This window comes from Terrapene carolina, unplaced genomic scaffold, assembly GCF_002925995.2.
Source record: "Terrapene carolina triunguis isolate 2854851 unplaced genomic scaffold, T_m_triunguis-2.0 Scaffold242, whole genome shotgun sequence".
NCBI classification, from domain to species: domain Eukaryota; kingdom Metazoa; phylum Chordata; order Testudines; family Emydidae; genus Terrapene; species Terrapene triunguis.
The window spans coordinates 4,691,122-4,754,553 of NW_020664593.1; the positions used below are offsets into that span (position 1 = coordinate 4,691,122).

Below are 63,432 nucleotides of genomic sequence, written 5' to 3' on the forward strand. Positions count from 1 at the left end.
TGCCAGGGTCACAAACGGAAAAACTCTTCTGCAACCTCACAGTGCCTATATTGGGGCTTAGGTCAGTTTAACGATGTCTCTCGGGGGTGTGAAAACCTGAGCTATGCAGCTAGAACCACCTCAGTTTTAGGTGCAGAGCCAGTCTTAGTTGTACCTAATGCTAGATGTTATGGCTGTTTGGATGGATTTTGTGGGTATTGGCTAGAGGAGGGCACTGGGAGATAGGATTCCATTCCTAGGTTGGGGGGTAGGAGGGGGGATGTCACGTAGGCTAGGACAGAAGACTGGGAGCTAACACTCCTGAGTTCTGTTCCCAGCCTTGTCTCTGGGTACATCTACACTGCAGTTGGCGATGGGATTGCAGCCTGGGGCGGCACACCCACCCTAGCTTTAATCCAGCTAGCACAGCTCAAAATAGCAGTGAAGCTGGGGTGGCACAGAGGTCAGCATGGGCTAGAAATGCCAGTACCTAGCTGGGGAGACTCGGTGGGCTTGTATGTGCTGCAGCTGATAGGCACTTCTGACAGGCCAGGGTGCATGTATGGAGTCAGGCTCCTAGCAGGTGGACGGGGCAAGATCCATAAGCTTTAGCCTTATTAATCCCACAGATTCTTGGTCTCTGTGCAATCGGCAGCCCAAGATCCTTCTCAGATCTGCACTGCCACCGCCTCTGAGAGGGGACAATATGGCAGAACGGAGGCAGGCAAGTAAATTCTCCCTTCCTGCGCCTTTTCACTAGTAAGAGGAAGACCTGGAGCTGTGTAAACTCTCCCCAGCCCATTGCTATAAATACCCTCTCTGGGTCACACCTGTATCTCCTCCGGCCCATCTCCCAGTAACCACCCCCAAAACATACCTTTCCCCCATACCTGTACCCCTTGTCCTCACTGAGATTACAACCAGGTTTACAGCGCTCCTTGCAGACAGCTAAATTAGCCCAGCCATGCTGTAGATGATCCTCCACCCCAGACAGGCTCCAGATCCAAACTCCCCACGATATGGCGGGGAGGGGCAGATTGCTGATTTTTGTTTGGCCTGATGCAGACAGTGCTGCAGAATACAGACCCTGGTCTGACTATTTCTGGAGTTCTAGCTTGGTTCAGACCTATGTCTAGAAGGAGAGTAGCTGTAAACAAGAAGTGGAGGCTTCTCTTGCTCTTCCTGGACCAGTAAATTCTGCAGGCTATGGCAGATCCCTCCAGGAAACATATCCTTTCAGCACCTCCAGTTGCAGCTGGCACATCTCTGCATTCTTGGATGCAAGTGGACATGTTATTACAGCTTCTGATGAGGCACTGGCCAGCCCAGCCTGCCAGCATAACAGAGGTGGGTGAAATGAACATGCCTGGGTAATTTCCAGAGCAGGAGCTATTGCTTCACTAAATACCTTCTCTCCCTCCTTTCTGCCTCTCTCTCTCAATGTTCTTCTAGGTTTGCTTTTTGGACAACACGCTCTGTACATCTACATCTTGCCCATCCCCAGACCGGTGACTCAAAGGACAGGGATCAAAGCCCCAAAGGGTTATAGTGGGGGCCAGGAGGAGAGAAGGAGCTATTGTGCCATGGGTGCCGGGGTTTCCTGCAAAGGCTTCAGGGCAGAAGCTGAGCCATCCTGCTATGCACATGCATGTGCCTGCAGCACTTAAAGTGGGTTGGGTCTTCTGGCATCACAGATACAACCCAAGAAAAATGATAGTTCTGAGGCAGCTCTACAGAGAGGAGGGGCTCGGTGCTCTGGGTCTGTATGATGTGGTCAAGTTGGCAGCAGCTATTTCCTGCTGCCAACCAGGGAATGTGGCCTGTCCTGCCTCCGTCCCTTAAGCTTCCTGCTCTATTCGGGACAGGAGACTCCTTGCATTGGTGCCGTAACGTCTCTGACTGGACTGGGGCATGGAGATGCAGGTTCCGGGGATGGGTCTGGGTGCATTTCAGAGGGGAAACCAGTCTCACGCATTGATGGTTGTTTGTCTTGATTGAAGATCTCTTGGGTGTGGTGTTAGCACTGAGTGCTGGTCAGGGCTCAAGGCCACAGCAGACTTGGCTCAATGTCTGCTCTAGGCCCGTCCAAACACATGCCACCCCCCAAATGGCACTCACAGACCAGTCCACCATGGCAGTCCCTCCGCTGCTCTCAAATATTTTAAAAGGGGCTGTCCCTTTCCAGGAAGTCTTGGCAAAGTCCTGAAATGCGCTGCCTAACATTCTGGTCTGCACTCATACCATTCCACCCTGGAGTAACGACAGACCCAAGACTTCTTTGAGATCCCAGTGAGCACCATGTGTGCCTGTCTGTCTCTGTCAGTCTGACCCCATATGAGTATGTGTTTTGGTGCAAGTGCCGCTCTGTATGGGTGGGGTCTGTGTGTGTGTGTGTGTGTGTGTGTATGCCTTTGGCTGTGCGGGTACATGTATGTGTGGGCCTGTGTACACATGTGTCTGTGCATACATGCTGCATATGCATCTCTGAGCAGGCAACTTTGTGTGCCTCTGTATATGCGTCTCTGAGCAGTCTTTCTGGGCATGTATACTTTGGTTCCTGTGTGCATTTGGGGGCACATGTGTTTGCAGATCTGTATTATACAGCTAAGTGTAATAAATAGTTTTAATTCTTCTATTCCTCCTTCCTCTTTGATTCCACGCCATCAATCTGCCAAATTTAAGACTATGACAAATGTGGCTGGAACAATCCTGTCTGTCCTCAGACGAATCAGAGCTGTGCAGTTTCCCTTCCTCCCCTAAGCACAAAACAATGGTACTTGTAAAATGGTTGGGATAATATAAAATAGGTCTGTAAATGTTCCTTTAATTAGTCAAATTTTGACACATTGACCATGTTCTCCATGTAACTGTATGTGCAGCGATGGGTTCATTAGCTGCCAACCTCAATCAGGCAGCAAAATCTCCCTGTTCCAAGGTTTGGTCTGAATACCAGATCCCAGCAAGTTCCCCATAGTGCAGCAATAACATTTACTCCCCTCTTCTGCTATTGCCTTCCTGAGAAAAACATTCCACTCAGCTGTTGGCAAATGACCAAAATTCCAGGTTCACACTTGTGTGTTGACTGTGGGTCCCAGCAGGGTTCACAATGCAGGAAGCAAAGCCTCAGCTGTGAGCCACAAGGAAATGAAGAGCTCTCATGCCAGGCCCTGGAGTCTGGCTCTGTTGCCATGGCGCCCCCGCAGCAGGGCAGCCGCTCTCACTTTATGATAGTCTCCTTTGGCAGATGTGCCAAAAGAGGATTTGAAGGTGGTGCCAGGGAGGTGGCTGGCCTTCAGTACAGTGTTCACTTCAGGCTCTAATCTTGTGCCATGGGGATATGGCAGACTCTGAAATCATGAAAGTAATGCACGGCACCTCTCCTCTGGGGCTCTCAAAGCACTTCTTACAAGCATTTATTGAAATAAGCTTCAACACACTGCCCGTGAAATAGGTGTCCCTTAATACAGATGAGGTAACTGGGGCAACGAGAGGTTAGGTGACTTTTCCAAGCCCAAAGAACAAGCCAGGACTCTTGAATGCTGACTTTCAGTGATGTGCCCTAAGCACAAGAATATACTGCCTCCCGAATAGCCTGTTCTTCTGCCAGAAGTAGGGAGGAAACTCAGGCATTGTCCTTCAGGAGCCCCCTTAGCTGGGTTACAGCCATTAGAACCAGCCTCCACCCCACAGGTCAGGTCAGGATCTCTGTGCCACCTTAACTGGGCCCACTTAGCAAGCTCCACTGTGGTCAGTCCCAGATGCCCAGAATGAGGCGAAGCAGCTTGATGTTGAGAGGCTCTGAAGGACTGAGCCACCAATTTGTCCTCTTTGAGGACTTCCAAGATGGACTCCGGGGCCACGGAAGGGCATGGCCTCTCTCTGGCTGGAAGAAGGCAATTACATTACACATGCCAGCTAAGCCACGAGTCACCACGCTCCCCCACGCAGTGGTGAATGTGCATTTCAGCTGGGCAGTTGCCGTTTTGTGGGCAGAGGGCTGGAGCAGCCACCTTGGTCTCCCCTACACTCATTCGCACACTCATCTTCCTGAGGTTGGACATAGCTGCCTCTTCTGATGCCATCTTGAAAGGTGAGCACTTTAAACTGGAGTTAATAAGTAGCTGCAATGCTGGCTCCCTTGCTGGCAGAGGCAATGTTGTAGCTTTGTAAAGTCTTATGTGGGAAGAAGGGCTCACATCAGCAGCAGTCTGTGATTCCCCCTCCCTTCTTTATAGCCACCTGCTGGTAGGGGCAAGTAAATCCACTTATCTAGAGAGCTGATGTAGGAGATCATAGAGGAGAAAGCAGAGAAACAGGAAATTGCAGTGTGTCTGGATTAACATTTTATATGCTCAGAGCTCGGCGCATGAAACCCCTATAGGGGATACAGTGTCAGTGCAGGGTTTGCAACCTGCCTTTTAGTAACAATGGGCTCCAAACACAGAGCAGTCTTATTCCGCGATAACAAGATACGCCTTAGCCTGAGACTCTCCAGGGAGGTCAGAGCTGGGATCCATGACTTTCCAGCACAGTACAAGCATGCTTCAAAGGGGGCAGGAGATGAGGTGGGGGCAGGAGGGGAAAGGCCATGTCATCTGAGCTGTAATTGATTTATTCTTTGGCAATGTGCCGTGATGGCATGTCAATGAACAACTTGACTCCAGTAAGGCAAGAACAGAGCTCTTTGTCCCAGCGGCAGGAACAATGGCCTGTCTGTGAGCGTTTGGGCAATACTGACCCAACCGGGATCAGCTGCCCTTCTATCCTCCTTCACCATCACAATGCACAGTTACAGGGCTGCTTTCCCCCAGCCGGGCACGGGATTCAATGACACCGTACGCTCAGCAAGTGGCAGCCGAGATGCTGCACTTGGGTCCCTTTCAACGGGGGTGATGTCTGTGTTTTGTTTCGTTTGCTTCTGCTTCCCCCATTTTGCACTTAGGCTCATCCTCATTCTCTCTTTCTCTCTCCTTCTCATCCACTGTTCCTTACTTGCAGGGGTCAAAGTGGCAGAAAAAAGCAGTGGCCTCTCTTCAACCTGAACTGGCCACAGTCCCAGAGCAACTTTGACATTAAATGGTTCACGTGGTCATTGTTAAGCTTCGGAGGTGATGCCCATTGAGATGAATGGGGCAGCTTTTGCCTCTCTCTGTGCTAGTGCTTCAAGCCGTCAAGCTGTAGACTTGGGCAGATAGCTCCTGTACCGGCCCCTTCCAGAAGGTTTAATTCAGGGGCTGGTGGAGAACTGCCAGCATGGTGCATCTCCAGGCTCTCCACCCATTAGGCCTGAAGACAGGACAGGAACAAGATGCACCCCACAGTGTGTTGCAGCAAAGCAGCATGAGATCATTTCTGCTGCCTGTTCTCCATTCCCATCCAAAACTATGCTGCTCACAGGGCTGAATTAAGATGATGTGGGGCACCAGGCACTCCCCAGATGGTGGCACCATGGTTGTACCCTCATCTTATGACCCTTCCCCGTACTGTTATCCTGCCCCACCTTGCGGTGGCAGAAGGTTTCCTGGTGAATAAGATGAATTGAGAAGTTCACACCTCTTGGAGACATTGCTTCAGGCTGTGGACAGACTCAGGCAGGAATTATACACACTTGGGTCACATTTTCAAGACTTTCTTTGCAGGGATAGAAACATAATTGTATTTTTAACTGAGACCTGAGATCCTGATCTCATCACATGACTCCAGCAGCTAGTGCTCTAGGTATGGGCCTGTAATGCACATGCCTTAATCTGGTCTGGTTGTGCAGATTCATGAGCAGAAGCTGCATTGCATAGAGTTAGCAGAGCACTCTCTGGGTGCAGATAAGGATTATGTGCCTGATTCATTTTCCATTGACTTCCCCATTGACATCTGAGGCGCTGAACTGGGCTGTAGGAACTGAATAGCTATCAAATCAGATCCTTAATGGCAGAGCCTGGGGTGAGAGGAAGCAGATGTGACATTGGGCTAAGCAGGGTGTTAACAGTGGCTGAAAGGAGCAGGGCCATGTCTCCGGGAGGGGGGTACCCAGACAGGGGTAAGGCGGCCGAGGCTGGGTCCACAGCTGGGGGTGGGCGTGGGGCCGGCAGCTGGAACCCCATATGGGGGGCCATAAGTGGAGCCCAGGTGCGGGGCCGGCAGCCAGGATCCCTCCTGAGAGTTGGGAGCGGAGCCCTGCATGAAACCTGGGGGTGCTGCAGCACCCCCCACAACCCTATTTCCCACGCATATGACTAGTGAAGGTGTTGTCATAACACTATTTCTAGTCTGAGATGGTGGGCCACAGAACGACTGTGGTGTAGGAGGTCTGGAGAGTTTGCAATAGCTGGATGAACAGGTGGGATGGGTGCTTGTACCTCCTACTGAATGAAAGAGCGGCGAACAGCAGAGGCTAACAGAGGGAGTTTGCCTGGGAGCTGTCCGAGAGGAGGTACGCTAAGTGCTGCATTAGGGGGGCTGTGTTGGTGAGTATCTGAGTGTTTGTTGCTGGGACAGTTTGTCAGTTTGACCGTGTGCTTGATTGCTTGCTTGTTTGTTTGAAAAGTGTGAATTGGGAGTGCTTTGTTCCAGGTGGGCCTTGAGTGGGCCTGACTGGTATATAAGGGCTGTCAGCAGCGAACCAGCTGAGCGGCGAACAGCAGAGGCTAACAGAGGGAGTTTGCCTGGGGAGAGCTCACTGAGGCTTTCATCTGCAGGTTTCCCTGAGTAGTTCCTGCAACAGCTAAGGAAGCTCTTAAGAGGACATGGATATGGAAGGTGAGCGATCAGCTGTTGTAACCTGCACAGGTTGTGCCATGTTTGTCTTTCTTCCACAGGACAGAAGCGACTTTGTCTGTACAGAGTGCAAGCTGGTCTCCATATTGGAAGAGAAGGTTCGAGGTCTGGAGAAACGAGTATCGACTCTGCGTTGCATAAGGGAAAATGAAGATTTCCTGGACAGACGTCAGGAGATGCTTCTACGGCCACAATGTTCTGAAGATTCAGAGCAGCCGCAGCAGGGACAGCAGGATGGTGAAGAAGTTTGGCAGCATGTGACCTCCAGAAGGAGAAAGAGGAGCATCCATGTACCAGCAATGGAGATACAGGTGAGCAATCGTTTCCATGTTCTCTCTACAGGTACTAATGCAGAGAGTGGACTAGATGACCCATCTGAGGGAAGGGAGCAGAAGGAGACTCCACCGATTGGAAGGCAAAAGATGCACTGTCCTAGGGATGGGGGTTCCACGACCACCATTCCCAAGAGGAGGAGGAGGGTGATGGTGGTCGGGGACTCCCTCCTCAGGGGGACTGAGTCATCTATCTGCCGCCCCGACCGGGAAAACCGAGAGGTCTGCTGCTTGCCAGGAGCTAGGATACACGATGTGACGGAGAGACTGCCGAGACTCATCAAGCCCTCGGATCGCTACCCCTTCCTGCTTCTCCACGTGGGCACCAATGATACTGCCAAGAATGACCTTGAGCGGATCACTGCAGACTACGTGGATCTGGGAAGAAGGATAAAGGAGTTCGAGGCACAAGTGGTGTTCTCGTCCATCCTCCCTGTGCAAGGAAAAGGCCTGGGTAGAGACCGTCGAATCGTGGAAGTCAACGAATGGCTACGCAGGTGGTGTTGGAGAGAAGGCTTTGGATTCTTCGACCATGGGATGGTGTTCCAAGGAGGAGGAGTGCTAGGCAGAGACGGGCTCCACCTAACGAAGAGAGGGAAGAGCATCTTCGCCAGCAGGCTGGCTAACCTAGTGAGGAGAGCTTTAAACTAGGTTCACCGGGGGAAGGAGACCAAAGCCCTGAGGTAAGTGGGGAAATGGGATCCTGGGAGGAAGCACAAGCAGGAGAGAGCAAGAGGGGAGGACTCCTGTCTCATACTGAGAAAGAGGGACGATCGATGAGTTATCTTAAGTGCCTATACACAAATGCAAGAAGCCTGGGAAACAAGCAGGGAGAACTGGAAGTCCTGGCACAGTCAGGGAACTATGATGCAATTGGAATAACAGAGACTTGGTGGGATAACTCACATGACTGGAGTACTGTCATGGATGGATATAAACTGTTCAGGAAGGACAGGCAGGGCAGAAAAGGTGGGGGAGTTGCGTTGTATGTAAGAGAGGAGTATGACTGCTCAGAGCTCCGGTATGAAACCGCAGAAAAACCTGAGAGTCTCTGGATAAAGTTGAGAAGTGTGAGCAACAAGGGTGATGTCGTGGTCGGAGTCTGCTATAGACCACCAGACCAGGGGGATGAGGTGGACGAGGCTTTCTTCTGGCAACTAGCAGAGGTTGCTAGATCGCAGGCCCTGGTTCTCATGGGAGACTTTAATCACCCTGATATCTGCTGGGAGAGCAATACAGCGGTGCACAGACAATCCAGGAAGTTTTTTGAAAGTGTAGGGGACAATTTCCTGGTGCAAGTGCTGGAGGAACCAACTAGGGGCAGAGCTTTTCTTGACCTGCTGCTCACAAACAGGGAAGAATTAGTAGGGGAAGCAAAAGTGGATGGGAACCTGGGAGGCAGTGACCATGAGATGGTCGAGTTCAGGATTCTGACACAAGGAAGAAAGGAGAGCAGTAGAATACGGACCCTGGACTTCAGAAAAGCAGACTTTGACTCCCTCAGGGAACAGATAGGCAGGATCCCCTGGGAGAATAACATGAAGGGCAAAGGGGTCCAGGAGAGCTGGCTGTATTTTAAAGAATCCTTATTGCGGTTGCAGGAACAAACCATCCTGATGTGTAGAAAGAATAGTAAATATGGCAGGCGACCAGCTTGGCTAAACAGTGAAATCCTTGCTGACCTTAAATGCAAAAGAGAAGCTTACAAGAAGTGGAAGATTGGACAAATGACCAGGGAGGAGTATAAAAATATTGCTCAGGCATGCAGGAGTGAAATCAGGAAGGCCAAATCACACTTGGAGTTGCAGCTAGCAAGAGAAGTTAAGAGTAACAAGAAGGGTTTCTTCAGGTATGTTAGCAACAAGAAGAAAGTCAAGGAAAGTGTGGGCCCCTTACTGAATGAGGGAGGCAACCTAGTGACCGAGGATGTGGAAAAAGCTAATGTACTCAATGATTTTTTTGCCTCTGTCTTCACGAACAAGGTCAGCTCCCAGACTACTGCACTGAGCAGCGCAGTATGGGGAGAAGGTGACCAGCCCTCTGTGGAGAAAGAAGTGGTTTGGGACTATTTAGAAAAACTGGACGTGCACAAGTCCATGGGGCCGGATGCGCTGCATCCGAGGGTGCTAAAGGAGTTGGCGGATGAGATTGCAGAACCATTAGCCATTATTTTTGAAAACTCATGGCGATCGGGGGAGGTCCCGGATGACTGGAAAAAGGCTAATGTAGTGCCCATCTTTAAAAAAGGGAAGAAGGAGGATCCAGGGAACTACAGGCCAGTCAGTCTCACCTCAGTCCCTGGAAAAATCATGGAGCAGGTCCTCAAGGAATCAATTATGAAACACTTAGAGGAGAGGAAAGTGATCAGGAACAGTCAGCATGGATTCACCAAGGGCAAGTCATGCCTGACTAACCTAATTGCCTTCTATGATGAGATAACTGGCTCTGTGGATGAGGGGAAAGCAGTGGATGTGTTATTCCTTAACTTTAGCAAAGCTTTTGATACGATCTCCCACAGTATTCTTGCCGCCAAGTTAAAGAAGTATGGGCTGGATGAATGGACTGTAAGGTGGATAGAAAGCTGGCTAGATCGTCGGGCTCAACGGGTAGTGATCAATGGCTCCATGTCTAGTTGGCAGCTGGTTTCAAGCGGAGTGCCCCAAGGGTCGGTCCTGGGGCCGGTTTTGTTTAATATCTTTATTAATGATCTGGAGGATGGTGTGGACTGCACTCTCAGCAAGTTTGCAGATGACACTAAACTGGGAGGCGTGGTAGATACACTAGAGGGTAGGGATCGGATACAGAGGGACCTAGACAAATTAGAGGATTGGGCCAAAAAAAACCTGATGAGGTTCAACAAGGACAAGTGCAGAGTCCTGCACTTAGGACGGAAGAATCCCATGCACTGCTACAGACTAGGGACCGAATGGCTGGGTAGCAGTTCTGCAGAAAAGGACCTAGGGGTCACAGTGGACGAGAAGCTGGATATGAGTCAACAGTGTGCTCTTGTTGCCAAGAAGGCTAACGGCATTTTGGGCTGTATAAGTAGGGGCATTGCCAGCAGATCGAGGAACGTGATCGTTCCCCTTTATTCGACATTGGTGAGGCCTCATCTGGAATACTGTGTCCAGTTTTGGGCCCCACACTACAAGAAGGATGTGGAAAAATTGGAAAGAGTCCAGAGGAGGGCAACAAAAATGATTAGGGGTCTGGAGCACATGACTTATGAGGAGAGGCTGAGGGAACTGGGATTGTTTAGTCTCCAGAAGAGAAGAATGAGGGGGGATTTGATAGCTGCTTTCAACTACCTGAGGGGGGTTTCCAAAGAGGATGGAGCTCGGCTGTTCTCAGTGGTGGCAGATGACAGAACAAGGAGCAATGGTCTCAAGTTGCAGTGGGGGAGGTCTAGGTTGGATATTAGGAAAAACTTTTTCACTAGGAGGGTGGTGAAGCACTGGAATGCGTTACCTAGGGAGGTGGTGGAGTCTCCTTCTTTGGAGGTTTTTAAGGCCCGGCTTGACAAAGCCCTGGCTGGGATGATTTAGTTGGGAATTGGTCCTGCTTTGAGCAGGGGGTTGGACTAGATGACCTCCTGAGGTCCCTTCCAACCCTGATATTCTATGATTCTATGAAAGAAACACTCCCCAACAGGCTGGTTCAAGGTGAGACACCAACGCCAAGACCCTTCTCTATCCAGATAGTATAGGGGTTGTGTAATTCTCTGTGCAAAGCTTAACTGCCCCAGCTGGCCCCTGCAGACATATAAACTGATGTCCAGAAGCAACAGGCCACTGTGCAGACAACATCCCTGGGTGTCTCCATAGCGACTTTCCCTGGAGCTACAGTTTCTGTGCCTGAACTGCAAGGGGTGCTCTCTAAAGCAGCACTGCCCTGCTTTCTCTTTCTCAGACTCATAGACTTTAAGGCCAGAAGGGACCATCATGATCATCTAGTCTGACCGCCTGCACATCGCAGGCCACAGAACGTCACTCACTCCTGTAATAGACCCCTAACCTCTTATGCGCTCTGTGCCCTGGGTTTTTTCATGTGTCCAGAAGGAAAGCCCACAACCTGGTCCTGGTACTGTTTTGCCTCTGACCATGCACTGGTTGCAGAACCACCTGCAGCAGCACAGGGCACCTCCCATGTACCAGGGAAGGCCTGGGGAGCAGCAAAGCCCTCTCTACGAGGTCAGCTTGGAATAAAGGCTCACACAAGCCTAATCTGAGAGGATCAGGCTATGGAAAGCACGGGGAGGAACTAAAAACACACAAGTGCTTAGGCGAGAGGGGAGCACTATTAAAAATAAGGGCATTGTTTTTGTCACGAGTAGTCTTAGCAATGCGGGTGGGTATTTGAGAATATACACGAGCCATGAGACATTGTCCCTTGTTGTCTGGTTTACGGACTGTTTCTTTCCATAAAAAACTAATCACACAATTATGAAATAAGGGATGGGGGGATCAAAAATTGCTAGCCAGCTCCCAGGGAGCATCTCCCCAGACTCCTCAAGAGCTTGAACTGCCCAATTTCAGGGGGCAGCAGCTTCCCCGATGTTATTTAGTGTGGTAGCATCCTGTGGGGTAGAGAAGAGGCAGAACTTGGGTGTGATGAATACAGAGGAGATCCTTCACTGAGGCCACTGGACACGGACAGACGCTGCGGATCTTTCTAGCTCTTTAGCTCCCAGATTGACTAACACAGCCTGTGCTGTCACCCTAAATCCTGGCGTACTGTCAGCAATCATGGAAGGGACTGCTGTCTGCATTTTGCAGTCCTTTCATCTCCAATGCTCAGTGCACCTGTGGGGAACGCTGGGTCTTGGGGACACTGATCCAAGAGGGAGTTTCGGCAGGGGTGTGAAACTTGGCTACCCCCCTTGCCTCTCCCTACTGAGATTAAAGGAGCAGGTTGTGGCTGGTGCTGCCTAGAGAGTTTTAATCAGATTTTCTTTGTGGAATTAGAACGGCTGCCAGCTGAGAGCACTGATCCCAGGGAACTCAAACAGAATCTCCCCTGGGATGTTTGTTGTGTCTGCCAGTGGGTGACCAGGCAGTAGCCTGCTGGCTCTAATTAAGAGATCACCAATTATTTTAGATACCTAGCTGCAGTCAAGGTTTTTTTTTTTTTTTTTTTAAGTGTGATTGCATACTGAAAGATTTCAGAGGGAACAGGAGTACTTGTGGCACCTTAGAGACTAACAAATTTATTAGAGCATAAGCTTTCGTGGGCTACAACCCACTTCTTCGGATTTCAGAGGGGTAGCCCTGTTAGTCTGTATCAGCAAAAACAATGAGGAGTCCTTGTGGCACCTTAGAGACTAGCAAATTTATTTGGGCATAAGCTTACTTACCTACTGTATTTTTCACTCCATGCATCTGATGAAGTGGGTTATAGCTCACAAAAGCTTATGCCCAAATAAATTTGTTAGTCTCTAAAGTGCCACAAGGACTCCGCGTTGTTCATACTGAAAGACTGTCACAAGGTATGCACACCTACGGGAAGCATTAAGATCACATGTTCAGCCTTAACTTTTCTATTTCCTGCCATTGAAGTGTGGAAACCAGGAGCACACATCTGCGGGTGTCAAGGAAGAGTGCATCTACACTGCAATCGGAGGTGTGGTTGTACCCTGGGGAGCCATACCTGCGCTAGCTTTAATCTAGCAAGCGTGGCTAAAAGTAGCTAAATGAACCTGCAGAGACTTGGGCTGTACAAGTCTGCCCAGTTCCTCTGGGTATGTACTCATCTTCCCAGCCTGTGCTGAGACCCGTGCTGCCATGTCTTCACTGTTATTTTTAGCCATGTTAGCTAGATTAAAGCTGTGCCAACCCACACTGCAATCACATCTCCAACGGCAGTGTAGATGTTCTCCAAGAGGCAGGCTGGTGGCTTATTCATAGCTTTATAGAGTTTTAGGCCAGCAGTGACCATTGGGTCATCTAGTCTGACCTCCTATTTGTCACAGGCCCCTATATTTCACCCATCTACCCCTGTATGGAAGCCAATAACTTGTGCTTGGCTAAAGCAGGTACAAGGTGGGCAAGGAGAGGGAAGGACTGAGCCCAGGAAGAAGGGGTCAGACTGGGGTTATTTGTGGAGCGTGGGGGCAGGTTGCAAGAAGGCTTGAGAAAGGTTCGTGGGGACAGGGTTTACAATGAGCTCCAGTGCATGGAGGAGAAATGTTAGAGGGACACAGACTGAGTTTACTCCTCTTCAGGTGCAGCGTGAAGTTCACAGCAGGTCACATCAGTCAATGTAGAGGACAGCAAACATGTTCCAGGGAGAACTGTTAAAAAAGCAAAACCACACCCCGTGTACCAGGCAGGGAACATTCTGCTTGGCTGCCCATTAGTTCAGTTTATGAGTCTTGTTTGTATGGCTTGGCAACGTTCTGCGCCGTGAAAAATCATTTGCCATGGAGAGATCTGATAAGGGCTGAACTGCCACAGACTGGAGCAAAATGCCGAGAATGCTCTGTGCCATGCACCCCTTTCACCAGATGGCAGGCGCTCAGCCGGGGAAGTCAGTAACAGAACAGTCGGCTGCCTTCCCCTCTGTCTAACGCTCCTCCCATCAGTCGCGTCTCTATTGACCTCCCGTGTCTGCAAAGACTTCTCTCTGAGAGCCCATCTGATCACTTGAGCCCCCATGCGCAGCCTGGATGATGACAGGGCATTTGGAGCAGCAAGGCAAGGCCATTTATGGCAAGGACAAAGCCCATGGGCTGCTCTCAAGTGTTCCATGGGGTGAGTCACACCTCTGATTGCACTGTCAACGTTCCCCAAGAGACAGGCTGGTGGCAAAATCATAGATTCATAGTTATAGGCTGGAAAGGATCATTAGCTCATCTAGTCTGACCTCCTGTATGTCACAGGCCATTACATTTCACCCAGTTACCCGTGACTTGACACCTCAATAACTTGTGCTTGGCTAAAGCAGGTACAAGGTGGGCAAGGAAAGGGAAGGACTGAGCCCAGGAAGAAGGGGTCAGACTGGGGTTCTTGTGGAGTGTGGGGGCAGGTTGCAAGAAGGCTTGAGAAAGGTTCGTGGGGACAGGGTTTACAATGAGCTCCAGTGCATGGAGGAGAAATGTTAGAGGGACACAGACTGAGTTTACTCCTCTTCAGGTGCAGCGTGAAGTTCACAGCAGGTCACATCAGTCAATGTAGAGGACAGCAAACATGTTCCAGGGAGAATTGTTAAAAAAGCAAAACCACACCCCGTGTACCAGGCAGGGACCATTCTGCTCGGCTGCCCATTAGTTCAGTTTATGAGTCTTTTCTGTATGGCTTGGCAATGTTCTGCACCGTGAAAATCATTTGCCATGGAGAGATCTGATAAGGGCTGAACTGCCACAGACTGGAGCAAAATGCCGAGAACGCTCTGTGCCATGCACCCCTTTCACCTGACGGCCGGCGCTCAGCCGGGGAAGTCAGTAACAGAACAGTCGGCTGCCTTCCCCTCTGTCTAACGCTCCTCCCATCAATCGCTTCTCTATTGACCTCCCGTGTCTGCAAAGACTTCTCTCTGAGAGCCCATCTGATTGCTCTAGCCCCCATGCGCAGCCTGGATGATGACAGGGCATTTGGAGCAGCAGGGCAAGGCCATTTATGGCAAGGACAAAGCCCACGGCTGCTCTCAAGAGTTCCATGGGATGAGTCACAGCAGAGGGCCCGGAAGCCAGTGGGAGCCCATAGCAGAAGTGATACCAACCTTCCCAAAGAGTTATGGGGGAGGAGCCAAGAGTGAAAAATGCAGGAACCCTGCAGCTGCTGGAGGCGGCCGGAACTGGCCAGCTAAAAGTTGTCAGGGAGTGGGGGGCGTGATTTACAGCTAGTCGTGCCTGTGTCCCAGAGGAAAACTGCGTTGTGGGTCTTTCCACAAGTAGTACAAGGGGTGAGTGAGCATAGCAGGTAGAAATAAAGAATCCATGTAAAGATGGCAGTAATCTGATCTAATCCAGCCACAGGGCCGCCCAGAAGGGGGGGGGGCAAGTGGGGCAATTTGCAACTTTTTTTTATGGAAGGGGCCCCCGAAATTGCTTTGCCCCAGGCCCCCTGAATCCTCTGGGCGGCCCTGTCCAGCCATCCCCGCTGATTGGCCCTCGGCAGCGCTTTGCACATGAAAGGTGCTGCAGACAGTGTAAAGCCTTCAGGCAAGCGACTAGTCCTGGCTCAAGCTCTTTCCACTGCGATCCTTGTCAATTTCCTTCTTCATCTGTCCGCTTGTGTAGGTGGGCTCTGCTTTAACTGCTGCAGGCTGGCCAGTGTCCAAGGGGCCTGTGGACACTTGGGAAGTATTAGAAGGATTCAACAATACATGGTGAGCACAAAAGCTCCATGGGCACCGCTGAGCCTGGGTAGATCGCTGCAGTGTAGCACTGCTAGGTTTATAGGTGGAGCAACTGGATCGCAAGGAGGCCAAATGGCTTGGCTCACATGAGACTCTAATGCAGGATGCATCCCCCTAATTAAATTAGAGCCTGTTGTAGTAGGGACCACAACAAGCACCTTTGTTGCGCGCTCTCTGCCCACGCATGCCGTGAAAGGGGCAAGAGACCAAGAGCCCCCTCTCTCCTCCTTCAAGCACTCCTGTCCTGTTTCCCCCTTATCCTCAGGAGCCCAACCTCTCCCCTCTCCTGAGCTGTCATGTTGGGTCTTTGTCTCATTTGACGGTGAGCGCTTTGCGGAGCTCAGGGGAGCATCTCTTTAACTAGTGTAAGCAAAAACCCCTGGCTTTGAGATCTGCTAACAATCCTGACCTACAACATGCAGGGTTGTGTGACTAGATTCATAGATGGTAGGGGGAAGCCCAGGGAACTTAACCCCATCAGAACACAGACAATGCACATGAGTCGTTGTGTTTGCAGATATGGTATAAGGGTCTGGCTGTGCTGAACAAGTAGGAATGAATTATAGAGCTGGGCCCAGAAGCAGGAGTGGCGGAAGCTCCTTAAAAATGGAGGGCCCACCGGCGCCTGAACCATGGCCCCACCCCTGCGCCACCACACCCCCGAGGCCCTTTGCTGCCCCCTGAGTCACCGCCCCCATGCTGCCCTGTCTCCCTGAGCCCCCGCCCTCAAACTGCCCCTTCCCCTGAGGTCCTGCCCCTGTGCCGCCCCTTCCCACCAAGCCCCCGCCTCCCCCGCCCACTCCTCTCCGCCCCTTCCCCCTCCATCGCTCTCCCTTACTGCCAGTAAAAAGTGATGTGGCCATGGCCCCCTGCCTCCACCCCCAGGTCCGGCGCCCCTGCCCAGAAGAGCAGTGCAGATTTAGGAACATTCAAATCCATATCCAGTCCTTGCTGCCCAGGCCCAGTACTAAGGGACTAGTCAGGGCACGGACTCCTCATACTCACTCCCTCTTCACACTGTCACTGTAAATGGGAAGCTAGGGGTACGTCTACACTGCAAGCCCTACAGTGGCATGGCTGCAACACTTCTGCTATGCCACTGTAGCACAGACACTTGCTACAGCGAGGGAAGGGTTTTTTCTGTAGCTATAGTAAATCCACCCCCTTGAGAGGAGTAGTAGAATTCTTCCATCGTCCAAGTTGAATCTACAGGGGAGGTTAGGTCAACCTCAGTTTCGCAGCCTTGAGCAATGTGGCTAGGTCGACTTTTAGTTTTAGGTGTAGCCCAGGCCTAGGTTTGGTGTTAACAATCTCCCCTTCTCCCCAGCGGCGGCTCCAGGCACCAGCGCACCAAACGCATGCCTGGGGTGGCAAGCGACGGGGGGGCGGCCTGCCGGTCGCCATGAGGGTGGCAGTCAGGCTGCTTTCGGCAGCTTGCCTGCAGGAGGTCTGCCGGTCCCGCGGCTTCGGTGGCAATTTGGCGGCGGGTACGCCGAAGCCGCGGAACCGGCGGACCTCCCGCAGGCAAGTCACCGAAGCCGCGGGACCGGGGACCTCCCGCAGGCAAGCTGCCGAAGGCAGCCTACCTGCCGTGCTTGGGGCAGCAAAAAAGCTAGAGCTGCCCCTGCTTCTCCCGAGTGCTTTGGAAGGTGCTGCTTTCCCCTGCCAATTGCCTTGCTCTCACAAAAACCATTAGCACTAAATGGGCGCAAAACATTAGGAGGAAGAGTTTTTAATCTGCTTAATGCAACCACCATGTGCCTCCCCCAGGAAAGTGGGGGTGGGCAGGAGGGATTAATTGTTCAGCTCACTGCAGCTAAGAACTTGGGTTGGGACCAATGTGCAATGCAAAGTGGGAGGGTCCACGGGATGTATTTGGGGAGGGCGTGCCTGCCAATTGTTTCAGCCCCTTAGATCTGCTGTCGGCTCTCAAACAGGCTGTATTCTCTCCAGGACCTGTTTCTTCTGGTTTCCTGCTCAGATCCCATTGCTGATGGAGTGGGACAGTGATTTGGGCTTGCTCTGTGTTACACCTAACCCCTTGTGGGAATACATTTGAGAGCCTTCTGAGGATGGGGTGCTCCCATACAGAGTAGATCTGTAAGTAGAGAGGAAGGATGGTCCAGTGGCTAGGGCACTAGCCTGGGTCATAGGAGGCCTGGCTTTAATTCCGTGCTTTGCCACGTCCCTTGGGCCCAGATCCAAAAAGGTATTTAGGCACCTAAGTCCTAATGGAAGTCTCTCAGTTTCTCTGTACCATGGTTCCACATCTGCAGTGTGGGGGTAATAGCACTGCAACAGGGATGTTGTGAGGGTAAATACATTAATGACGGGGAGGTGCTCCCGGTACGATGGTGATGGGGTCCATATAAATAACTAACGTATCCAGGTATATCTGTAGCCATGTACTAAAGAGACCGTGAAAGGGGAGTTCTGTGGTATATTGAGGACTGTGCTGGGATTACATGTTATCACTCTAAGAGTGGAGGGTTTCTTGGTCCTGCTAGGAGGCTCTGTAGCAAAGATTGCAATCAGAATCAGCCTGGACAGAGCCAGCTTAAAGCAAGGTGGGGTGAATTTTGCCTTAGGGGGCAGCCTGCTTTGTCTCTCTCTGTTTTCTTGTGTGTTAGCATTCTGAATTCTAAGACAGAATAGTCTTGCACCCTTCCATTGAAAGTATTTATTTATGTAATTTCTCTGTAAGTATTCCATGAATATAACAAGTTCAAGCTCCTTGGCTTCTCCACTGAGACTGATTACAAGAAGCCCAATAAGAATAACAGAAATTAGAGTTGGAAATAGCCTGTTAAATTGCATCTAATCTGCCCCCCTGCTATGGCAGGTTTGTCCCTCCCAATGGAGTTCCTAATGTGTAGTTATACTTGTGCTTTTGTGATGTGGGCACCTGTCTGCCAGAAAAATGGACGGAGGAGGACTAACAGCTCATTACACATCAGCCATTGCAAGCAGCTCCTAGAAAGGAATGAGGATCTTATCCTGGGAAGGATGAATTTATGGCTAAGGCACAGATCTAGGAATTGGGAGATTTCAGCCCTCTTCCCTGAGCTGTCAATGACTCAGGGATTTGAGCACCCTTCCTCAGTTTCCTTATCGATGAGATGAGAATAATGATACTAGTGTACATCACGGAGTGGGCTCAGTAGGATGTCAGTGGGAGTTAGGTGTAGGTAGTAGCAGCGTTAGCAGACCCACGGATGGAGAAATGTTTTGTTAACTGTTTGTAATGAAATCCTTGGAGAGAAGGTGGTAGGTCAGGCAAATTATTACAATTCAGTCACTACCCAGGGCCAGCTCCAGGGTTTTGGCCGCCCCAAGCAGCCAAAAAAAAAAAAGCCGCGATCGCGATCTGCGGCGGCAATTCAGCGGAAGGTCCTTCGCTCCGAGCGCGATTGAGAGACCGTCCACCGAATTGCCGCCGAATAGCTGGAGGTGCCGCCCCTCCCCCGAGGGGCCGCCCCAAGCACCTGCTTGCCAAGCTGGTGCCTGGAGCCGGCCCTGTCACTACCTGCCTGGTTTGAACTGGACAGGACAGGCTGTGAAGTCCATCCCCAGTGCCCTAGGTCCTCAAGCCCCTTGCGTGTTATTTGAATCACATCCTGAAATCCAGAGCTCATCCGGATAGCAACAAGCAGATACAGACAAAACAGTCTTGTTTCATATCATCGCTCCACATTTCCAGAAGATCATGCTAATTCCATCTTGTTCTACTGGACTGCAGCAGCAGCCGCAGGTCACCTGATCCTGCCCTGGCTAGCTAGACTTACTTAGCCTTCCAACTACCCCTCTTATTTTGGCAAATGGATCCCCTCATTTTAAACTGATTTCTCCAGGGGGTGGAATATCTCGTTGCAGAAGTTTCAAGCCCAATGCTTGCTTTGATTCTCTTCACCGCCAAGGGAAAACTTTTGTTTTTCTGAATTTCTCTGAGGGCGAAACAAAATAAAATCTGTGCTGGAAAAGCGAGGAGGCAATCCAATAAGAACACACAAATGTATGTACTCAACCTCAGATCTTCAAGTGTTCAGCCACCTAACTCCCACTGATTTCAATGAGCGCTAGGTACCTTCATACTTTTGAGGGCCAGGGCCTCTGAAACTGCAGTGAACAGGATGGAAAGAAAGAAAGACTAGGGATCAAGTAGGCAGGGCCGGCTCTGGCTTTTTGGCCGCCCCAAGCAAAATAAAACAAAAACAAAAACAAAAACGGGGCGGCCAGAATGGCAAAGCAAAAAACAAACAAACCTGCAGCGTGGCCAGAGCCAGGGTGCAGGGAGACTCCCTGCACTGCAGATGTGCCCAGGCTAGCGGGGGAAGGGGGAGAGAGCTGGGGGGGAGAGAGAGAAAAGGGGGGCGGCCCCTCCACCTGCCGGGAGGGCTCTGCGCTGCTCCGGTTGGCTGGGCGGGAAGGACGCGGGCTGCGCTGCCGGGCTTGCTGCAGGGCGCTCCCGTCCTCCGTGCCGCCGCCTCCTACAGGGCAGCCGGAGCAGAACACCACCAAAAAAAAAAAAAAAGCGGCCATGCCGCTCTAGGATTGAGCGGAATGCCGCCTCCTATAAGCTGCCGCCCCAAGCACCGGCTTGCTCCGCTGGTGCCTGGAGCCGGTCCTGCAAGTAGGTCCTTAAATAAGTGCCAAGTAGGAGAAAATTAATGATGACTGAAAACTGGCTGAAATACTGACCTCAATTTTTAAAATCCTGTCTTTAAGAAAAAAAATTAAGGACAAGCTATTTGGACAATTAGGAAGTAATTCAGACGGAAAAGACAGATGAAGGAATATTTAGAAAACAGAAATAAATTTTGAGACTCTGTAGCACCAGACTGAGGCACCGGTTCTGTACTCACTTGAAGAAAAGAGCACCCACCTGAATCATTAACATTTCTGAACTTTCTCTTTGGCTGTCTTCTGTCTAAGCCCGGCCCCATTTGGTCATGAAAGCTGACATGACTGTCATAATCCATGATGATCTGATGGCTAAGTTAAATAGCCCTAAATAGAAAACAAACTTTGCACAGTGTATTGGAACTAATTCGTATAAGGCCAGATCCAAAGTCCACTGGAGTCCATGCAAGTTTTTCCATTGACTTCAGTTTGCTTTGGGACCAGTCCATATTTATGATACAGGATAAAGAATAATTTTTACATTAGAAATGTGTATTTTCTTCATTTTGCCTGCCTTCCAGTCCCACCTTAATAACACAGCTCTCCTTGGCTGGCTGAGTCTAGGAATTTTCCTATTCCGTCCAAGTAATGACATTTTCCATCACTTGCTGTTGACATTTTCAAGAGTACCCCTGGTGTTTTTCAGATTTTTTTTTTTAAGCCAGCTCAATGGATCAGGTTTGAAATACGTTGCCTCACAGGAAGCCCGGGTTGTGAACCCCAGCAAAGGTCTACCCAACCTTTCGTCCTTCCAAGGCAGATGGGGTGGAGTTCCATGCAGTGCACGAGGTATAGGTCTCTGGGAGGCAATGTAAAAATCCAGGATCCTGTGCAGGTGCAAAATGAAGGGTTTGTCTGTGTCCTGGCCAAATGTCCCCTCCAACTTGTGTACTGGTTCCTTGCCTGATTGCTGCAGACACTCCAGAGGTGGCCTTGTGTGTGTGTGATGCTGGAAATATATGTTTTTTTAAAGTGAGAGGAGCATGGAAATGAGGGATGCTATGAATATTATTATTACTAGGGATGGGCAAACTCATTTTTACCTCACTTCCAACCCTTTTGAGGGTCACGGGTTCAGAAGCTCACCCAAACTCTGATGTGATTGGGTTTGAGAAATTGGGGGGTGGAGAGAGGAGAGAGTGAGAAACAGAGCACGCTACTGTGAGAAAAGAAGTAGAGATGGGGAGGGAATATATGGGGGAACCCCCCCTCCATGTTCTTCCTAGCTTTGGGGGTAAGGGGTTGATCTCTGATACAGAGCACAAGCTTCCCCCCACCCCTCAGCTAAGGAAACAACTTCTCAAATTGACTAACCCTCATAAAAGGAAGTGGGGGCCAAGGATTGTGGGGGAGGGGCAGACGGGGAGATGATGAATTTAAACTAGTGTGGAGAGTCTGGAAGTAATCGGAGGTCACAGCCTAGGTCCAGCCTTCCCAGGAGGTTAGAGAGAAAGAATAAATAATCCCTATTTGCTATTTTTATTCTGCAGATTTGTGAGGCGCCTTTGGTATATTATTTGGCATTGGTTCTGCAGCCCTCCAAAGCCGGAGTGTGTTTGGTTCTATGGTTTTGGTTTGGCCCATTATACAGACCAGAAAAGCTGTGCTGGAAATGCTGGTTTGTGTCTCCATATAACGTGGTTAATACTCATTAGTAGCCATGGCAGCTATCAGTGTTTCACCCCTGGCAAGTGGCCTAGACTGGTGTAACACCCTGGGAGGGCTCACAGGCAACAGGGCCTCTAGATCTAGAAGCTCCCTCTCTGTTAACCAAGGCTGCAACAGGCTCATTAACCGCTATATGGGCCCAGCCACTTCTAGAGGGGGACAGAGTGCCACACTGAATGGGTGCGAGTTACTGGCACATTGTGCCTGCTACAGTTTGGCCAGTCCTTCTCCGGGTCTCTGTGCAGTAGAACAAGTCCAGAGTACATTGTCCATGGGCTGCTTGTGTCACTTTGGGCCACAATATCTCCTGCTGAGGTGCTATGGAGGTGCTACCAAGATAGCTCAGAATGCGCTGATGCATGCTTAGGCAGTGTGGTAGGGGTGGATGCTCAGACTTGGTTGTATGGGGGGTGGGGGAACCAAACTACAGCATAGACACAACTCATCTGTGTTTTCTGGCGAGTGTGTCACAGCCTGGTTACAAAATACAGTTGTGTTTTTAGTGTGGATGGGCCTTAGCATCTGCACTGGGCTGTATTAGTGTGCCTCAAACTTCCCAGGGTGCATGTACCAAGCAGGTTGCATCAAATCGGTCACTCAGCTAATCACCTCATTTTGCTGAGTGTATGTTTGTTTACACATTTCCACCTGGTCGGTAGTAATCCTCTTCCTGATTTAGCTAATCATCTGTTTCAGAAGCCTCACAGAGTGGAGGGGCCTTTTTGTTTGTTTGGGTTTTTTTTAAGGCAACAGAGCCAGTCAAAGGAATAATGTAGAGCAGAAGAAAAGCAATTGTAGATCATGTCAAAAAATGTTTTATCCCTTGAGGAATTATGCATTGGCAACAGATCTCTGGGCCTGATTACTTTCTTTCTTCTCTTTAATTTGGGGTTCATGAAAGTGAAGGATTAAAAGCACTGGTTCGAGCCAGGCACAGTGCAAGTAGGCACTGGCCAAGCTTCCCATATATACGATTCTATCAAATCTCTTAAATCCTGACTTGCAACATCTCTGCTACTCCAGTCCTGCCCCAGCTCTGCTAGTACACCTCATCCCTGCCCTGCCCTGCTCCTCCTCTTGCTATGCCAAGCCTAGGTCCCCATGCAGCACAGAGGAGGAATGCAGTATGTGTAGCTATGCCACTGCTAGGTCTCTTGCGGACCAACAGACACTACTACTTTCAAATTCTCCAGCTCTGGGCGCATGGAGCATGCATACAAGCCTCAGTGGAATACAATAGGACCATCACTCAAAGAAGAAGCTAGCAGGGTGGGGGGTTAGGAAGACTGGTGGAACCAGTGCGGCATCAACCCTTGTGCCTTCCCCGCCTCACTGAAGAGAAGCTGTTATCAACTCCACTGGTCCAGCTAGACCTGAACTAAAGACCCTTTCCCCAGGGGTTGCAACCAATAGGGGAAACCAGTCTCTGTGAAATGCCTGGGGTGGCTGCTGTGTGTGGCCCCAAGGAGTTGTACAGGCGTTCCAAACTCAAGGCTGTCCAGGCAAAGATTTGGTGCAACACCTTTTCACCCAGAAGGGAAGGACTAGGGTTGTTTTAACTGGGTCTAACATTTTTGTAATGACAAGGAGGGCTCGGCGATAAAACATTTCAAAATATTTTCTAATAAAGCTCTCACTTCTTTTAAATTACCTCCCCCTTTTGGGAACAGTAAGTTCCTGGCATGTCCTGGCACATTTCCAGTCCCTCAGCTTGAAACAAAAAAACCTTTTTGAATGAGAATAAATTGGATAATAGGGGACTGAACAAAAACACATTGGTCTTTTTGAGCTACTTGTCTGCAGCGTTATCAGGGGGAGCAGTGGGAGTGCTCGAGAAACAAACCTTGTGGGTTAGCAACTCCGGTATGATTGGCAGCCAGATGCTCAAGGTCTTGTCTGATTAATTGCTACAGATACAACCTTGCTGCCATTCCCACAAAACCGCATGTCAGCGAAGCCCAATGTCGCGTCTGCTTTTCTCACAACACTATTCAGTCCTGTATTTCCTATGAGACAGATATTGCCAATAAAGGTTCTTGTTTTTAAAAGGTTTGAAGATTACAATGGGTCTATTCATCGATTAGGACAAAGCCTAGGAATTCACGAGGTTCCAGTCTGTACAAAGGAAGCAGCACAATCACACACAAACACCCCTGAGGCACCCTTTGTCATTGAAATAATCTTTTGCAACATGCAAAAGGGAATCCAAGAAACCAAGCCCAAAAATGAGTCCATGGAACGGGACAGTTGCCAAACACAAGGCCGGCGGAGTCAAGCACCCTGCAGCGGTAACCTTTACATTTGCTCTTTATGCAGGATGCCGCATGGCCAAGCTGAAAAGCCTGAAAGCCACATGATCAGCCTTGTATATTTAATGGACACATGGGCCAAATTTCTCAGGCCTCAGTTCCGGTGGTTAGGGCACTCACCAGGGAGGTGGGAAATGCAGCCTTTAGTCTGGGCTCTCTCTCTCTTTCTGGGTGTGACTAGAAATTCCATCCTGAACCTGAGAAAGTTTTGTCAAAACTGAGGCATTCCCTCAACAAGTTTTGATGAGTTGGCGTTTTTCAAAAAAAAAAAAAAAAAATCATTGAGTCAGAAAATTCCCACCAGCTCTACCACAGAGCTGGAAAGGCAGCTGTGTGGGGTAGCTGGCAGGGAAGAGACAACGGGGACTGTATGTAAGAAAGTTGAAGGAGCTGTTTTTGGTTCCTAACTCGTAATGCTTTAGCATCAGGTGGCTTTGGATTTGGGCAGCTGCTAGTGCCATTGTTTATCCCTGTCTCGGTGGTCAGTGGTTCCCTCAGGCCCTTAGATAAAGCTCAGCTAGCTATCTTTGCTTGTGTGACTAGATCTTTCAATGCCCTTCCATACCATTGAGCATGAAGTGACATGACCATCAGATCTGGCAGGAGTGGCGAGACTCACTTTAAAGTGGGGACCTGCTTGGCTTTTGGAGACATTTCAGAGTGGTGTTGGGCAACTTTCTCCTCCCCAAGGTCTCTGGTGTGAAGGTCTACACGGCTCAGGCCTTGTCCTAATCAATATTTATGTGAAGCTGCTGGGGGAGATTGAGACACATTCTGGACTAGTGTCTGATTCAGCGGTACACTGTGTTGTCGCAGGACCAAGAGGATGAGGTTTCCTTTGAGGCCTAATGTCTGCCAGGAGTAGGGACCTGCATGAAAACCAGTTAGGCTGAATGGGGGTAAGAAAGACTAAAGTGATGATGAGTAGAAGGGCATATCCCTATGACTGCACTGCAGGGGGAGGGGTGATTGCAGTGTAGTTATACCTGCACATGCTAGCTTTAATCCAGGTAGCATCGCTTTAAAGAGCAGCAAAAACACAGCAGTGCAAGCTGGCAGCGTGGGTATGTCCTGCCTGCACTATCGCATTTTCTTCACTGTTGTTAGTGCACTAGCAGCTAGTGCAGGTATGTCTACATGAGCTCCAGCACACCGCCGATTGCAGTGTGGCCAGACCCTAAGAGGAACGGGCAGAGCATATAACCATTCCTCAGAATGAGAGCATATACTGACTGCTCTTTGTCAAAGTGGCTCTCAATCTGAGTGGATTTTACTGGCCTCTCCTCTGTGTGGCTTCTCAGAGAACAACTCATCGATGTGACAGAGTGACAGGCCTGCCAGAAGCTCCCTGGATGTCAGGGAGCCGCCAGCACCTGAACTGTGGCCCCACCCCCACTTTACCTCCTCCCCCCCCCCCCCATCACTCGCCCTTAAGGCAAGTAAAAAGTGTGACAGCGAAGCCCTCCCACTTTTAAAAGTGATGGGGCCATGGCCCCTGGCTGCCCCTGTAGAGTGACAATATCCGGAACAAACCCTATGGAATTAAGATAAAGTTTATGGAATTAACTGAAGCCTTTTTGAATTAGAGTTAATACTGTTCAGGTACATTGTATTAAAAATGCCATTGTGTATGTGGTGTGGTTACAATCTATGTACCTTCTCCAGCAGTGGGGCGGAGGGGAATGTTAATGACCTTCCTCCATCATCAGCCTTTGAAGCCCTCTGAACTAGTATACACCTAGCTCTCCAAATGAGATTCTCCAGAGACCAACAGCCATAGAAAAGTATTTTTGATCATAAAACACCTGAGTTTAGGTGACTCAGGGCCTTTTTCCTGATCCAGCAAACAGACAAGACACTCTGGTCCACAGAGGGCCCCAATCCTGGGGGGGATTATTGGAAGGACTTGGTCTACTGAGGTCTCATAAGACTGGGTGCTTGTTCTGGGCAGAAGCTGTGATGGACTTGTGACCACTCAGAAACCCCTAGGGTAGTATGATCTCTGGTAAGCTTATTAGAACTCATGCAGGGTCTCTTATTATTTTAATACATTTTTCTCCATAATGCTTACCACCTTAAGACTAAAGCAGACTTACATAGGAAGTGCTGTATTGTAAATCTGTGGTATCCGTCTCTGAAGAAAGAACAGGAGTACTTGTGGCACCTTAGAGACTAACATTTATTTGAGCATAAGCTTTTGTGGGCTACAGCCCACTTCATCAGATCTGAAAAGCTTATGCTCAAATAAATTTGTTAGTCTCTAAGGTGCCACAAGTACTCCTGTTCTTTTTGCGGATACAGACTGACACGGCTGCTACTCTGAAACCCGTCTCTGAAGAGAAAGCCAGCAGGGCCATTTAGGCAGAACAGCTGCTGGAAATACACCAGGAAGGCAGGGAACCGTGCAGACCAGAAATACCCTGGTCGGTGGCAATGCACATCTTTCCCTTCTGAGAAACGCAATAGGTGGGGAGCTGGAAGTGGAGGGTGGGTGCCCTTGCTGAACCACTGAGGGGAAATACAGGTGCAGCTGCCCTGAACTCTGACAACCAGAAGCTCTTTTAATCATCAGGTGGGGGAGAGATCGGATCCTTTCCTCACTGATGCAGTGCTCATCACTCCCCCACTTTTGCAACCTTTTCTACAAGGTTGTCATTGCAATGTGCTCTGCCTGGAGTCAAGCTTCAAGTAGTTGGCTAGTGAGACTGTGACCACACAGGTGCTAGTACAACAATCCTTGGCACCATGCACTGGCTGCCAATTAACTTCCAGGGTAAACTCAAGACAAGGGGTTACTAAGCACAAAGCTCTAAACAGCCTAAGCCACAGTCAAATCAGAGATTCTTTGACTGTTAGCCTGTGTTTAGATGGAGAAAGATGTGGCTCCATCCTAGCAGTGGAGCTTGCTGGAGCTGGGTGATTGGGCCCTACATTGTGGATTTCAAAGCCTGAATGACAATGCAGCAGACACAGAAACAACATGTTTAGAAAACTCAAGCTTCAGCCAGCCGGGAAATCCAAAATTTAAGTTTTAATTAAAATCTAGACACTGGAAAGCAAGGACATATCTAAAATAACCTGACCTCTGCCTTACCGCCACTGCCAACTTCTCATGTGCTATCACTCCTCACCTTTGTAAGATAGTGTTATTGAAGTAAAGATTTTGCTTACACACATTTTGTTATTTCTGTAGGAGCTTGAAGAATCCACACACTGGATATCCTGACCTAAACACACAAAAGATTTACACAGATTGCAGGTGCTGTTCAGTGTTAGCATAGCACTCCAGATTTACACAGACATCCCCAAGGAGTATAATTTTTTTGCCATCACATTGCCTTGTACTCTCATCTTGTGAGTCCTGTAATACAGCAGTCTGGGCACAGATCTGCACCATCCATGTTTGGAGGCACATAAGTATCCGATCAGAACAATGAAGATCTACCTGTTGTCTCCACTATAGATATTTTGGATTCACAAGTGGCTAAGCACATAGGCCCTGCAGGTATCATGGGAGTTAGCAATGTAAATGCAAGTGGAATAGTAAGTGCATACCATGGTATTTCTAACTACTAAGCAGAAGCGAGTTTACTAGGATGTGCTCTTCATTTTGGGAAGGGACACTGATACAGTGAACTTGCTTGTTAGTATTTTCTAAGCTTCTGGTTATTCCCAGAGATGAGATCAGAGTTAAAGCTACGTTTTAACAATGCACTTCCACACTTTCAATCTTCAGTCTTTCCAACACTGGGGGGAAGGGAGTTTGTATGAGTTTCATTAAAAAATAATAATCCACACACACCATTCTTAAGTTTCAGTGCCATGTGCACTCAGCATTCACTTCATTTAAGGATTAGCATTAAAAGTTTAAGCATGGTTCATACTGGAATTTTGAGGCATTTGCAAAGCCACCCAAGAAGTCCTTGATGCTACTCTTCCCTTGGGGGCTTCTTTCCTACTCTGCTTAGCTTCCCCTCCCCCGCATTCTTTAACTAACCCCTGCTCTCTACAACTCCCAGCCCCATTCCCCCTCAAACAAACAACCCACCACTCCTCCATACATGCAAAGCCATGGCTACCTTCACCAGTTCACTCCAACTGAATCAAGTACATTAAATATTGGTTATTTCTGCTTCAGATTCAACTTCAGAATGGTTTTCTCTTTAAATATGGACTCTGGGGTGTAGCTAGCAGCTCAGCATTGTTTATAAATACCAGGAAATTTCAGTACAGGGGCCATTAAAAAGCTGAACAGGAAAAATCCTGGGATCCAAGATCCTGAAGTAGTTCCTTCCCTCCACAAAGGAAGGTGAAAGCCCCGTTGTTTAGGTCATTTAAAGCTGATGTGGCTGGGTATGATCTCCCCTCATTCCCTCAGATGCAGAGATAAGGCTCCAGGAAGTTACCTTGGTAACATACTTTGCAATTCTCTGCCACCTTTCATTTGAAGGGTTTGTCCCTTTTTAAAGATGAGCAGTAGGCAGTGAAATGGTTACACAGCAAGTCATGCCTAGAACCCGGATCCCTCCTCTCCTCCCCCATGGGCAGTTTTCCTTCCAGTTCTTAGTGCACTGTACAGAGGTCCATGTTGAACTCCTCAGTCATGAGCACTGACCTTCAGCAGACCCTCTCCTGCCCCATGAAGCATTTTTCTGGACTTCTAAGGAGGCTCTCAAGAGGCTGACAGTCTGGAAGCAGCAGCTTGCAGTGACTGGGAAAGGCTGTTTGAATTCTAGCGAGGAGAGTGGGGAGCACATTGGGCAATTAGCAGAAACAAACCAGGAAGGAAGAAATCAAGAGGAACAATTCCCCTTAGGGATTTTGTTTTGAGGTTGGGGGGGATGAGGAGAAGAAAGTAGCTGCCCCATAGGGACATTACACATGCAGCTTTATCTCCATCACCTTTTCATACAAGTTGCTCAGTGCTTGTCAAGCTTAAGGAACTATATTCCATTGCGATAGGGCTGAAATGCAGGTTCATGTGCATGAACTGCAGGTTTCCCCATTTCTCTTAATGCACCTTCTCCATGCGCCATAAATCCACAGCTTCCACTCTTAAGTACCAAGGCTTGTGCATTACCACATCATTACAGGAAGAGTCCTAGGGATGAATTCACTACCAAGGTCAGCCAGCATCAGCTGGTGAATCAAAACAAGATGCCAATGTTCCCGCTGCAGTAAAGAGGGGTTTAGAATTGTATAAAAATGCAGAAAATCTCTGCAGTCCTTCCCCAGTCCCTTCCACAACAAGATGTGGTGGCTTGGCAGGGTGATGTCTCTGCTGTCACTAAGTTTGAACGGGGAGGAGACAAAAGGCTTCATTCATAGTCTCAATGAGAAAAAGCAACCATGAAAGCTGCTCCAATTAGATTGGGAGAGGGAAAGAAGGAAGATGTAATGTGGATTTTTGATCTAGGGGATCCCCAAAGAGTTTTATGAACCACATAACAAACCTAACACTTATAGAGCAGAATTTAAAATATGGTGGCAACAGGTGCCAGCATAGAATTGATCCAGTAGAGAAGTTGAGTTGCTTTGATCATCGTGAAGCAGAACGTACCAGGAGCTAGTGTCTGCACCTCCATGGGTTTTGAACACTCTTATCCATACGTTGCTCTGATACAAGCACTATTTGATACAGCATATGTACAATACACACAAGAAGCATCCTGTTATAATCCATCTTTATTTGTAAAAATCCAAATATTAAAATCTTAACATTTCTCTCCTTTTAAAAAACAAAAAGGCACATAAAAAACTACTCCCATCTTTCATCGCCGTAGACTGATATGTCAAAGAAACTCCCTCCCCCCTTTCTCCGCCAGTCCACGTTTCTTCGGGTTCACTTCGTTCTTCATTTCGTTCTTTTCAGGGCACAATTCTGCATTCAAATGCTGAAAGTACACATACACAGGGGAGGTGGAGGGCTGTGCTGTGCACGGACAGTGGTTTTGCAGTTGAATTTTAGTAGTATGTTTCCTTTTCCACCCAACCTACAAAAAGAGAGAAAGAAAGAACTAAGTCAATCTCATGAGGCCGTTTATACATAGGGTGACCAGATGTCCTGATTTTATAGGGACAGTCCAGATTTTTGGGTCTTTTTCTTATATAGGCTCCTATTACACCCTCCCCCTCCCCCCATCCCTGTCCTGATTTTTTAACGTTTGCTGTCTGGTCGCCCTAGCTTAGCTTGTCCATTAAACGTCTGAACTCTTAATGGAGTAGCACAAATGAATGTCAATGCAAGATTAAGTGACCTTGCTGTAATGGAAAGTCTTTCAAAATACTTGATGACTTGCAATTTTCAAACTGCTCTGACTTCCCTGAGCTAGACAAACATGAACCATTATTTTCTAGTACAGTGTGTAAATACTTCCAGGGAAAGGAAAGAGATTGGGGAGGAAGTATTTCGTAATCTGAGCATATTAAGAACTCAGATGTTAGAGAGATTAAGGCCACAGTAGCAAATCTTCAGGGTAGTTCTTCCCTCTTCCCCCCCCCCCCCCTTGCAGATTACTGCCCTTCATGCTGTTCAGCTAGAACAGGATTTTGGGGGGGGGGAGAGGGAGAGAAAGGAGGCAGTGGCAAGAGGGGGAACAAAATACTGAATCAGAACCTTATTTGTTAGTGATGACACCAGAACAGTGATAAGGGACAAATTTAGATGAACTTTGCCCATTCCTATGGCACGTTCACACACAGGAAGAACTGGGCTTCAAGACTAAGTATCACTATTCAATTGGTATTGTCCCTAATTTGAGTTTAACCACATTTTATAATTACTACAATCTCATTTTAAAGAAATGAAGTGATAGTGCAACTCCAAAATGTCAACCCCTATAAGCAATGGGATATATGTGAAATGGCAACTGGGGATTCCCTCTCCTCCTCTCCAGCATTGCAATGTTGTGCCCTGATGCCCAGAGACAAAGAACACACTGCTCAACAGGGCTGAGATTTTTACTGCATATGTAACAGTGCTCAGTTCACTGGAACCATATATTCTTACCTCCAGGGCTCCGTCTGATGATTAGTTTTCTGACCTCATCATACACAAAGATAAGGAGAGAGTATGGGAAGGCACAGAACCACCAGCTTGGTCTGTTTCGGGGAAACAGACATGAGTAAGAATACAGACAGTACATTGCAGAAAGATTCATTAACTGGCATTTGGCAGCAGATCTTCGCATTTATGCTACGAATTGTGTAGATCACTGAATGGAGGCAAGTCCAGACCTGCCAATACAGTAACTTCTGCAAGGGGCTCTGCTGAACCAAGAATCACCAGGGCCAAGAATTACCACTGAGTTTTCCCACAGGAAACTAATCTAATTCCAGATAAAGATTCCAACAAAGGTGTGCCACTGCACCTTTGTCCTGTTTAGTACTAGCTCCTCCCACCCCCACCACTCTGATCTAGGAAGATTTCCTTCCAAGCACAGGTAACCTTTGAACCTTCTGAATCCAAACTATCCCAGCACAAGCCACTCACACGGGAGACTATCATATCTAGGAGCTGCAGAAGTGGCACCGGTGCCTCAGCATCACACTGGGTGACACTGTACAGCTGGGAATGCCAGCTTTTGTAGATTTAAAAGTCCCAGTAATTTTCTCATTGAGACTACATGGGGTAATTGTAAGTGGTTGTTTAGTTTTGGATAAATTCAACTTCATTCTGCTGCTAAATTCCCCATTCTGGTTTCAATCAATCAGATACAGGATATTTTCCACTTCCTGCCTTGAAGAGTTGTTGTGCAATATTAAACAGATGCCACAACCCACTGCAGCAGAGGACTGCACTTCAGCAACTGGGGAAGGGAGGCCTACAGACTGACAAGTCACCTATAGTATCTTTCATCTGAGGATTTCAAGGCACTATTCCCCTTCCTGCACATAAATAAGCTCTACTAGTGTAACTGCAGGCACCCTAGGGAGTTGTGCTGCGTAACTACACTGGCATAGGTGAAGTGGTACAACTTGTGTTTAGACAAGCCCTGTGCTTTGAAGAGATATCATCATCATGGTCACCTGCCAAGGAGGGGGAGGGGGAAGAGAGAGATGGATTTCTGGTGGGCAATGTAAGCTAAGCAGAGAGACTACCAGTGGGTGACTTAAGAGATCATTCTCCAGTCTCGATCCAGTGAAGAGTTCCAAAGCTACATTTTATAAGCTACTCAAACTCTTGGAGAGTCAATTTATGCAATCACATCTTAGCAATATGTGTTTGTTCTGTTGCAACTGTTGGGGAGTAACTGTGAGCTGAAATATCAAGACATGACTTACTTCAGTGGATACATCCTTAAAGCAACATCCATGCCAGGACAATAAGAGAGGAAGGCAGCCAGGGCAGTCTCCTCAAAGAGACCAAATATTAAGATCTTGTTCCTAGGAAAGACAGAAAAGTTAGTGCCAAGGCATCTTCCTCACCAAACATGCTGATTTTCACTGGGGAATCTGATTCGCTAGGATATTCTTTGTACAAAACAGTTATGGAATTATACCCTCTTAATTTCACCCTTATCTTCGCATGGCCTTCACAACGCAGTCAATATTTGAGAATGAGTTATCTTCAGATGTTCTTACAGCCAAGGATCAGAGACAGTCAGTTGTCCACCTAGTCACATTCTGTCTGATCACAGAGAACTGTGGATTGCTCAGAAGCCATAAGCCTCTCTACTTGACCCATTAATGCACCTAATCAGCACTATGCCACTATTAATGCACCTTATTTAATTGTTTGGTGCTTGCTGAGATAGGCCCAGCATTATACTGAAGAGACAGTGAAGACTATTGCCACTGCCTGCCAGCTGCAGCACACATGGACTCCTCCTTAAAACCTTTCCATCCCACACTACTTACTTCATCCCTTGCTGGAAGACTGAATTCCTTCTGGTCTTACAGATGACCAAGTCTGCCCACTGCACCACCACAATGCTGACAAAGAAGGCTGTGTGGCAAGTGAACTCCACAATTTTCCTCTGTTCGTAGGTCTGGAAATGAGGACGAAGAGCATTAGTTCTCATACATTCACCTTCTCCATTCCATGTGCAGATCTACTTGTATCCCAATGCAGGATATGCACATTAGTAATTTGGCTTGTAGACCCCACACTGTGCTCAAACTTACCCACTGCTGCCCATAGCTGTCCTCCACATCATTCACCCACCGGTCATCCCATTTCACTCTGATCCCTATCAAGGAGGAGGGCAAGAACCCATTCTCTGCTAGGATTACAAAGTACGTGAAGAAGCCTCCGAGGGCCTGGATCATACCTGATTGGATTAGAAAGTAACAGATAAAGCTATGCAATCTGTGAAACATGGTCATCACAGACAAGTGATTTGCTAGACAGGAGTTGTTTCTTACACGGAAGCCCCAGGCACATTAAGTCCCTCTTCTCTCATTTACTGGACCCCTAACTACAGGAAATTTGCATTTCTGCAGCTATAACATTCTGTTCCTTTGACCACCATCCAACATCTGTTCCTTCCCCCTCCCCAAGGAAAATGTCCCCAATTTTGTACAGTTACCCATGTTCCATACTTTACTGTAAAGGCCTGAAACTCTGGATCAGGGACACAGGATGAAAACACCCATTTTAAGCCTCATCCCATGTTCCCCACAAACAGCTACATTAATGAAGCTTCAAGGTCTGCTGCAATTAACCACCCTGTGACCTGTGGCATATTTTTGTACTTCCTTTCATCAAGCCTCTAATGATGTGTGTACAGGGGTATACTGGAGAGAATCTTTTACTTCTAATTAAACTAACAATGGGATCTATGTTCCTCCAAACAAGTCTGAACCCAAGGAGAACTAGTTGGCCGCCAGCTACTTTGCAGTGCTGTGTAATTAAATAAAATTACTGTGAAAGTGATTCAGTGGATGAAGTAAGCTGCACAAGCCACCACTATGTGCAGTTGCCTGAAGTTCTCTTAAAAGCCTGAATTTCTGGCTTCCCAAATACAATATGGCCTATGTGGCCAAAAGCCTGTACCCTACAGAAACCTGATAGCAGCTACTGTCCTAGACTGATTGCACAATCCCCCTTGAGGTCAAGCCAGCCCCCCATCAGTGCCGAGCACAGTCCCAAAGGATGAAGCGAAGCAGCAGCTTACCAATCTGCCCGTAAGCCATACTGATCAGTCTCTCGTTCACTAGCTTGTCCGTTTTGGGGTTTCTGGGCTGTCTCTTCATGATATCGCTCTCAGCTTGCTCATATGCCAAGGAGATAGCAGGAACCTTTGGGGTGGAGGACAAGAGTTGGCATATTAGAGCTTTGAAAACAACATGCTTTTCTATTTTCAAAAAGGAGTGGGCGGCTTCCCCTCTGTCCCATTGTAGTGACTAAGAAACATACAGGCCTGTTGCCAAATAATGAATTTAGACTGAGGGCCTATATGTAGTACCTTGCCCTTATATTGGCCCTGAGAGAGGAGCAAAACACTTTAAGCCATCAAGCTTCGATTCTCAGGAGACAGGTAAACTGGGCTATGGAAAGAGTATCTACTGACCAGCTTTGTTTCAGGGCTAAGAAACAAGCTGGTTCCATATTCTCTTGAATCTGAAGTTCTTTAGGGCTATGTCGAACCCATATGTGCCCCTGGTATTCTAAGGTACTTACCATGTCAGTGCCCAAGTCAATGCAGAGAATAGTGACTGTTCCCAGGGGCAGGGGGATGTTAGCGATGATGAAGATTAGGAAAGGTGTGATCTCAGGGATGTTACTGGTCAAGGTGTAAGCAATGGACTTCTTCAGATTATCAAAGATCAGACGACCTAGAAAGGAACAAATACAGATTCTTTACTACCACATGGCAGCCAGGCGGCTTACAGAAAGCTTTATTCCTAAAGCTAACACACCTGTGCTTGAAAGCCTAAACACACTAGTTTTCCCTCTATGCAGAGCTTCTATCACAAGCTGCAGTGCGGTGGAAGTTCGGGTATTCTATTCAAGTCATCATGAAGGCAGTATCACTATCTCAGTTCACCACCAGCAGGTTTCCTTTCTCCATATTCAGTGGAACCATCTTATTTTCAAGTTCATTGGGGGAGTTCAGACATAACTGTTCCTGTGAGTCCCCACTTCCAACTGCCAATGCCCTCTCAAAACCCAACACCTTTCAGTCATCGCAAGCAGCTGTGGCTGGGGATTCAACAGCAGCCAGGGGGAGAGGGAAGCCCTATGGCTGGGCTGCCTTCCATTTCACTTCTGCTGGAGGTAAACAGCCAGATCAAAATCAGGATCCTTACTTCCACAGCTACCAACACATATTAGAGAACAGAAGGGGGATAATAAGTTAACTAACTCCAGACCAGGCCCGGAAGTCTACACAGCAATAAAAAGGTCCCGAGTCCCGCAAGCCCGAGCTAGCTGGCACAAGCGAGCCACAGTTTTTTCTTTGCTGCGTAGGCATACCCTTAGTAACCCTAACTGTAGCTCAGAGAGCCCTACCTTACAACAGGCTTCAGGCCTAACCCTAGCCTTGGAATCCCTTCACTTAGTAGCCAGGGGAGCCCGTAACCCAGATTAAGTACAGATCCCAATGACTTTTTCGGGGGTAGAATTTCCTGCTTGGGTAGGTTTTGTAAGACTTAACTTGGGTTTATAATTCACTTTCACAGTAAAGGGAAGTCTTTCAGAGATCTAGTTTATCCCACAGGGTATCGCCAAGTAAGTGGCTACACTTAGTGTGCTAATTGAAGTTCAACAGGGGCTTGGAAACTCACCTTCCTCTACACCAGTTACAATGGAGGCAAAGTTGTCATCCAGGAGAATCATGTCAGCAGCCTGTTTAGAGACGTCAGAGCCAGCAATACCCATGGCAACACCAATGTCTGCTTTCTTCAGAGCTGGGGAGTCATTCACACCATCACCAGTAACAGCTACAATGGCTCCCTATGCACAGAGAAAGGGAAAGGGAAGATTTCAGTTCCTACAATAGGAACGTGCAAACTTGTAACATTCCCTTGAGAGTGTCCCAGTCTTCCACAGGTATTACCGTTAACCCTTCCCCAACCCTGATCAGCTAGTTTTCTGAACAGGACGACGTAGCTGGAAACAGCTCTTTTAGTGCTATGTTTGGGACCCGATCAAGGTTGTAGGTGACCAGTGAAGGATCTTTGAAAAAAGACAGCCTGTGTCTTCTTTGAAGTACAGAAAGCTGGTATGCCTCTCTGAAGCCTGCAGTCAGTCAGAAATTTCATATCTGGACTTGCTGCTTTCTCTGGAGAACACATTTGGTCTTAGGGTGGGGTGGTGGTAAAGCCTCTCACCTCCAAAGTGTTTAGACCTTAAACCTAACTTCAGCAACTACTTTTCCCCTTGCAGGTCACTTCAGGGCTGTGCATCACTGCAGGCCTCATATTTGAAAATATATATCATACACCTTTCCTCATAGTGTCCATATTCATATATGAAGTCTATACTGAATACCTAGCTGTGGCTCACACCAGCATCAGAAGATGCTTCTGCAGCTGTTGCTGTTACTATAAAGAAAACCTTGAACAACTGGGCAGACATACCCCAGAGTGCTGAGAGATGTCTAGGCCATGCTGTTGCTCTTGAACATGCTGCATACTTGAGCTGGTAGTTTAAAGCGAATACTTTTATGGATGATCAAATAGCTTAGCACTTTCTCCTTACCTGTCGCTGGCAACCTTCCACAATTATAAGCTTCTGCTGAGGAGATGTCCTGGCAAACACAATTTCTGTATGATGAGTCAGAATGTCATCTAGTTGTTCACTGGTCATGTCCTTCAGATCTGTGCCATGGACAACACAGGCCTTGGCATCCCTAGGATTTAACAAAAACACTCACACACTACAAAAGGGAAGTTGCAGCTTTTAATATACTTAAAAGCACTGCCTTCAAGGAGGAGATTCCAAATTTTATAATGTTTGGGGCGTCTTATCTTGTGTGACCAACTCTTACCGTAGGAGAGGGAAGAAAGACTGTTCCTGTGTTCTTCTATGGTCAGTGTTCCCTCTAATTTTTCCCACCCATGTGCAGAATGAATTTTGTTATGTGCACCAATATGGAGGTGACACATCATTTTCATATTGGTGCACATAAAATTAATGTGGTGGGGGTGGAGCCGAGGGGTTCGGAGTGTGGGCTGGGACAGAGGGTTGGGGTGCAGGGGTGTGAGGGCGCCAGCTGGGGGTGCAGGCTCTGGGGTGGGGCCGGGGATGAGGAGTTTGGGGTGCAGGAGGATGCTCCAGGGCTACGGCAGGGAGAGGGAGAGGGAGAGAGGACTCTCCCCCCACAGCAGCACCTGGCTGGGGGGGAGGAAGCGGCGCCTCTCCCTGCTACGGCAGCTCTGGGGCTGGGGCTGCAGGAAAGGCACCCCTCTCCCGGCAGGTCCAGGCACCGCGGGGTAGGGGCGCTCCGACCATGACAGAGTTGGGAGCTGGGCTAGGTTGAGGCCAGGGGAGGGGCACCCCTACCCCAGCAGGTCCCTGGGTGGGTTCCCTGAGCGCCTGTGTGGCACTAAGAAGGCAGCTGCACAGCTTACAGGAAACCTAGCCTACCATTACAAAATAGTCTAACAAAACACAGCTCATGTTATGTTCTAATATTTTAGATTTTCTTACCCACGTAAGGTGTATATTCATGCCAGACTACATTAGACCACCAGCTCTTATGTAGTCCAGCATCCCACCCATTACTGGCCAAATGGATAATACATGTAGCTAATGATGCTACATTGTACATAAGGGGAAATTACTTTCTAACCTCACTGCCAGCCACCAAGACCCCCAAACATGTGGTACAGTTATTCTCCTTAGCCTGTATGAGCACATAACGAGTGTTATGAAGTTACCCTCTCAAAAATCTAACCACAATATTTCATCTTCCTCAGCAATTCATTCTACGGGCCATCTATTCACAGTTCACAAGTGCTCTGTGGAGATTCTCCAAGCAAAACAAAGGCTTGGTCAGGCTAAACAATGCAGGCAGCTCAGTAACCCTATAAGCAGCCAGCTTAGGAATAGGTGAATTTGCCTGATAAATATTTCAAATGTTGTGCTCTCAGGTAGTGAAGGTGCCATGTATTAACCAGTGAGGGAAAGTGAAGTCCTGAAGAGAACCTAAGTAATCTGTCCATAGGACTGTTCTCATTTTGGAAATCTATCTACCCTACTTTGGTGCTATGGACCTTAAGATCAGTTTTGAATGCTATCCCCAGAGCTCCTCAGTTCCTCTGCCCACCCAAAAAATTCAGATTTGGAAGTCTTGAGGGAACAGGGTATTGTTTTGACTTCTGAGAATCTTAACCACCTGTTTTGATTTGAAATTTAAAATATTTATCTTTGGAGTTGAATGAGAGGTCAAATTTTAAGAGAGAGTTCCAGTTACGTTTCCTTACATTACAAGTAAGGAACCTTACACTCAGCATAACTATTTATCCTGTTTGAATTTTTGCAGGCCACTCAGCTTAGATAGTTAAAACAGCCTAGTCATTTTCACTTTTCATTTGAGTTCTTCCATGAACCTTTAATCAATGTTTCAGTGTCTTGGGCCTCAAAGGGGGCTTTTAGTCCAGTTTTGACATGTAACGTATTTATAATCAAGCTTTTCTTTAATGAAGCTTGGCAGAATTCAATTATTATTTTTATAATTTCAACTGGTAACTGATTTTTTTTATGCATATAAAGATTTTTTATCTACTTAAATTTTCAGTTAGGGGAAATTAAATTGTCAGATCCTCCCCCATAATGACAGTAGGTGTTGACGTTCAAAAAGTTAAAACTATAATCAGTAAGACACAAACATCAGATACAAAAATTTACAAAATACCGTTAAAACAAACTTCGTTCTCAAGCAGTGCTTTTCTTACTTTGCTTATCTCAAAATTTTAATTACTGATGAATTTTTTCATCAGTTTGTGCATGTACAGTGAAAACGTTTTCTGGTATTTACTAATAAAACAATCTAATCCTTCCAAGCCTAACAATGTTGTTATATTATAAAGAAGTTTAAATAAGTTTTGGGTGAAAACTGAACTAAAGCACACCTTTAAGTACTCAAGCCACTGAAACATTGATTAATCTTAACATTAAATACATCTTCAATGGCGATTTGGTCAATTGTTCATCTGCTAAATTCCCAGTTAATAATTCCACAATCTCCACTCAGGACACAGTTACCAGTGCTGGCAGCTATGAAATCAGGAAGGTGTGTCCGGCTTTTGGTTTATGCACACTAACGTAATCCAAACAAGCTTTTCGGGTTTTGCGTCAAAGCTATTTTCCCTTATGTAAAAATCTAGTAGTTACTAGAACATTTTGGAGTCAAGTGAACATTTCACTGGGCATGTGACAAGTGCCAAGGAAACACTATGCGCAGTGTTAGACATGTTTACTTTATCTGAGAGTAGAAGTTAAGCGAATAAGGGATGGTGCAGGAGAGACATGAGAGGCAGTCTTTATTCGAAGACAGCCTTTTCCTTTCTATCTACAATGTTTTTTCTGTTCAGTACCTGGGGTTGACCTGGCTGACTGGGATATTCAGACGAGCAGCAATATCCTCTACTGTTTCATTGCCCTCAGAGATGATGCCGACACCCTTGGCAATAGCTTTGGCTGTGATTGGATGGTCTCCTGTAACCATGATAACCTGCAATGCAAATATCAGACATTGTGAAAGCCTAACCCATCCTGTCAAGCAGCGCTCTGTAAAAGAGAGACAGAGTGCGTACTGAAGGAGTGTTAACATTTCCTTTTGTTGTCCCAAGTAAACTGCGGTAAAGATTAAGTCTTATTTCCAGAGTTGCTCTGTTCTTGTTGAACCCCGCCATGTCAATTCAGACTGCGAGAGAGTCAGCAAGGTGACGTCCGTGAAGCAAATCTGAGCTCAGCCAGATATTTAATAGCCATTGCATTACAACTGGCCCATTTGCTGGGGATCTCAGGAGGCCAAGATATGAACAGGACATAGAAATAGAGCTCCCCATCCCCAGGTGGTTCCCCCGAGGAAGGAAAAAGAGAGCAGTGTGGGGAAGCTTGCATTTCCTGGTCAGGAAGAAGACTTCCATCTATGGGACTGTCAGCAATACTTTTAAACCAGCTCGGGTAAGAGACAGGAGAGAACCAACAGAATATTAGGCCCAATTTTGTCTGACTCAGACCAGTTCAGCCATTGGTATGAGGAATTTGGACTCTCCATCAAAAAATTTTTTTTCAGTCTGCTATTTGATTAGCATGGACCCTGCATTACTCCGTTAGGTTAAATGGCAAACTTCCAAAGCATTAAGTGTCTTAGCCTTTAAGAATGGCATCAGAGTGAACTGGGCCCAGGGAAGTATTCACTACTAGCTACAAATCTCCAGTCTCAGGCACATGCAGTACACATGTACCCACATGTGGAACACACATAAGGATCAGCACTCGAAGGAGAACCTAGTTTCTTCCAGGTCTGAATACTGGGCTCACTCATTTCATTTGTATTTTAGCTTATGTCATCGCACACACTTAAAGAGAGATACCTTGATTCCAGCACTTCTGCATTTGCCAACAGCATCTGGCACAGCAGCACGAGGAGGGTCAATCATAGAAATCAACCCAACAAAGCAGAGGTTTTCTACAGGAAAGTTGATGTCATCTGCGTCAAACTGGAAGCCTTCTGGGAACTTATCATCTGGCAGAGCCAAGTGGCAAAAGCCTGCAGCAAGTCAATAACAATGATTAGTTTGTGCCCCTAAGCAGGCAAGTTTAGTGGTGAATTCACTTATTGTGAATAACAGTGGTGAGGACCTCTGTAAGTTAGTGCCAGGTCTTCTGCTCAGGAGCCCAGTCAATGTTATTCAAAGTAAGCATCACTCCTGCTGGCTTAAAAGTTTTCCTAGACTAGTGGCTAGTTGCCAATGCCAGGTGACCGAGCACTACTTAGTTTACATGAAATGGAGCAATTTTTAATATAATGCAGCCCATGGAAATGATAGGTTCCGGCATGCATTGATTCATTTTGATCCAAGCAGTCTGGCTACCCTGTATGATGGGACCCCAAAACATCCATGTAGGCTGCACCCAATATTAGAACAAGTGCATATCCCTCCCAAGGGAGAGATTCTTTCCAGATCAATGCTGAAGTGCCCTGTAAGTTAGAGACAGTTGCATTGCTAGAACAGAACACAACCCCCTGTACTTAATCCATGCTTCTGTGGCATTGTGTGTGGAGCCCAAGCCACTGGCAGTGCGCTATGACTACATTTCCTTACCTAGTACTCTCTCCCCAAGGCCGCCCAATTCAAGGTAGGCATTTTGAAAAGCATCTTTTGCCTCCTCATCCAGCGGCTGTTCTTTTCCATGGATCAAAATGGAGCTGCAGCGGTCCAGGATTCTCTCCGGGGCTCCCTTCATCACCAGCAGGTAGCGAGACTCTGATGGATTGGCATTCATATGGATAGACAGCTAGGTTGTAAGAGAAGAGCTTTTACGGCTTTATATATGTACAGCATGAGATTAATGGGATTGCTCCCATTAAAAATGCCACACAGAATGGTTAGTTTCTACAGTGATTTGGAAGAGTTGGAATGAGTGTTAAGCACTTTCTGCCTATACAAGTATTCAATAATGAATTGGAGAATTAAGGCAGATCCCTTTAAGGTACTCTGGAAACACAGGAATTCTGGCAAGTCCTCTCCCACAACCTTGGTTATATGTGGGTGTCGAGAACTCTCTAACGTGTTTCATTTATTTTAAAAGATCACATTTGCAATTTGGTTAGTTTCCCCAGACTGAACCTCTCCTAGTCTCCCATCACAACACTGAGATACATAACAAAAAAACAAAACTCTATTTGCAGCCAATGCAATCCCATTGCAGACAGTGCTGCATGTTATACAGGGCTGATCTAGCCCCTGAGGCACTTTGTATAAACTAACATATAGGGGCTGGGAACCCTTCTTCCTCAGGAGGGTCTTGCTCCCTTTTACCTGGTATTTGTTGGTAGAGTTGAATGGTATTTCCACTACTTTGGCATTCCTTTCTCTCATCTCTTTGACAGAACCACAGCACACTTCAATACATTTTAGAAGTGCAGATTCAGACGCATCACCTGCAACTGCCCTCTGTTAAAATAAAAAAAAAAAAGTTTCACACATTGTAAACCTGCATGCGTTCACTCTTTCAGTGAAGAGACAAAGCATCTCAAACAAGGCTGAAGCCAAATTCAAGTAGACCTCTAGAGTGTGGAGAAAGTTATGTAACCAACAGGACAATCTAAGAAGAGTTGTGGCAGACAGGTATTACAGTAATAAGAAATTACTTTTTAACGGCTTCAAGTCATGAACGAAGAGATGCAAGAATCAGGATTACAATAGGTATAAGATTTCATGGTAGCTGATTGATATTAAAAACAGATAGAGGATTTATAGTCACAGAACCAGTATTGCTGAATAGTCAAGACAGTTATTCTGTCCTACATGGCTTCTTCTACACTGTTATCAAGCATAGTATCAATGCATTACTGGAAGGTGCTTAAAGTGACATAATTAACCTGTCAAACGCTAGATATAAGAGCAGTGCTTCACTTGTGCAGACATTAGACTAGGCTGGATCTTAGCATTTCTCCTCCACAATTATCGCCATGTGGCATTTGCTTTAGTGACCTACAGTTATGTCAGAAGGTCAGACAAGATTAGGCACAAGTGTACTGTGAAGTTAATGAAAAATCTTATGACACCTGCTCACTCTGCTCCTATGCCCACCACTGCCAGTTTCTTTAAAGCGAAGTATACTTTTATGGAACCCACTCCCCACATACTATGCGGGAATAACCAAAAGAGGAGAGAAAAAATGCACCAAGCTGTGTAGGAAACCTTGCTCTGGCACATTCCCAGCCCGATGTGTTCTACTCCCTTAACCTGCAGACGTCAGGGGTCAGCCGAAGGCAAAGATCATGCTGCAGGAGCCATACATCTCAGAACCACCTCCTACCCCTGCCAGAGGCACAGAAAGGGAAATTGTTTCTCCAGCTTTCCTCTATGGGTCTGTTCACAGGAAAAGCCAGGAGTACCAGCTGGCCTTCCCTCCCTACATGTCCACTGCAATCCCAGGACTGGCGGGCATGTGACAGACATTGCATAAATTGTTACTGCACTGCCTTCACCAGTCTAGACAACTGGATTGTAACACCAACAAATCAGAGCAAAAACGGTTGTCAGGATAGTTTAGAATGCCTTTAACTGAACTCACCTTGAGAATAGGTACATTTTCTTGATTGGCCTGGAACACAGCACGATTGCAGAGACCTGCAACTCTGGACAGAGCAGCCCAGGTAAGAGAACTCTTGTCAAAGGAGGCACCTGGAAGCAGGGGAAGAAGGGAAATGTTATGGTGCCAAATAGATATGGGAAAAGGCTTCATTCGGCTCAGCATAAAGTCTCAGTCGTTTCTACCTCAGACTATAAGAAAGCTCATATTTGTCCTACTGGGTGTTTTGCATCTGCTTCTTTTCCCCTAAATTTTAGTCACAAGTTACTCTGGGGAGCAAGTGGTGAGTAGGGAAAGGCCTGGGGATTAACAGAGTAGCTAAATATTTTAAGAATGGGCTTCTGTAGTCTAGATTCTATAGACTACTAGTTATGTTTTCAGTAGTAGCAAGGGTCAGACTGACTTCCTTTCATAGATCGGGACACTAGGAATCAGAATTCCTGGGTTCCACTCCCGCTCTCCCACACATGGTTAGGGAAGTCCTGGCCTCACTGTGCCCAGTCTACAAAATTAATTTAAGTTCTATCACAGGGATGACAATTAAAGGACTCATCCACTCCATTTACCCCATGTTTATTGTTGAGGAGCTTCAAATGACAAGAATTGAACATGGTTTCCCTGGAAAGAGTAAACCAGGCAAAAGCCTTTAAAAAAGTCATTTGCTAGTTGGGAGGGACACAACTATTAAGCCTCAAAGATTTTTCTTCATTGAATAAACACTGGTTTATTCCTACTATCGTCAGCCCAAATGTTTATACTGCACTTTGTGTGCTTCCAATAATGCTTTGTATTTATATAGCTTGATACTTTGCACTGTATTAAACATGGTTGAAGTACTAGTGTAGACTAGACACAGTCACTTTCAAAACTGGATCAGACAAGCACAATCAGACCCAGGGAAAATCAAGTCTTCCTCACCAGTGCAAGTGCACCTGATAACTAAAACAACATTTTCTAGTTTAGAAAAAATTAGACAGTGGCAGAGCTAGGACTGAAACTCATGATTTACAGGCACTTTACATAATAGGCTTGTAAGATTCTACTTTGAGTGGTGAGAAGACTTTGATATCTTGCCAAACGATAACATCAAGGTCCTAGATCAAATCCAAAACCTGACTCGGAACTAGGGGAAGTGATCTTTCCAATGCTCACTGTCTAGGAGTTATCAGTTCAATGAGATATACATTCAGGATAAAAGAGGAAGTTAGCATGGGGCCATAATGAGGTTAATATTGATTAACCAGGAACTGTAGCAGACAAGTTCTAAATCCTTCCAACTCTGCACTCCAGACACCAAAGTCTTTTTACACTATCTGTAAGCTAAGACATCTCTAGCACAACATGCTAATTAGAAACTTCAATTGAAAGAACTTTTCTTACCGCTTTGGTTCTCTGTGGTGTCAGCCTCATGAATCTGATTGTCAAACCACATGTGGGCAACTGTCATGCGGTTCTGAGTCAGGGTGCCAGTTTTGTCGGAGCAGATGGTGGATGTGGAGCCCAGGGTTTCCACGGCTTCCAAGTTCTTCACCAGACAATTCTTACGAGCCATACGCTTGGCCGTTAGTGTCAAACACACCTGGGAGAGGAAGTGAGAAAGATGGAAGAATCAGACAGGTGCTTGTACACTAATTTAGTTCTACATAGCCCACAACTGGTACTAGAGTGCAGTAATTTTGCGTTTAGAAGCTGTAGTTACCACTCCCTCACAAGAACAGAAAGCACGGATTCTTAGACTTGTTTAAATTTAGACCAGACTGTATTTTCTCCTTCATAAACCTCTCTTAGGATATCACATCCTGGGTCAGAATGCCAATAAAAAAAATAAAATGCGTACAGAAACTACTCAAGAACATGAGAAGTTTCTGAAACAATTTGGCAAATCAGGCTATCTAAAGTAAGTGGAAATGGCCTTTCCCAGCCATTCAGTTGGGAACTCAAAGGCATGAGAGTAAGCAGGTGGAAGGTACCTTTTTACTTAAGCACAACCCCCTGCACCACACACACTATTTTGAAGTAAAAAGGTTAAATGTCACCACATTGGATAGTCTCCTGCTTTTCATTGTATCAGAAAGGGAACTGCATTTACAGTCCTGACCTTTTGACTAAAAAGAGTTAATAGTCTTGCAATATGAAACTTATTTTATGATTTAGTAATTTGGGGCCCCATCTACACTAGCTGAAGAGTTTCAAAACTGTGGTTAATTTTGCAAAAGGGTTCAAATGTAGTTTGGATGAGTTGGTACTAGGCAGAAACATGGGATTGTTTCTCAGACTAAATTAATCACTATCACAGGTTGGCCCCACCCACACAGACCAAGGAGACTTTTCAGCAATGAGAATACCCTTTGCTATGCTACAGTTTGCCTTCAAGTACAATCTGAGAAAGATTAAGTGCAACTGCTTTCAAACCATCTTGATATTCCCCACCAGCTCACCGTGACAGTAGCAAGCAGACCCTCAGGAACGTTGGCAACAATGATTCCAATGAGGAAGATGACTGCCTCCAGCCAGGTGTACTCAAGGATCAATGAGAGGATGAAGAAGCTGACTCCCAGGAACACAGCCACTCCAGTGATGATGTGGATAAAGTGCTCAATCTCAGTTGCAATGGGAGTTTTCCCCCCTTCCAGTCCAGATGCGAGAGTGGCAATACGGCCCATCACAGTATTATCGCCAATGTTAATGACAACACCACGGGCAGTGCCTGGAAGTGAGAGATAACAGGTTTTAATAGAGTACTCACTGATGCCAAACACAGAAAGCTACTTCGCTCTGGTTTGAGTTTGGAGGTGCTTAATCAGATCTCCATGCATTTATTTAAAACAACCGTGTTTGTTCACACCACAATAGCCTTTACACCCTCATCCACATCAAGCATATGTGAGGAGGAATCTAACCCAGCCCCAGAGCAGGAATTCTTGTGTAAATAAAACCACCACTGCCATGCAGCCTTCCTGCACACCTCCTCCCTTGGATTCCAATTAGGGAACAAGGACCTACTGCATGGCAGTGCACCCACAGGGTTTTTAAGAGGGCAGATAGCTTTCCGACAAAGGGATGACGAAAGCCAGGCACAAGATGACATAAGCAGGCACAGACTTTTGCTTGCTTATTACGGCAGAAGAAGGGAATCCCTTCCAAATGCCAGTCCCTATCCCTCTGGTACAACATAACAAGTGTCAACCAACTACGAAGTACAACATTTCTGCTCCAACACTGGACTGACAGAGTGATCTAGACATATGCATGTTGCCATAAAAGGTATGTATGTGCATATCTGAGGGCAGAACTGAGCCCCACATGTTTACCAAAAAAAGACACTACTTTTTATTTGTAAATCCTCATTGCACTTTATCTGGTTACATTGGGACATGTCTGTCACACAAAATGACAAAGGGAGGGGCTAATTTATACAATAGCCACTGAGTCTGCTGAAGAATTCTGCAGGAGGAATACTAGTTCTGTTTGAGGGGCACTGGAATTCTAAATTCTCTAAAGCAGCTGCGTTATTTTCAAAACACAACACCTGTGTCTGAATATTATATTAGAGTGCCCCAGACCTCAATTGGGCCTTTGGGTGAGAACGATGCCAGGGGAGCTGTACAAACCCATGTTCCTTTTCCTTTTTAAAGATTTGAAATAGTTAAATTAATAGAAGTCGAGTAAAGCAACATCTTGGAGGAAACCAGAAACTCAAAGCTAACATTGCTGCAGAAGCTTACTGTCCAATTACACACTGTCAATTTCCTATCAGAAACAGCCTCTCTCAGGGGCTATACCCTGGTTGTTTGCATGGGAGTTGGAAGTGGAGTCCATGTGCTTCCAACTACTTAAAGTTACACATTAAACATTTATACTGCCATAGCAGTTTCTTGATTTAATGTTTTAACCCCACCGTGTTACATTAGTGCACATTTTATGGAGTATTAAAGCCACGTACCTTCTACACAGTTGGTGGAAAAGAAAGCAATATTCCTGGTCTCCAGTGGGTTCTCGTTCGTGAAATCTGGAGACCTGGTCTGAGGCTCTGACTCACCAGTGAGTGAGGAGTTATCCACCTGCATGGAAGATACAGCACACTGTTTCTTGCACAAGCGGACAAATACACAGGAAGGAAAAGAAATTTAAGGGGAACACACTGGAATTCTAGGGCACTTCTATATTATCATCGAAAAAACTAACGTCCCATAAATTCAGCATTGAATTTAGCTAGTTAGAAAAGTGACTCCCTTAGTATGGAATAGGGTTTTCAGAGACATTTGAAAATGCACCCACCTTACAGCCATGAGCACTTATGATACGAAGATCAGCTGGAATTCTGTCTCCTCCTTTCACCTCCACTAGATCTCCAACTACAACACCTTCAGCATTTATGCTCAGCTTCTCACCATTTCTGATCACAAGGGCTTGCTATAAGAGTCAAGGAATACACTACTTTAAATATAATTCAGAAAAGGCTTCAAGGGGCCAGCGGGTTTTTCCTCTCATGGTGGTAAGTCAACTTATTTACCTCATATGGGAATGTGGTTGAAGAAAAAGGATGGGTTTAGTTTTCTGGTCATTAAGAGCTCCTTCTTGCCATGGTGAAGAGGGCCTATGGCAGTTATGTGCGACATGGGCTATTTAATCCAAATCAGAGCTAAATTTCTTTAAGTGCTTTATAATCAGGCCAACAGAAGTTCAATATACTAAGAAGCTGCAGTCAAGTGCTTTACTGGACACCAATAACTGGTGATACTCATCCAGTGAGGAGTATAGCTAGCGTTTGTTATTGTGCACTAAGTAACTTTGCTAATGCCAAGAGAAATATGAAACTTCCACTTTTAACAGATGGAGACCCATACTGACAGGTTGGCATTAAAGAAGTCAAATCTGCTAAAAACTAGTAAAATACTCCCTAAAACCAGTCACATCTTTTGCAGTGACAGCAACATTCTAATCTGGTTAACAATCCTGAGCTAGCTAAAACCTGATCGACTGCTGGGTGATTAGACATTACATACCTGAGGCACCATGTTCTTGAAGGATTCCATGATCTTGGAACTCTTTGCTTCTTGGTAGTACGAGAAGCAGCCAGTTATGATAACAACAGCAGCCAACACAACACCCAGATACAACTGCAATGAACAAAAAAAGTCAACTGAGAGCAGATTTTGACTGAAGGGTTTAGTTATCAATTTCTAATGCTTACACTAAATTGGACAGCTACTTGCAGTCTTTGCATAATGTCTGAGCACAAGTTAATCAAGAGCTACAGTCAATTTTATGTTCCAGGAAACAGCTGAAACTTCTGTTAATGAGATTGGATGTAAGCTGGAATTCAGCTGCTGAAGGTATGGATTGAAGACCATATATGTAGAAGCACAGAAATTAAACTAGAGTGAGACCATAGTTATGAAAATACTACCATTCACTAAAAACCTTAGGAAGAGTTCCTGGACTGAAGGTTTAGATGCAAGACAAACAACATGTCTAGCTCAATGCAAATGAGCTTAGTACATAAGTACTCACATTATCATTATTTGCCTCCTCCTCCATTGCAGCCTGGATGCCATAAGCCAGAAAACAAAGAACAGCTCCAATCCACAATAGAAGGGAGAATCCTCCAAACAGCTGCCGGCAGAACTTTACCCATTCAGGAGTGGTAGGGGGAGGTGTGAGGGCGTTTGGGCCATCCCGAGCCAAAATCTCAGCAGCACGAGCAGTTGTCAAACCCTAGAACGCAGGTTGGGAAGGTAGTCTAGTTATAGCACTGCAGTAAGGTCACACCACCAGGCTCTTCCTCAGTTTGAGGCACTGTGGTCAAATGTGATTGAGCAAGCCATTCTGAGCTCATTGCAAGAATGAAAGCAAAGGCCTGCCTCTGCTTTGCTTCCCGCTCTGCTCCTGCAAACTAAAGGAGAGAACACTTTCCTTTCAATAAAAGAGCAAAGACAATAGGAGCTTATGTAGCCTTTTAGTGTCTCCAGGTAACTATTTGTACTACAAATCTGCACAATAAAATAACCGCACTTCTATTTCCAGCTCGCAGATGAAAAGTACAAGCTGGCCAGGTGAAAGGAATGATACAGGAGTTCACAATGATGATGGGCCTTCAACGTCACAGGTGTGACGGGACCACAATTGTGGAAGTTATGACCCCCTACCCCCACTGCGAGAACGGTCCACAGCAGACTGTCAGAGGCTCGGAAGCTATGGTACAAGCAAAAATCAAAATGGCCTTTTATGTGGCTATTTTGATTTTAGTCTTCCCGAAAAAGTCTCTCAAGTTTTCAAAAAGCTTGACTTGTATGAGAATTAAGTTTTTCGCCCTACTGTGCTATAAGACCCAAAATAAAAGATATCTTGCTGCATCAAACCTTGTAGGGAACAGCTGTCAACAAAACAGTACCAACCAAGGTGTGAAACCAGCATTGTACCCTGCTCAAAGTGCTGACCAATTCATTTATGTGATATTAATCTTAGTAAGCTAGCACATTTTACACGTTTCTACAAGTCTCAGAAAAAACAGTCAAGTGGGAGATAAGTGATGTAGAATTTTTTTTGAAGTTTGTCTGAAGATTTTTTTTTTTTTAAACCAACTAGCTACACCATCTACCTACAAGATTTTTTTTTTTTTTGGCCTGAAAGCTGGAAAAAAAAATTTCCCCAGGTTGTGTGCGCCCTGTACAATCAGTTTCTCTCTTGCTGAGAGGCCCCTTTTTTAGGAGAATAGAAATATACTTGTACAAAACAATCAGGACATTAAGTTGCTCTTTAAACAAGACTATTTCAAAATGCTCTATCCCTTTAGTTATCAAGTACAGTAACTCAGTGGGGGTTTGCTTCTTGTCTCTGTTTCCGGCACCCTTTGTTATAAAAGTAACATTTTAACTACATGCGTCTGACGAAGTGGGTATTCACCCACGAAAGCTTATGCTCCAATACTTCTGTTAGTCTATAAGGTGCCACAGGACTCTGTCGATTTTAACTACTGATGGTCAGTGTTACGTTTGTGGCCATGTCCTTCCTGGTTTACAGCAGAGGATTACCAGACAAATACACGTGCAAGAGAACACAAGCAAGAACACTCAATGCAAAACCTAAGAATCAACCTGACCTTGGAATACTTAAGAGGCAGATGAATAAATCCCAACTTTGTTAACGAACAGTCACTAAAATATTTGAGCCAATCAGTATAAAGGGAGGAAGAGGAGAAATATTTGTGAACTCTAATGCTAAAACTGTTAATGCACAGACTCCCTCAGAGGCTGGAAGATTAACTGGAAGAGTGGTGCTAAACAAATTTGACAGCATGCAGATCTCCCTTCACAGCAGGCTTATCATATTGGTGAAGCTGTTCCTTTTTAAAAGTTGACAAATGGGACACGCAAAAAATCTACCTACCCGACTCAAGTCTGTTCCGTATTTACGATGAAGTTCATCAAGGCTGAGTTTATGATCATCCTGGAGGAAAGAGAGAAGAGATTGGAGTGGGAATGTGTAATAACAGTCTATGCATAACAGTGAGCAGAGGCTACTTACTGGCTTTCTACTCTCCATTCCCTTGCCAATAATAGCTTCATAAGATGGAGGTTTTCATGGCAAGGAAGAGAGTTAAAACTGAGACGGTTCCAAAGTTGTAACTTCACCATTTCATTCCTCACCCTACTTATCACTATTCAGAATAGATTTATTCTAGGCAGCATTGCTGAGTGTTGTTAGAAAGAGGTCGTGCTCCATCCAGGAGTGGTTGCATTTCTAATGATGTAGAGTAGCCTGAAAGTGGTCTGCATCCCAGGAGGTTTTTTGGGTGTTTTTTTTTTTTTTTTTTAAATGGAAGGGAAGAGGCATACAGAAGACTTGCTAAGCAATCCAACCTCCCCTTCCTAACATGCACAGCAAGCTTGCAACTGGTTAAGAGCTTATACACTTTTGTCCACATTGTACATCACAGCAAGGAAACAATCTAAAGTAGAACCTGGTGAAATTTAGATACTAGCCAAATGTGATGCACAATTCACTCATTGTGGACAGATGTCCACAGCACTAAAATGGATTAGCAGTAACGCACACTACTGCTGACAGTCTCTGCAGGGGCCAATGTTTAAGTCTAGCCATAGAGACTGAACTCACTGGCTAAAAAGGCAGTTGCTCCACAGCAGACCAGAGTCACACTGGCAGGACAATGTGGAGAAGACTGCATTTCCGCTACCAGAGCTGCACTTACTCTGGGGTATACATTTATACTATGGCTGCACTGAAAACTTACTAGATGCCTTTAGCCTCTGTAGCAATGTCAGATTTTTAAAGGTAGGCACCTAAAGACAGTGTTTTCAAGGAAGTGCATGTTGTTGAAGAGCCACCAATTCTTCCCCTTCCTCGCTTTCTTACCATTGAGACTTCCTTTTTCAGTTCATCCATATCCTTCTTTTTCTCCTTCTTCCCCTTTTTCTTACCAGCACCATGTTCTGATGTAGCAGTAGGCTCATACTTGTCACGTCCAGTCTGAGAAAAATAAGGTGTTTTGAGAAATGGCTGATGTTTAACTACTTCAGTAGTGTGTATAGTTGCTATATTCCCCATGCACAGAATTTCATGTCAGTCAACTATTTACATTTAAATTATGCTACTTTCTTATAAACAAGCTGGTAAAAAGACTAGTCTGCTCAATAACATCCCAATGCTGCGCGGATTACTGCCAGGGATTGCACAAGTGCTGGCTGAAGTTACTAGACAAACAGTAAGCTGCACACTATTCATAGATCAGTTTTGAGGTCTGAGCCTCAGTCCAACCAGAAGTGATCCACATAACAAGAATCCAGCTCCAGACTACATACAAAATTCCTTCAGATGTGTATTAACTCTGTTTTCTCATGTATCAGGGGGTAGCCGTGTTTAGTCTGGATCTGTAAAAGCAGCAAAGAGTCCTGTGGCACCTTATAGACTAACAGACGTATTGGAGCATGAGCTTTCATGGGTGAATACCCACTTCCATTGCATCCGACGGAGTGGGTATTCACCCACGAAAGCTCATGCTCCAACACGTCTGTTAGTCTATAAGGTGCCACAGGACTCTTTGCTGTTTTCTCATGTTAATCTAAGCAGGGCTTTGGAGCTGTGCTCCGGCTCCGCTCCAGCTCCAGGCAAAAACCTGCAGCTCCACTGCTCTGGAGCAGCTCTGGGCTCCGCTCCAAAGCCCTGAATCTAAGGGGGCGAGTGTGGGGATGATGGAGCAGGAAGAGAAGAGATTCAATAGTTTAATCAATCTGAAAACAGATTTGACATTTCATGCATCCCCAAAACTTGGCAAGGGTTCATTTCAAGACACTTTCATACTTGCTCTTTGACAGTCTCCCAAACAAACAGTACAAATTATTTTTGAAGACTGGTTTTATTTTATAGAGCAGATCCCCCTATAAATATTTTGGCATATAAGCAGGATGTGTATCATCACAAAAAATAACAAAAAATCCACCCACATAGAGCTGCATATGCCTCATGGAACAAATTGATTATGCTTACATAAGTCTATTTTCAGACATCTCTTATTCTCCTTAATTACATAGGACATTTGCATGAAATTGTGGTCTTTGATGCTTAGTTCAGGTTGTGGAGGGTAATAAGCAGCAACAGACAAGCACCTAAACAATAGAGATTGTTTTCATACAAATGTCTGTGGCAATCAAGAGACAAGGGAAGAGAGAAGTACAGGACAATTAAGAAGCAGAAACATTTCTAAATCAAAAAACCAATTGGAGTTTCCCTATGAGGCACTAGTAGCCCTAGGCACTTTGTGTCCCTGCCTATTGCAGTGGGACCATGAAATGCAAATACAATCTCCCGCTCCACCCATCTCAAAGGTAGATTTCCATACTTGCACAAACCTCTAGTGACACAGCTCTTCCCCCTCCCATTTTGCGCAACATCTAACAATTACTAACATTTTCCCTTGGCACATTTTCCACCACTGTTAAAATGACAGGCTCTGATAAAACCTTAAATTGTAATGGCTAATATGAGAAATGGATGATAATAAAACTAATACAATAACCTATGTTGTGCATGCACCTCTGATCAGAAACTGGATTACTGGTAAGTTAGAGTAATGCATGCCAAGAACCTGTTAACAGGGTCCAATATTCAAGTATTAAGAATGACCTTTCACAAAATTAAGATAAAAAGAAATATTTAATTACACCAGTGGTTTCAAACTATGGCACGTAGACCCTGGGGGTCTGCAGACTATGTCTAATATTTCCAAAGGGATCTGCACCTCCATCTGAAATTTTTTTAGGAGTCCGCAAATGAAAAAAAAAAAAAAAAGTTGAAAACCATTAAATTACAGTGTACATCTGAAAGTGAAACTGACCATAAACTAAACAAGTGAATCCAAGCAGTCTATTTTCATTGCCCAAGCTGACAGAAAAAATTCCATAAAGCACCATATTCCCTTCTTCACTGGAGGTGAGCATTTATGTTCTTCATACTTCTGCATGCAGCCACAGGAGAGCTGTGCAACAGTCAAAAGAACACTGCAGGCTATTTTTAATGAATGGAGTGGAACTTGTCCTTTACCTCCTCTTTTATCTGTAAAGAATGAAGTACAGCTAAAGATTGTCAGCATTCTTGACATTGTCTTCACCATACTAAAACCACATTTTTTTTAAAAAGGTGAAAGCAGTGTTACATGCTTAGGACAGCACCGAACTTTTAAATACTGACATTCCAAGATCACAAGAATCTGCTACAAGGCAATTTGAAAGATATTTTCAGAGTACAGAAAGTTGCCATAATTTCAATCCACATCCTCCAGCCTAACACAAATTTGACTTTAAATTATGAATGGATACTAGACATACATTGTGTACAGCAGAGGGTAAACATTTCATGATCTTCCTGAAGCTTAAAAAGCCAGTGTGATTTCCAAACGTACATACAGGGCGGGGTGCACAGTACTGTGTAAAATCTGTCTGCTTCACATTACTCTCCCCAATACTTTTGTAATTCTGCCTATTCAGAAAGTAGCTGGAGGTTAACTTGCTCATTTCAGCCTTTTATTCCACCCTCCACCCCAATCCAAGTCACATGCTGAGGGCACTCTGACCCAACGACACTGCCCAGAATCCTGTTTGAATGAGTAAAGTATACTGAGTGGTCCTTGCAAGGCCTACACATCAAAAAGCCAATTCAATCTAGCAGTCTAAACTGAAAGCATAATTCAGAGTTCATACTGCTCTGACTCACATTTCTCATTTCTACTCTACCATTTATTGAATGTTCATTGAATGTTTGTTTTGTTTCAGTACTGAGATTTTCAGTCTAAACATGGATACCATTCTGCTCTCACTCTGAACCTAAAGCTACAGCAGCGAGGCAGTTTCTGCAAGTGGTCTTAAATGCAGTTATATTTAAGTGTGATAATCTTGTTAGGGATTGAAAATGGATTTACCCCTAGCCAGGTTGGGGAGGGGAGGGAAGGAGATGCCTAAGCCAGTAGTTTCTATACAAGTTAAGACTGCACTGAAGTTGGCCTAATTTGTGCTTGAACACCCATGATTCCTACAAAATTCAGTGAGAAATGTAGGAACTTAGGTTTTCATTTTTCAAAAGTGAAAAGTTCCAAGCCCTTATGGTTGCAAAGAACACCCACACTTCAGGTGTTTCATTTAGCCCAGGGGTAGCCAACAGGCAGACTGTGGGCCAAATCCAGACTGCCAGTTGCTTTTGACTAGACCGTGAAATCTTATTTACTTTTTGTTACTGAGGTGTGAAAAATATTTCTCTGGAGTCTGGACCTTGACTATACCTTGACCAAGAAATTTGGACCTTGACAAAAAATAATTGACTAACCCTGATTTCGCCAAATGACAGTAATCCACAAGGAGCTACAAAAGAAAACTATCCCTGCAAGAGGTTGGGAAATGTCCCTGCTTTCCATTGGTCCAGTCAGAGCGTTTTAGCCAAAGCTTTATAGGCTTTACACAGCCCAGATCTGTGACTATGAAAGATTTTTGGAGCAGACAGAGAAGAACTGTGTGTCCTAAAGCCAGCATAAAGAAAAAAAATCCTCAAATAAAAGAGAGCAGGAAGCCTAACAGAGCAGGTTATGGTAGACACTTTAAATAACAAAAGCAATGATTCTTGGCATGGGAGAAAGGCAGCGGAGAAGCATTCAGATGTACCATTCTATAATGTCTCAATGCTGACTGAAGTGATGCATGATGAGAGCCAGAGTAAATAAAATAAATAAATAAATAAATAAAAATAATTGCTGGAGACCTGCTTTTGATATTTACATTATGAACAGTATGGCAACAAGGCACAATGTGTTACTGCCCTGCTGCCTCAAAAACAGTTTCCAGTAATTATGTTCTCCAGATGAGTCACGGGCAAGGACCACTTTCCTAGTGATAGACAGCAAAACTGCCCCTCATCAAATTTAGGAAATGCTATAGCTAGCCTTTCCCCTTCTGCCCCCTCAAAAAAAGCCAAGTTTGAATGTTCAGCTTCCTGCTTGATTTTACAGAACACGGTTACGCTGAATCAGTGGCTCTCAACCAGGGGTACCTGTACCCCTGGCAGTACTCAGAGGTCTTCCAGGGGGTACATCAACTCATCTAGATATTTGCCTAGTTTTACAAACAGGCTACATAAAAAGCACTAGCGAAGTCAGTACAAACTAAAATTTCATACAAAATGACTTGTTTATACTGCTCTCTATACTATACTGACACGTAAATACAAAATTTATATTCCAATTGATTTTATAATTATATGGTAAAAATGAGAAAATAAGCTATTTTTCATAACGGTGTGCTGTGACACTTATGTCCGATTTTGTAAGCAAATAGTCTTTAAGTGAGTTGAGTACCCCCAAGTTTCACGACAAATCAGGCTCCTGAAAGGAGTAAAGTAGTCTGGAAAGGTTGAGAGCCACTGCTCTGAATGACTAGCACACTGCCACAGAAGTTTTACTGAATGGCTTAGGGAGACCTCATTACACCCCAGTTGGACACAACGAGCAGACTTGCTATTTTCAGGCCTATACTCAACTTCTCCCTCCCCCTTTATGAAAAGAAGTGTGTGCAAGCCGCGCTTAAAACCATTCTGTTCAAAAGCTGGCCCATTCATGGAATAAAAAGACAACAAATGCTAGATAACCCTCTGTGTTCCATGGAGCTATTTTCATCAGAACATAAGCAGAGCTGGCTTCTGAAACCCAGAAAACTCATGACTGAGCAGTCCTTCCTGATTTGTGGGGCTGTCCTAATGTGAAGCATGATTTCCTCTTGCTGTATGACAGCACGAATAGGCTCCAACATTAAAGACAATATAGAGCACACTACTAGCCATGTAGCGTCAAACAGATACAGCAAAAGGGAGAACATCATGTTAGCCAACTTTTTCAGAAGTGCGAAGTGATTTTAGGTGCCCAACTCGACACTTCACAGGGGCCTGATTTTCTGTAAGTACAGAGCACCTTCTGAAAGTCAGAGCCTTTTTAAGGGGTCAATTTGGGAACCCACAAATCAGTAACTGCTTTTGAAAGATCCCCTTTCTCAGCTGCTCTGTTCACCCCAAACTTTGCTAGTTTCTGGCAAGAAAATAAGCCTATCCAGGGCTAAGCAGGCTTGAATTTTGAGTCACACTTCCAGAGGTGAACCTATACCCTTCAGTGAGTGTATCCTACAACCAGTTTAAAAAAAGGAAGTGGAGGGGAGAAGTAACAGAGTAAGCTGCTGCTCCTCTTTAGGCAATTTTCAGGCAAGAGGATATAAAAAGCAGGTAGGGATAATATAGAGAATGAGACTGTCTCCTGGCTACTTGTTCCTCCCAATCCTGTGCGTCTTGAGGGGACAGGAACTGAGCTCCTGACAGCTGTACTATTTGGGCTGAAAACCCAGCTAAGAAGCCAGTCATCAAATTCCTCCTCCCCCACTACCAAGTAAGTAGAGTGGCTGTTTCCATCAGCTTCTTTTCATACCCCCCCCTTCCCCATATATAGCAGTTACAAGGAACACAGTTCTCTCTTCCCAGGAGCTGACACTTGGATTGAAAAAAAGCTTTTCCTGTTTGGACAAACCAAGCAAAGATGGGCAAACATTACTCAAGTGGTTAAACCGCACAGTCTTTCCTCACTCAGTTCCATTTCACATCCCTTCCTTTAACAGGCTCTGATTTGACACATTCACTAGAACAGTATTGCAAAGTCACAAGATAGTACACACATTCTGACTAAGTACACACACATACATACACACAAACTACTCTGTCGCAAATTTTCCATTAGTACCCCTCCTGCTCCTTTGTTTTAAGATTCCATACTAGGTCAAACAGTCTTTTAATATGCATAACCTGCGTCACTTGAATTATATGTAAGCACTTAAAAATGTCAAGACATTAAAATAAACAACAGTCTCCCATGTCAATAAAATCACAACCCCCACCACTCAAAACATCTTAATCCCCCCCACCCCCACCCCACCACTCTGGCCTTTGGGCTATAACTGCAATGAACAGTTTCTACAGGATGTTCTGATAATGTGTTTGAGTCAGGAGCTTTACAAAACCAATTTACATAATACAGTAGATTAACTGTACCTAGTTACAGTGGCTACATGAGGTTTGTAGGTGCCAATTACCCTTTTGGACCACTGTAAATAATTAAACAACCTAACAGACTGAGATGGGTTATACTCTCCAATGTTTTTCTGGGCTACTAAAGATCAGAACTTTTCTGAAGACAATTGTTTTAATTAGTGTCTGCACAGTCTTGTGTTCTCATGGCTCTCCTACCATTCATGTATTTATGTCAACATTGTGACTGCTAAATGGCATTGATCAATCCAATGTTAGGTCAGTCAATGTTTGTATAGCACTTTGGAAACAGGTCACTGTAACTGCTAATTATTACTACTAAATAAGCAGAGTCATTTTAAAACCTCCCAGGAAATGTTTTAAGAACCTTAATAGAAAAAGTTTCCCTCCACTCCACAGAGTCACCTGTTCACCATCTAAAATATTCAGATTAAAAACAGACACTGCTTTTTATTTTTAAAATGGAGTCTAAATGGCCAACTAGAGAGGATTTTTTTTCTTTTTTGCTGGCTTTAGGACACACAGTTCTTCTCTATCTGCTCCAAAAATCTTGGCTTTTGCTTTCTTGGCTTCACTCAACCTTACATTTTTTTTTACTAAGTGTTTTTTATTATTATGAATAATCAGCCATAAGAAGCTCTTTTCATTGTCAGTTACAACCTGGCAAGCTGAAAGGAATCAAAAATGCTGATACAGCCCCTTACCCAAGAGGGGAGACCTACACAAAGCATTATGTTATATTATACCATGCCAGCAGTTAACAGGTTTGGTGTGATGCAATGAATTTCTCAATCCTGAACACCTTCCTTCCCTCCCCCTTTTATCCCTGGCTCTGGCTATTGCTAAACAAGCAGTACCTATTATCATGCAAACTTTCCCCTCCAGGCCTTGTACTTTAAGGAGTGTAAAGTACTTTTATAATAGCCAGAAGATATTTAAATGGCCCCAGTTTCAAGTTTAGCTCCAGAAGGGCATCTGATAATGTTACCATACAACTGAGATTTCTTTTCCATCCTGACCTGGGGACTGTTAGTATAACCTTCAACCTGGAACATGCGTTCACCCACACCATCCACAGGCAAAAGCCCTTCATAACCTGAAAAATTTCGCCAATTTGTTAGCCACAGAGCCAATGGAGGGGAAAAGAGAAAAAAAATTAAAGTGATCAGAAATGTTACACAGAACCTGGTCAGATGAGGCACTCTCCATTTTAACAGACTGATCTGCTCACCAGGTTTCTACAATAGCCTAAACATTAGATTAAAAGAACAGGAATACTTGTGGCACCTTAGAGACTAACAAATTGATTTGAGCATAAGCTTTCGTGGGCTACAGCCCACTTCATCATGTTCTCTGTACGTATATATATCTCCTATATATCTCCTCACTATATGTTCCATTCTATGCATCCGAAAAGCTTATGCTCGAATAAATTTGTTAGTCTCTAAGGGTATGTCTACACTACGGGATTAATCCGAATTTAGATAATTCGAATTTGGGAAACAGGTTGTATAAATTCGATTGTGCGCAGCCACACTAAGCACATTAATTCAGTTTTTAACCACATTAATTCGGTGGTGTGCGGCCACACTACCCCATTAATTTTAACCACATTAATTCGGTGGTGTGCGGCCACACTAACCCTAATTCGAATTAACAAAATCGATTTTGGCACTACTCCGCTCGTCGAGGTGGAGTACAGAAATCGATTTAAAGCGCCCTTTAATTCGAACTAAATGGCTCTGTTGTGTGGACGGGTGAAGGGTTAATTAGAATTAACGCTGCTAAATCTGAATTAATCCCGTAGTGTACACCAGGCCTAAGGTGCCACAAATACTCCTGTTCTTTTTGCGGATACAGACTAACACGGCTGCTGGCTGCTACTCTGAACCCTATCGTTAGATTGAAGTCCCCCCCTCCCATTTTTTCCCTATGCAGCTTTTACTCATGTTAGAGCAAATTTAATTCTTTTAAGTCTTATGACAAACTAAAATCAGTTTCAAAAACTGAAACCTCCTCCTCTATTTCTATGATGATCTGATGCCTTTCAAAGAAATAAACTGTAGAGTTGTAAAAAACAGCTCTCGGGGGGGGGGGGGGTGAGAGAGAGAGAGAGAGACATCACATCACCCCCTAGTGGTTTATTCATCGCCTACTCGGCATCAACACTGCCTGACCCCTTGCGTGGCCACCACTGAAACGCCAGGCAGCAGCTATTCATTGCCTGGCTGGGGTCGGTCTCTCAGACCTTCGGCAACCAAATACAACCATAGTCCCGGCCTCCCGCTCACCCCCTGGGATCAGCTCCCAGGACTAACCCGCGAGCTCGCTCTGACCCCCCCGCAAACGGCCCAGTCACTGCTCGCGCCCCGGCGAGTCGCTGCACAGCAACAGTTTGCCCCGGAATCTGGAGCGCAGCGCGCGGGGCAGCCCCCCCGCGGCACCGCCGGGCAGGGAGCACGTCCCGCCGCTGGGCCGAGACCAAGCCAAGCGGCTCCCCCCGCCCCCGGTGCATCGGCCGGGAAGGGCCCCCCCGGGCCACACCCGCCTGGAGCCGGCCGGGGCCAGCGCGCCACAGGCCCGCCCCGCCCCGCCGGGCTGCCCGCACTCACCCCCTTGCCCATGGTGGCGGTGCCGGGGTTCGCTTCTCGTTCGGGGCCGGGGCGTGCGGGGCTGCCACGTGTCCTGCGCCGCTGCCGGCTGCGGTGACTCCTGCTGCTGCTGGGACTCCGGGGCTTCCCCGGCCCGCTGCTGCTGCTGCTGCCCCCGCCGAGCTGCGACTGCGGGCGCCGCTTCCCGCCGCCTAAAGAAGGCAGCGAGGCCCCGCCCCCGCCCCGCCGGCTTCGCGTGAGAGTGAGCGCGCGCTAGGGCCTGGTGTGCGAGTGCGGCAGCGCCTGTGCCCAGCGCGCCCCCGGGAATGGAGCCCCAGCCTGCATCCTGCCCCAGCACCTGCAGTCCGCCTGCCCCCATCGTCCCAGACCTGTAGGCTGGTCGCGCTAGCCTCCTGGCTGGGGGAGTGGGCAATACCCACGTGCTTCAGGAAGAGGCAAAAACTGCATATATCCACAGGGTCTACACCTAACAGACACTTACGGTAAACGTGTCTCAGGGAACACTTCCTGGTATGAGGAAGAAGTCACACTGTACTGAGGGGGTGGGAGTGTATTAAGAAGTGACAGACTCCCAATGCTCCTTTCTAGTGACTATAAAGTTAGGAAGAAGTGACTGATATGACACACCCTGACCCATCCACCCACACCCTTTCAAAATATATGCACAAAATACATATAATGGTAACGATGATTTCATGCAAGAAAGAGGTTTAAGGAGGTCAGTCTATACCAGGGGTCAGCAACCTTTCAGAAGTGGTGTGCCGAGTCTTCATTTATTCACTCTAATTTAAGGTTTCGCTTGCCAGTAATACATTTTAACATTTTTTAGAAGGTCTCTTTCTATAAGTCTATAATATATAACTAAACTATTGTTGTATGTAAAGTAAATAAGGTTTTTAAAATGTTTAAGAAGCTTCATTTAAAATTAAATTAAAATGCAGAGCCCCCCAAACCAGTGGCCAGGACCTGGGCAGTGAGAGTGCCACTGAAAATCAGCTCGCGTGCCGCCTTCGGCACACGTGCCATAGGTTGCCTACATCTGGTCTATACCTACAGTCTTACACCATGTGCCATCATTTATACTTGTGTAAAGTGAGTGTAAAACACTTCTAATGAATGGCATAAGTGAAGAATTTTTGATTGGGTAGCATTTTTACAAAAGCAGCAGGTGCAATGGAGTGGAGAATCAAGCCCTGCATGCATGGCTGCCATGGATGTGCATGGACATACATCCCACATTCCATGCATGTCAAGACCTCCTCATTCTTTAACACACAAAATCTTCTTGTTGCTATTATATCTATGTTGAATCTTTTCAAGCTTTTTGGGGGCTTGTTGACCTACCACGTTGTCTTTAAGTGTCCAAGCTGACTATGGACTCGTGCTTTTTTTTTTTTTTTTTTTTTAGAATTATTCTCCCAAGAGTATGATACGACTGAAATATGGTCTATAATCAAATAATTTCCAGGAGCTGTAACCATTTGTAAATAGAAGTGTACCCTTTCCTCCTTACCACTGCTCACTGTTTCAAGACTTTAGGATCTGAAGCTGTGCCAGACTTGCACAATCAGTAGCAATCATCATTTGCATTCATTCAAACTGGTCTGTGGCAACAGTCTTCAAGTGCACAATGGGACCCATCTGTACCATATCAGCTACATTGCATAAATAAATATTGAGTCAAACCATACCTTTGCAGATATAGGTATCAGCTCCTCACATTTAGGAGTCAAGCCTGTTCACACTATCATTTCTTTTGCTTGCCATTAAGACAATCCAAGTAAATGTAGACCAAAGAGCACCCTATGAGAACACAACTGGAAATGTCGCTGTCCTCAGCAAAGAAAAGTCCCTGGCTATGTTGGTAGTCCCTGTTAAGCAGTGACAGTTTTTAAAGATTGTAACCATTACCATTCTACACCCAAGCCTGGTCAGCACTAGCATTACTTCAGCTTCACTGGTGTTCGCAATACTGGACTCTCTACTAGAGATGGGCCACTAGCTGCTGACACCATTTTAGGCACCATGTTGATTAGACCCACTCTGAGCAGGGTTGGATGACATGGTACTTGAAATGCCAGTGGCCCTGCTATCCCAGGATTAAAGCCTTGATACAGCCTGTTCTCAAGGCCAGTAAATATATAGATTATTTTTTGCCACAAAAAATAGCTTCTGAATAACAATCAGCTGAGAGATTGCACTAGATTTTACTGTGCCAACTTCAGTGCTTTCAAGCATAGTTATGACCAGAAAGTTGTGACTAGTGCAGTATTGCCAACCCCAACTGTTCCAAAATCATGAGTCAGGCTCACCAAAAATCATGAGATTGGCTTTAAAATCATGAGTTTATGTAAAAATAATAGATTTGGTGTGCTTTTTATTTGCCTTCTGCTTTTTGAGCCTTTAGGGCAGTGTTTCTCAAATACACCTCTACCCCGACATAACGCTCTCCTCGGGAGCCAAAAAAATCTTACCGCGTTATAGGTGAAACTGTGTTATATCGAACTTGCTTTGATCTGCTGGAGTACGCAGCCCCGCCCCACCCCCGGAGCGCTGCTTTTCCACGTTATAGTCGAATTCATGTTATATCGGGTCGCGGTATATCGGGGTAGAGGTGTACTGCCACTGTGGCCGCATGTGACCACCAGGGGCTTTTCTTGCAGCCACAGCCTCCTGGGCAGTGATGGGGGGGAGGAGGGAGCACGCAAAGCATCGGCCCCTCCTCCAGGGCCATCAGTAGTGGTTGGGCCCTGCCCCTCTCTATGTTTTTCCTAAAGTTAATTAAGTATTTTAGGAAAAAAAATCGAGAGAGTGGCCACCAGCAAGAGTTGGTGGTTGCACTCTGAGGCCACCAAAAATTTTGTTGCGAGAACCTCTGCTTTAGGGTGCACTGAGGTCACATTTTGAAGCTGTCTCTGCAGCCA

At 46.1% G+C, this 63,432-nt stretch overlaps 1 protein-coding gene across 1 annotated transcript; it reads right to left on the minus strand.

Annotated features, from left to right (window-relative positions):
• Positions 1–29,761: 29,761 nt before the first annotated feature.
• ATP1A1 (ATPase Na+/K+ transporting subunit alpha 1) lies at positions 29,762–60,661 on the minus strand. Its single transcript, XM_024208484.2, has 23 exons — positions 60,509–60,661; positions 51,690–51,803; positions 50,703–50,762; positions 48,828–49,031; positions 48,320–48,433; positions 47,592–47,726; positions 47,257–47,374; positions 45,752–46,020; positions 44,694–44,892; positions 43,296–43,405; positions 42,035–42,169; positions 41,318–41,510; positions 40,586–40,761; positions 39,581–39,717; positions 36,741–36,891; positions 35,825–35,993; positions 34,719–34,873; positions 34,213–34,336; positions 33,221–33,366; positions 32,954–33,084; positions 32,378–32,479; positions 31,104–31,195; positions 29,762–30,087 (listed from the first exon to the last, which is right to left on the minus strand). The coding sequence occupies exons 1-23, from the start codon at positions 60,518–60,520 to the stop codon at positions 30,059–30,061; spliced, it is 3,075 nt and encodes a 1,024-aa protein (XP_024064252.2). The 5' UTR covers positions 60,521–60,661; the 3' UTR covers positions 29,762–30,058.
• Between the last annotated feature and the right edge of the window lie 2,771 nt (positions 60,662–63,432).

What these genes read in the sequence shown, in the direction of transcription:
- ATP1A1 (XM_024208484.2), bottom strand. An exon ending in CACCACAGAGAACCAAAGCG is followed by an intron (nt 43,406 to 44,693) that starts GTAAGAAAAGTT and finishes CCCTGCTTCCAG; the next exon opens with GTGCCTCCTTTGACAAGAGT. An exon ending in GTCTTCCAGCAAGGGATGAA is followed by an intron (nt 32,480 to 32,953) that starts GTAAGTAGTGTG and finishes TGTCTTTCCTAG; the next exon opens with GAACAAGATCTTAATATTTG.